At 37.2% G+C, this 72,089-nt stretch overlaps 1 pseudogene; it reads right to left on the bottom strand.

Annotated features, from left to right (window-relative positions):
* Nucleotides 1–13,809: 13,809 nt before the first annotated feature.
* Nucleotides 13,810–47,347, bottom strand: LOC118837785 (annotated as a pseudogene).
* Nucleotides 47,348–72,089: the final 24,742 nt, after the last annotated feature.

Here is a 72,089-nt window from a genome sequence, read left to right as displayed (position 1 = left end):
GTGGTTAGCCATTTCCTTCTCCAGCATACTCACGGGTTCATTTTTTAAAAATTCATATTATGTTACAAAGATTGAATTAGCAAATAATCTGCTATCAGTGAACTTCTCCGTAAGGGTTACTATGATTGTTGAGTGTAAAGCACAGTCTATACAGCTAGATGATATTCACTGTCTTTCCAAATTGAAAGAACTTGCCAGGGCTTTGACTCCAATGATGCCTGCAAGAAGGCAGAATCACGTCCAAACCAAGATAAGACAACTAGACTAGGACTTTTGTGTAGATATAAATCAAGGTGTCATTAAAATATATATTTTAGCAGATATGTAGATTAAGTGAAAATGTAAACTGAGGCACATTGTCCACCTGAACGGAGGGAATGGAGGCACAGTTCAAGTGCAAGACTGAAAGTGTTTATTGAGCAAGTACTCCGGGCAGCTGTAGCTAAGAGCCATCCAGCTTGTAACCTGGATGTTGAGACTTTGTTAAACTCTGGTAACTATGTATTGGGATTTGAATCAGACAAGGTCTGTCTGTCAATGTTTGTACTTTGCATTTTGCTCTGAAGTTCAGGGAGCTGGTTTTTCCCCTGAACTAGATGAATGATATTTGTGTGCTGAATTAAAGTAAGCTTGTCAACCTCTTAATATTGCTTTCCTTACTAAAGCAGATCCAAAGAACCTGTGCTTTTGCAGTGCACTGGTAATGTTCTTTTTGTTGGGCTTGGGCTGGTCTTTCACCCCCACCCTGTTGGCTTTATTGCCCAGCAGACCCTCAGGACTTGGAACTGGGGACTGGAGCATAATGGGGAGAACAAATCCCAAAAGAACTTTGTTTGGACTCTTTATTTGAAATTTGGACATTGCATGCCAAGTGGAAGCCTGCAATGGCAAGTGGTGGGAGTGGTTTCAGGGCCTCAGAGATAATCCCTTCTTCCAAGGGCTTAAGCTGATAAGCCTGGCCCCAGAGGACTGTGCTGAAGATTTGGCAGGAGGGGCTGGTGAGGAGAAAGAAGAAGCAGACAGTGACTGCCAAAATATTGATCCAGACAGAGCAGAAGACTGCCTGCCTGGGAACTTTGGAAAGCTGAAAGCACTGAGCTGCGTTGGAGCTGACTTTGGTGAGAGGATCAAAATGGTGGAGAATCGCTTACATTCCAGAAGAAGTCAGCTGAGGCCAGCCAAAGTTGGAACCCAGGAGCATGGAGTTCAGCCCTGGGGAAAGATGGAAACTTTGCAGCAAGACAATGAGTGTGCTTTTTCCCTGCCTTCTCCAGCCAGAGCAGAGAACCAAAAGGTAGAGAATCACCTACATTGCAATCGAGATTCCAGCAGAAGCCAAGAGAGGCCAGCCGGAGCTAGACAACCAGGAACCCAGGGGATTGGAATTCAGCCCTGGGGCAAGATGGAAACTTTGCAGCAAGGCACTGAGTCTGCCTTTTAGGTTCCTTTCTCTTGGGCTGCTTGCGATCCAGGAAGGAGGCATGGATTTGTTTTTGTTGGGGTGGGGGAAATGCCTTGGACCACCAGGGACCCCACCCTGTTGGCTTTTATCGCCAAATCGCCCCTCAGGACTTGGAACCAGGGACTGAAACATAAAGGGGAGAACAGACCCCAAAATAACTTTGTTTGGACTCTTTATTTGAAATTGGGACTTTAGGTGCCAAGTGGAAGCCTGCAATGGCATTTGGGGGAGAAAGAGATATCCCCAAGAGAACACTGTTTGGTTGCTTTAGGCCTTTACTAACTAAAGCATGGCTGTGCCTCAGGGTACTGGGAAAAAGCCTGCAAAGGCAGTATGCTGCTGAAGAAGTAATTTATTTGAACACTTTGTATTAGCTAAAGAGATTAATTTTCTTTGACCTAGGGGTGGACATTTGAATTGTAAACAAACATTTGGGAATATCACTGAATGATATGTTTTGCTTTGTTGTAAATGATATGCTTTAGTTTCCTGCATAATTGGATCACAATGTATGTTCCAGGATCCATGGCTGATTAGATTATTTGTCCTGAACAAGGGGTGGAGTGTGTTGGTAAGCAAAATGGCTCTTAGCACTCAGTTCAATCAAGTGCCCTTGAAGAGTTTGGTTTTTGTTTCCTTTGAGTAATTCAGTGTATTTCATTGAGTCTTACTAGGTGCTAAGCCCCAGGACCAAACCCCTATTAGGTGCTAAGCCTATGTGGGTGTGAAGCTCCCAGGGTACTAAGGGGAAGTGCTAACTCAAGAGCCAATCATAGGAGCCTAAGTTCTGGTCATTCAGATGATGTTTAATGATGTCTGAAATGCTATAAGAAGAGAAGACAGGGCTCTCACTCCTGCTGGTGTGCTGATGCAGAGATTCCTGGCAGCTATATAGCTAAGAGCCTTCCAGCTTGTAACCCGGATGTTGGGACTTTGTTAAACTCTGATAACTATGTATTGGGATTTGAATCAGACAAGATCTGTCTGTCAATGTTTGTACTTTGTTTGCATTTTGCTCTGAAGTTCAGGTAGCTGGTTTTATTCCCCTGAACTAAATGAATATGAATGATATTTGTATGCTGAAATAAGTAAGCTTGTCAACCTCTTAACATTGCTTTCCTTACTAAAGCAGATCAAAAGAACCTGTGCTTTTGCACTGTACTGGTAGCATTCTTGTTGTTGGGCTTCTGTTGGTCTTTCACCCCCACAACAGCTGCTAGTCGGGTTGTTGAAACACAAGTACAGCGATCACACCTAGTCTGGGGTGTTCCCAAGACTGAAATGCAGGGAGTAGTTTATATGATTTTTTCAAAGGGAGGCAGGACATGAGGCAATTCCTGGGGGCATTTTGGGCCATTTCGGAGAAGAGTTCCAGGAACTGGGTAGAGAATAGGAGGTATACTCAGAGCCAGGATGTTTGTGCAAGCTCTGTCCATTTGGGGGCCAGTATGAAACAGTTTGGGCCCTGTGGTTGTTCAGAGAATCACAAAGAACTACTGGTACAGCAAGCTCAAACAATACTTATTCCACCACCTGATAGACTAGTTCTGATTCCCCAGTAGTTTTGGCTTCTCCCAGATAATAAAGAAGTTCAAGCAATTCAAGGTGATTAGTAAACTTATTTTTAATTCCATTCTCACAAGATAAAATGAGAGGCAACATGGTATGGTAGACAGATAGCTGGCCCTGGAGTCAGGACAACCTGACTTCAAGTGTTACATAATGCCATAATGATTTAAACCTGAGCAAGGCACTTAACATCTCAATATCCCTTGCAACTCTCAAAAACTATAGATTGCAGAATAATTGATGACCTGAATTGATATAGATGATTTTCTCATTAAGGAGTTCAGTTCACTGATGTAACAAACATGGGCAAAAAAAAGCAGCAAAATAATTTTCAATCAAATATATAATAGCATTCTTTTAGGATTTTCCTAAAACTATGCTGCCTATTTCACAGAAATCTTTGGAATATCAAATGAGAGGAAATGCAAAAATATACACTTGTGAATTGTAATGCACATTATACATCTGCAACCATAACATCATATTGCACAATAGAAGGTGAAAGAGAAATCTGAGGACACTTTGGTCTAATATGTAGACAACTCATAAATATAGTCAAGATTATCTTAAATGTATTTATCCAAATTTTTTTAAGACACTTGACTCCATCAAACTCAAGACAGAGCATTCCATGTCTAGACAGTTCTAATTCAGATTAAAATTAAAAGATGATGGAGGATATGAAAGAAATCCAAATGTATCAATATTCTTATATATAACCATTAGAACCCAGCAAGAGAGTTATTAATATAAATGCCTTTTAAAATAACTACAAAAGTTTGATCATCATCATGACCAGCCATGATTCCAAAGGAGTAATGATGAAACAGGATACATACTTTTTGGTAGTTGGATGAAAGACTCAGGGTAAAAATGAGACACTTTATTTGACATGGCCATTAGGAAATTAGTTTTCTTACAGATGTTTGTGACAGGAGGTGAGAAAGATTTTCTTTTCTTTCTTTCTAAATCAGTGTGGGTAGAAGGAAGAGAAGGCAGAGTTTTCATGGGTGAAAAGAATGAAATATTTGAGATTGTATTTGCCTAGTTTGATCAAAAAAAGTAAGTGAGTTTAACTATAAAACATTGCAGAAATGACATACCTCAATAATTAGAGAAACATTAATTACTAATTGGTAGGTTGAACTAATATAATAACAATGACACTGCAACCTCAATTAATGTGCTTATTCAAAGCTGTATCGCTCAAACTACAAAAAAGATATTTTATAGACAGAAAAATAGCAATTAAATATATATGATTGAACAAAAGGTCAAGAATTACAAGAGCAATGGTGAAAACAGTTTAAAGGAAGTTCTATCAGCAATACATCTTAAACTGTATTACAAAGTAATAATCATCAAAATAATTTGGTACTGGACAAACGAGAGAGAGAGAAAGAGAGAGAGAGAGAGAGAGAGAGAGAGAGAGAGAGAGAGAGAGAGAGAGAGAGAGAGAGACAGAGAGACAGAGACAGACAGAGACAGAGACAGAGAGACAGAGACAGAGAGACAGAGAGAGACAGAAAGAGACAAAGAGAAAGACAGAGAGACAGAGACAGAGAGACAGAGACAGAGAGACAAACACACACAAAGAGGTACAGACAGAGAGATTGAGACAGACAGAGAGAGATAGAGACAGAGAAACAGAGAAAGGGAGGTCAATCAATAGAATTAGAGGCACATTATGGGTATAAAATCACAAAATTGCATGTTTTTTTTAAATGAAAAGATCTCAGTTACTGGGAGAAAGACTCATTATTTAACAAAATCTGCTGGATAAACTGGACCATACACCACGATAATTCCCAAATGGATAAACACATGGTAGATATAAAAGATCATATCATAAATTGAAGGTGCTAGGGAGCTCTATTCTTTTAGCTTTATGGATATAGGAAGAGTTGCTGACTAAACAAGTAAAAAAGCATCAAACAAGATGAAATGGACAATTTTAATAGTATAAATTAAAGAGATTTTTTTCAATTAAAACATTTATTAAACCTTTTTTTTTGCCAGGCACTGTGATAGTACCTGAGATTACAAAGATTACAATGATAAGAGCCATGATCTAAAGGAAAGAGATGAATATGCACAAAAAAAACTGTGGTAGAAGGAAGGGTGATATAAGAGGCAAAGGACAGGGTTAGGAATTGTATTTACGTCTGATTGCAAAAATGTATTTGTGGAGCAAAACCTCAATGGATGTCTAGGAGGTTTGAGGCAATCTCAATGAACACACTCTCTATCCTTAAAGAGTTGTATTGTTATTCTTCATCACAGATCTGACCCATCATGGAGGTGCAATGACATTCACTTATTTAATATATTTTGATCAATTTTTTAAAATTCCCAATTACTTAAAAATAAATTTACACATTCATTTAAAAAAAGTGCTCCAAATTCTCTCCCTCACTTCCTTCCTTCCTCCTCATTGGGAAGGCAAAGGATTTGATGTAGGTTATATATGTATAGTCATACAAAACATATTTACATATCAGTCACATTATAAAAGAGACAAAAAACCCCAAAAAATAAAATTTAAAAAAATGCTTCAAATTGCATTCAGACAGTCAGTTCTTTCTGTGGAGATGAATAGCTTTTATCATCACAAGTCCTTTGGAAATGTCTGGAATCATTGTATTACTGAGAATAGCTAAATCATTCATACTTGATCATTGTACAATATTGTTACTGCATAAAAATTGTAATTGACTTCATGACAACACCAAATTAAATACTATAGAAATAGAAAAGAAGAGGGACCAGCACAGAACCCTGATGGACACCCATGCTCATTAGGTATGATATAGATGATATAGATGAAGATCCAGCAAAGGGTGGTTAAACAGGTAGCAAGGAGACCAGGACAGTGTAGTGTCATGAAGACCTAGAGAGAAGAGAGTATAAAGGAGAAGAATGTGATCGACAGTGTCAAAGGCTGCAGAGAAGTTAAGAAGAACGATGCTTGAGTTAGATTTATTCATTAAGAGAATATGGATCATTTTGAAGAGAACTGTTTTGGGTAAATCATAAATCAGAAGCCAAACTATAGAGAGTTAAGAAGGGAAAGGAAAGGAAGTGTTCACATAGATTGTAGACAATATTCTCCAGGAGTTTATCCACAAAGGGAAAAGAGAGGTAACTAGGCTATCTAGTGTGATGATAGCTGGTGGAGATGGACCCATCAAATGAGTGTTTTTTGAAGATGGGTCATATATGATGAACATAGTTGTAAGCCACAGGGCAACTCACAGGGAGAAACTGAAGATAAGTGTAAGAGTGGGGATGATAGAGGGAGCAATCTGACTGATTGAAAAAAGGTGGAAAGGGATCACCTGTGTACTTGTGTAGAGGGATTGGCTTTTTCAAAGAGAAGAGCCACATCTTCATGTGAGACAGAGGTAAAGGTGGATGTGTTGGCAGAAGGCATATGGGCAATATGAAATGAGGAGAGAAGAAGTGAATGATTTCAATTGTTTTCAGTAAAATATGAGGCAAGTTTCTCACAGAAAGCCTGAGAGTGTAGGGAAAGGAAGCTAAGGGAGTTTTGAAGATTTAAAAAGGTTTGGAAAAGTTGTGGTGAATGGGATATTTAGTCAATTAGGGAAGTGTATAGGATTTCCTTGTTGTAGTGAGAGCTTAATTGAGATTAAGACTATCCATTTATAACTGATCAGAACAGTTTTGTGATTTAGTACCATATAAGCAGGAAGAAAAGTAGCAAATGGTGAAAGCAATCCAGGCCCGAGGCTGGTCAGAGCATAATTAATGACAGCTAAGGGGAGAAAAGGCTCAAGACAGGAGGCCAACGCAGAGTTTAAATGGCTCACCATCACTAAGGGGTCATGATGAGGAAGGGAGATCATAGCTGGTGAAGGCTTGCAAAAGAACTAATCTGTTGGGGATTAGATGTCGCTGTGATGAGGAAAAATAAGAATTAAAGTTGCAAGGCAGAGGGAGAAGTGAAATAACATCAGATTCTTCTCATTTAAGGAAATTTCAGAGTTCATGGACATGGAAGTATTATATTTGTTAGTGATGACAAAATCAAGAGTATGGCCACTTCTATCTGAGGTAGGACAAAGTGGCTATAGAAAATGATTAAACTGAAGAACTGGGAAGCTAGGGTATTTGAGGGAGTATCAGTATGTATGTGAAATCACCTAGTAAGGGAGCAGAAGTTATATAGGACCGAAAAAGTGTGAGCCAGGTACTTAATGTTTTGAGGAAGGAAAGAAAGTTACCTGAAGTCTGGTAGGCAACAGCCACCAGTATTTTGATTGGAGGGTTGGTATATATTGACTGAACCGCAGAGTAAGAGATGGTACTGAGTGATGGTTAGAATGTGAGCTCAGAAGAGAAAATGCAGCAAGAAGCATACCTATTCCCCCACTATAACTAGTGAGACCAGTCTACAAAGTAATTTGGAATGATACCCAGAATGTTTCTAAACTATGCATACCTTTGCCAAGAAACTGAAGAAGTAAAAAAAAGAAAGAAAATAATGTACATGTGCCATATTCGAGCTCTTTTTGTGATAACTAAAAATTTGAAAATGCTAGGGTATCCTATTGAGGAATGGCAGTGTTTTAACAACCCAGCTAGCAGCTTCGGTGGGGGTGTAAGATCCCTCCCCCACAGCGGCCACCCAGGAGCCTGCCAGGACGCCGAGAAAGCACAGGTTCTTTTTATCTGCTTAAACAAGGAAAGCACGGTGAAGGGGTTGACCAGCTGACTTTAATCCAGCATTCACTTAGCATACAGACAACATTCATTTAGTTCAGAGGAAAACGCCAGCATTCAGTTAGCATTCGGTGAGTTCAGGGGAGCATACAGACAAGCATCAAGAGACAGACCAAATACAGATTCATTGACTTACTTCAGGGGAAAAAAACCAGCACCCTGAGGCTCAAAACATTCATTTAGTTCGGGGGGAAAAACAAACCAGCACCCCAAACCTCAAAACCAAAATACAAACAATTTACAAATATCAACACACAGACCCAATACAATTCATAGTTACCAACATCTGGGCTCGGCCCGAGAGCAAGGGCTGGCCCAGAGTCATGCTTGCTTGCGCTGCTTCCCACACCAACCGGAAGAGGAAAAGAGAGAGCTTCAAGCTGTCCTCTCCCCTCTTACAGAGTTTTTGATATCATCAAGTACCACCTGAATTACCAGGGCCGATTGGTTCTTGACTTGGTCCCTCCCCCTAGGGTAGACCAGGTTCTGGAGCTAACACCTCCCCTCAGCCAGCCCCATGACTCATCACACAGGAAGTCTTGATTCCTGGTATGGTGGCTGGACTTCCTGCCCAGGAAGAGCAAGCCACAGTGTCCAGAGGCTCAATGAGGTAAGCTGAGTCACTCAAAGAAAACAAAGGCCATTCCGGTTACAGGCAGCCATTTGGTACAATATACATTCCACTGGTCCTCAGAAAGATCTGAGTTCAAATTTGGCTTCAGACACTTCCTAGTTGTGTGTCCTTGAGCAAGTCACTCCATTTGCCTGAGTCTCTTCACATATGAAACAGGGATAATACTAGTACCTACTTCCCAGTGTTGTTGTGATGATCAAAGAAGATAATTGTAAAGCACTTAGTACAGTGCCAGCTTAAATTAAGTACAATATAAATGTTAGTTATTATTGCTATTACTATTATTTTATTGCTGTTTATGATGTATGAATACAATGGTATACTTTTTTGCCACATAGAATGATGAAATTGACAATATCATAGGAAACTTGGAAAATCTTTGTGAAATGATGCAGACTAAAGTGAATAGAAATGAGTGAATAATTTATATAATGACAACATTTTAAAGAGAAACAACTTTGAAAGTCTTTAGAACTCTCATCAATTCAATGGTAAACAGAGTCCAAAAGAATGAAGATTTGTTTCAGAGAAATAAAACATGCCTCTCTCATTCTGTCAAAGAGGACATAAATTTACAATGCAAAAAGAGATCTACATCTTTGCGCTTGGCTAATGTAAGAATTTGTTTTTCTACACTATGAAGCTATGTATTAAAGGATTTGTTTTTTTTGTTTGTTTCATTTGGTCACTGGGTGTGAGGGAGCAGCTGAAGGGTAACATCAATTCTAAAAAAAATCTTGTTAATTGAAAAATTAATAAAAAGTAAAAGATCAAAATGATTATAGGTTAATGAGGTATGTGGAGAGGGTTGTTTGTTTTTTTGTTTTGTTTTTTTTTAGCAATTGAATGGATCATTAGTGGTCATCTAGTTCAATCGTCTCCTTTCACACATGGGTTAAGGGAGGCATGTGTAAATAAAGTGATTTATCCAAAGTTACTCAGGTAGTAGCAAAGCCAGAATTTTACCTACATCTTCTTATTTCAATATGTCCTTCTCCCTCCACACTAAGCTAACTGTATTGTTAGAAAGTTATGACTGCTTCTTCCTCCCTTAAATTTGAATAGAAATTTATCTGCTTGTATTTTCTGCTTCTGACTTCTAGTGCTTACCACCAGGTCCAAGCAAATCACCTTTGCATATTACAGATTTTCAAATATTTGAAGATAGATATCATATCCCCTTGTGTTTTTTTTTTCTTTCCTGCTTTTTGATTAACCTCTATGTGCCGTCTGGCTTGTCAGTAGCCTTCCTAAAATAGAATATATTGAAATACACAAAATATTCTGTACATCATCTACGTATAGCTGGATTAGGACTTTTCTTACTTTGAAAATTATACTTTTATTACTACTCCTCACCCTCTCTTTTTCTCTCCCCTTCCCCCTCTCTCCTTCTCCCTGCTCCTTGACCTCACCCCTCCCATACTGTAACTAAACAACCTTGTCTTGCTCACTACTTGAGCAAGGATGCTTACAGAATGTGCTTTGGAGTTCCCAGGAACCAAGTGAAAATGGTGCCCAGCCCATACAGCAAACAGGTGTTGAAGAAGGACATTGTTCAGCAGGAGGTGACTCTTGGACAGAAGCAGCTGATGTATCTTTTAATAAACACCAACAGGCTGCCCCTTTAAGCAGAAATCTTTTTTCTTGCTAATATAGCATGTTATTTGTCATCCTCTGAGATTCTATTGGTTGACTCACAGAAGCAGAGATTGACCCCTTTCACATTTATCTCAAACAATGCAACATTGATGGTTTTGGAAGAATGACAAATTTAATGTGTAAATCTTGAAATCACTGGATGGACAAAAATTTGAGGGGAAACATGTCTCCTCCAGTTTGCTTGGGATTTCTAGAGGTATTTCAGTAGCACTAAAGGATAAGGCACAAGCCTTCCTGACAAATCTCCCTGATCTGAAACCCTGTGTAGCAATGAAAACCAAGACTGACAAGCCTCCCCTTTCACCAACAAGCTCTGTTAACAGAAAGTGATTCCTTTTCCTCTCATTACCCCCTAGGAGTAACCCATTTCTTTCAATAAGCTAAGAATAGCAAAGTGTTTCCCCCAATCTACTCAGATCTCAGCAACACATACAAAGGCTATCTTCTAACAGTTTATAATAGGAAAAATGCTTTTCTATTAACTTTTCTAGTGTCACTTGGTCCCTGGATAGAGTGCCAGGCCTGGAGTCAGGAAAGATTCTTCTTCCTGGATTGAAATCTAACCTCAGACACTCACTAGCAATATGGCCTTGGGCAAATTACTTAACCCTGTTTGCCTTTGTTTTCTCATATACAGACCAAACTGGAGAAGAAAACCACTCCTATATTTTTGAAGGATTATTAATCTTTATTCAACCACATTTTTTAAAACAGTTCAATTTATTAAGTTAAAATATACTTTATTATATCTGCAAAATGGAAAAACAGAGATTAGAAAGTGCACATGATGACTAAACATGACATATACGTAACTGATTGCATTTAAACAAGGACTAGTTAGGGGGAACAAAGAATGGAACAATTCGAAATTCCTAGGTCAGATCTTTTTCATCTTTGAAATCAAGTCATCACAGATTTCTGTTAATTCATCATTTTCACGTTTACTGAAACAGCAAATCTGTGGCTGTCACAGGAATACCCAGTCCATCAGGAAGAGGATGTCCTAATACAGGAATATTAACTGTTCCTAGGAAGTCAAATTCATGAATTTTTGCATCATGTTGATTTTTCTGAGATTGCTTGCTTATATCCGGAAGGCCATTTGTTATTTAGCTGCTTTATTGGGGCTCTCTTTGGGGTAAGTCAAATTTAAGATATAAGGACTGTTTTCTCCAGGCAGATTCCTTAAATGAAGAAGTTCCAAATCGTTCCAAATAGACAATTTATTTACCCATACCTAAAACTTGTGAAAGAGATCTGAAGTCCTCTTCAAATATGGCAGTTTCCATGTAGATATCAGTATCCAAATCATCCTTATAGGGGAGTTCAAAGCCAATGTTTAATGTTGGACTAACTTGACTGCTTCTATCAACTGAAATATGTATTATGGTAATTAGGGAGGGACTTTTTTATTGTTTTCTCTTTTGGAATGCTGAAATAATCAAGTACCTTTGATGAGTCTTACCTTTCAAAGGTAATGACAAGCAAAGTAGGACTTTTTGCTGCTTTTGTTTTGTTTGAGTGCTTCTCAGCACTTGGGCAATCAAGTGCCCCAGGGCCCTGATAAATGTATATAAGATCTGAAGTTGTCGTTTTGCTTTGGGGGCACACTCATTGAAAGAGTGTTGGTGATGTGACTCTGGGTAGCCATTGAGGCAGTCCCCCTGCCTTTGGAAACCCAGATGTTGGTGCTTCTCTCCATGGCAACTGTTGGTGTATTGTTTGGACAAACAGCTAGAAGCCTGTCTGCTGATTCATACTTATTTGCTCTCCTTATATAATATATGATTGCGATTTCTGTTTGTATTCTCTCACAAGTTCAGGGTGCTGGCTTTCCCCGCTGAATTAAGTGAATGATATTTGTATGTTTAGTTAAAATAAGATTGTTAAGCCCTTAAAGTTACTTTCCTTAGAAAAGCAGATCAAAGAACCTGTGCTAGCAGCCCTCCAGCGTCCTGGTGTTATTGCTTTCACCTCCACAGCAGCTGCTAGTAACATTGTTGCTACAGTATCTGAAGAATTTTCAATTTTCTCCAGATCCCCTGTTATCAAAGTTTCTGCTCCTACTAGAAGCACAGATTCAGCAGTAGCAACAGAGTTAGTAACCTGCTGATTTATAGGTATGTCATCAAAAACAGAGCAGCAGTCATCAAAACTGCCTGGTACTGGTTAAGAAACAGGGGTGTGGATCAGTGGAATAGAATAGGTACACAAGTAGGAGAAATCAACAAGTTTAGCAATCTACTCTTTGATAAACCCAAAGAGGCCAGCTTCTGGGCTAATAATTCACTATTTCACAAAAACTGTTGGGAAAATTGGAAAATGGTAGGGCAAAAACTGGGCATAGACCAATATCTTACACCATATACCAAAATAAAATAAAAATGGGTTCATGATTTAGGAGTAAAAGCTGATACTATAAGTAATTTGGGAAAGCAAGGAATAGTTTACTTATTAGATTTATGGAAAAGTAAAAGATTCATGACCCAACAAGAGATAGAGAGCATTACAAAATGCAAAACGGATAATTTTGATTATGTCAAATTGAAATGTTTTTGTACAAAAAAAGCCAATGCAACAAAAATTAGGAGGGAAGCAGAAAATTGGGAGAAAATCTTTGCAACTAGTATCTCTGATAAAGGCCTCATTTCTAAAATATACAGGGAACTGAGCCAAATATATAGGAATATAAGCCATTCCCCAATTGAGAAATGGTCAAAGGATATGAACAGGCAATTTTCAGAGGAAGAAATTAAAGCTATCTATAGGCATATGAAAAAATGCTCTGGATCACTACTAATTAGAGAAATGCAGATCAAAACAACTCTTAGATAACACATCTCTCATGTGAGATTGGCTAAAATAACAAAACAGGAAAATGATAAATGCTGGAAAGGATGTGGGGAAATTGGAATATTGTTGCATTGCTGGTGGAGTTGTGAGCTGATCCAGCCATTTTGGAGAGCAGTTTAGAACTATGCCCAAAGGGCTATAGAAATGTTCATACCCTTTGACCCAGCAATACCACTTCTAGGGTTGTATCCCAAAGAAAACACTCAAGCAGGAAAAGGACCCAAATGTACAAGGATATTAATAGCGGCTCTTTTTGTGGTAGCCAAGAATTGGAAATCAAAGGGATGCCCATCAATTGGGGAATGGCTGAACAAGCTGTGGTATATGAAGGTGATGGAATACTATTGTGCCATAAGAAATGGGGATGATGCAGACTTCATAACAACCTGGAAGAACCTACATGACATAATGCTGAGTGAACGGAGCAGAGCCAGGAGAACGTTGTGCACAGCCACAGATATATGGATTCCATGAGGACCAACCCTGACATACTTCATTCTTCTCAGCAACCTAAGGTGCAAGGACAACTCCAGGGGACTCATGATGGAGAATGCTATCTTCATTCAGAGAAAGAACTGTGAAGTTTGAATACAGATTGAGGCACACTACATGCTCGCCTTTTTTGCTTCTCTTTTGTTTTTGTTTTTGGGTTGTTTTTTTTTTTTGGTTCTGTTTCTTCTTTCTCATGATTCATTCCATTGGTCATAATTCTTCTCCACAACTTGACTAGTGTATAAATTAATTCAATGTGAAGTTATACATGATAGTTAGATGAGATTCCATGCCGTCTTGGGGAGGAAGGGGGGAGGGAGGGGAGAAAATCTGGAACTCAAAATTATGTAGAACTGTGTGTGGTAAACTAAAAATAAATAAATAAATTAAATTAAAAAAAAACAGTCACACTATTCTGCTCCTCTCAATAAAAACAGTCCTTCTGTCTTATGTGATTCTCTTGAAGCTGAGTGGTTTCATTACTAGATTTCTGGTGATCAGAATTGGAAGGCTTAGACTTTTTTCCAAGTGGTTTAAAGTTTATATCATTAAGATTGTCCCAATCTAAAGTATAAGATTCTTTTGGAAGAGGGTCCATACATTCTTTATCCTGACATTTGCTTTCCTTTCCCAAGTTTTTAGTGATGTTCTCCTAGGATATCGAAGGTTTTTTTAAAGAAGTTTAATTACAACCCCCTTCCTTAGTTTACTTAGTGGTGGATTGGCAGCAATGCTATCATAAAAATCAAATTCTAGTTTTTTAGGCTGGTCTTTCAAAGTCCCAAATACTTGCACAAGCTTCTCTTCTACACGGTGAAGATTTGGTAATTCAGAATCAATCATCGTTTTTTTTTTTTTTCATCATTGCTGACAAAGTCAGAGTTACAAGCTACCAAAAAGCTACTGGCAGACTGGATATCATGTGCTGTTTTAGAAAATGGTTCTTCAGGCTGTCCAGAATCCAAAAATAACTCCTGTTCCTTATTGAATACCAGTTCATTCATAATAGGATCCTGGGTTATCATGCTGCCATTTGACTCATCCTCTAAGACTGATTCTGTATTTACTTCATTAGTGCGTTTCACGGTTGATGAAGCAGATGTTTTACTATCACAACGTTTCTATGATATTTTTTCAGGGCTTCTAGAGGTTTTTATTCCTGGGGACTCTTTAAAGCCTTCAGAAATAAATGCAAAAAAATATCATCCAATGAGTAACACTTAATTTCTTCTAAGACAATTTCAGTCAGTTACTACAGGAGACTTTAATAAATTTTAAAAAGACCTTGGAATTTGGGACAAGTTTACAAATGGATCAAAATCCTCCAGCCTATCCAAATCAATATTGTAAGAACCACTGCTTTTCACAGGTAGCAGATCATTTGGATTAGGGGCAGGAATTGTTTCTTGTCTCTGAGGATATTCATTTATAGTATTGCTATCAATCTGCTGATTTTTTTTTCATATCTTGATGCAAGAAGGTCAGAATTTTTTAAATCATCTGTACACTCATCCAGAGTAAAAGCGTTCTCAAGTTTACCTGTCATGCTGGGGCTTAAAATTCTGTTCCTCTGTGGATCTCGCAAAGGAGGTTGAAAAGTCACTTTCATATCTTTTGATATATTTTTGGTGGCACATTTTCTTTCTGAGATGTACAAAAAATTGATGATCTTTATGTTAGCTCCGGTAGTGAAAACAGGAAGTCACAAGTTTCTGCAGTTATATCACCACTAACATTTTCATCATTTAAGATCTGCAGACTCAAAAAAGAAGATCTGCAGACTCATTCTGCTGGGCTAGGCTCATAGGCTGGGAGTGCAGATGAGGTAAGAGGGATTTTGGCAGGGGACAGGGACTGGGGAGGGCCAGGGCTTGGAGCCTCAGCAAGACTGGGAGTCACTCCAGTATCTATGTCAAAAAAACAAGCAAAAAATGGGGTCACAAAGGGTTGAACACGAATGAACAGCACATCAACTTTTCTATTTCAGCTTTTCTTCCAGCTTTCTTTTTTTTTCTAAAAGGCATCCCAGTTTTATCAGCTTTCTGCCTCAAGAAGCAGTCCCAGTTCTAAGTTCCTGCCCTCAGCTGTAATTCGTTAAACTCAGCTCCCTTTAAGGGGAAGTGTATAATTTTAATTCTTTCTCACTTTATTTAGTTTCAACTATTTCTTTCCTTCCCTATCTCTGATTCTTCAGTAACTCATTCCTGCTTCAAGGCAAGGTCTCTTTTTGTAAAGTGACTCATATTTAGCTTAGGGTGAAAAATCAAAATCCAGACATAGAAGTAGGCAGGGAACAATTGCCCTATAGTTACTAAACTTTTGTAGTTACCACAGTTTTCCACCTATCAACCTTGGAGTCCTCATAATAGTTGAATGAAAATTAGCTACTTGTATACAAATGACAGTTCTGAGAGGGTCTGAGAGAAAGCAGCCTTCAGAGAAAATAACTGCACAAAGGCAAATATGGCCTCCTAAGGACTGTGATTGTTTTTCCTCCAGTATCTTTTTTGAGGGGTTGTTTTCTCCCAAATTTTCTCTCTCTCTTTACCCAAATACAACTGTCCAAATTTGAAAGAAGCATCATCTTACAGTTCACATTCATTAAAATGAATTTTTTTCTCCTTCTGAGTTTTTCCATCATATCCCTGTTAGATGCTAACAAATAAGAAAATGCTTCAAACCTGAGCTGGCCCATAGTTCACATATTTCCTGCTTTTTGACAAGCTTAGCTATATATAGATACTTATATAGATGGATATATATATATATATATATATACATACATATACATAAAGAGAGAGAGAGAGACAGAGAGAGACAGAGACAGTGAGAGAGAGACTTCTATATAGATATAGATATAGGTAGATGGATAGATTAGATAGACAGACAGATAGATAGATAGATAGATGTTATAGATATGGATGATCATATATAGATATATATGCTCATCACCAGGTTCATTGAGGGATGACAGCTTCAGCCATTTTAGTTGTCAAAATTTGACTATGACCAAAAGAGGTAGCAATATGCATTAATGTAGAGAATAACTAGACCAATGAAATCAAATCCTAGACACATGAAGTGTTTTGTTTTGTTTTGTTTAACTGCTAGCTACCATGGGTTATGTAAGCATCAAAGTGAGCTAGCACTAGCCATGAGTTCAAACTTAATAAAAGGTATTTTCGGCATTAGAGTATCTTGGCAGATAAAGCAAAATATTATTAAACAAGTCCTTCTTTCTCCCTTACAAAAAGTTTAAAGGTTATCCTAGAGGTTAGTGGGAAAATGCTTAGTAGTCAGCTGAGTTAAATTGATAGTGGGTATCTATCAAATGGTGAATATCACGGTATTTCCCATTGTTCCCAGACTGTGACTATTCTGTAGGAAAAAAATGAAGTTTTTTTTTGGAATTTTTCAATAGATGATTACTGAAATCAATGTAAAGGTACAGCTAACTAGAGGGCACAGATATCCCAAGGAGACAGATTTTACTTCTTAAGACTATTGCCATAGACATTAAACTTGTAACAGAGCTAAAAGGAACCCTTGCCTCAGGTGCCCTAGAGGTTGCTCATTGTTACTGTTCAGGAGTCTAGTTTAACTCATTACTTGCTCTATAGAGCCTCAAGAAACTATCATTTTATAGAGAACTGAAGCCAAGAAAGCTTCATTTTTGAAAACAAAACCATTCAAGTAGCACAATGCAAAGATTTAAAATTTATAATTTATTAGAAAAAAAAGGATTTTTAATTTGAAAAAATAGGTTAAAAACAAATTACTTACGTATTCCCCAGGGCATTGTAATAAGAAAAATAATGAATTTACCTAACTCCTTTAATGATTTTCCTGAACTGAAATGAGTCATAAATTAAAAAAAAATTGTGTATTTCAGATTAGCTATGAGCAACGCTGGTGATATTGAATTAGATTTTCTCTCAACTGAAAAAAATAAGTATCAGTATTTAGATTTATGTACATAGTAGCACTTGCTGGGTCTTCAGGGAACTTCTAACACAATATATGAGCTGTTTTCTGTGCCTGCTCAATTATTCCAGCTTTATGACAAATTTTCAGAAGTTTGAGCTCCTTCATGGAAAAAAAAAGATTTATGTGTGTTTCACTGAGGAAAGACTTGTACCAAAACTATAGTATACCTTGATATTTACTCATCCTTGAAACAAGGGGCTGGAATAAAATATACACTTATATTACCAATATAAATATAGATTTCTGAAAATCTATATTTGATTTTTTCATTTTACATCTTCATTTTATTTTATGGCTTTTTCTAATTTTATTTTATTAATCCACTGTTAGAAGAATTGGTTAGGTTGTACTTTATAATTTTCTACCCAGGACAAACATATGATTACTTAAAGCAAAACAAGATTAAATAAAAATGTTATTTCATTCCACTCCAAGTTCCAGATTTTGCTGCAAAACCAAAAAAATAAAGTGAAACATAACAAAAGGAAGTTTTCAAATACTTTTCAGGATGAATATGGAAGAAAAACAGAATTCTTAAGTCTCTGAGAAAAAAAAAAGTCTTCCACAATTCTTCATTCAAATCCTTTCCATCCATTGACACTTTTGAAGTTTTTATTTTACAATTTCTATGTAGAAAAAAGTGAAGTCCCATGGGGATTTAGCTCATGGGTTCTGCAAAAGTCTAAATTATTCTCAGAATACTAAAATCATAGATATTCTATTTCTAAGATATATCTGTAACTATATCTACATCTACATTTATATCTATATCTATATGTATATCTATATCATAAAAGGAGTAAGTTACTCTACAGAAGCATCATATATATGTTTCAGCCTTAATGTGTTGGTTTCTACCTGTTAAAAGACAAAAGAGACTATTTCATAGTTATTAGACATGGGTCTTTCTCTTGATGGAGGCTTTAGATTCAAATATATATCAAAAAACCACAGTCACTATCATTAAGGAACTGTCATTTGAACAATCCAGGTTAAATTGGCATGTTTGCTGAGGTTGAACTCGACTTTGAATTCTTCTTCAGAACATGAAGCACCAAGGCTGAACACAAGGGAGACCAGGTGATTTTAATTGATTATCTTCTAGAGATATGTATAAGACATCATAAAGATATCAAGAAAACTGTCTTTGATTAAGAGTTCTCTTTTTTGTGTCTATTTCCCTTGAGATTATATAAATATATGAGAGCCTACTGAAGAAACCCTTTAATATCATTTGAATCAAAGTATCATAAGAGAAAGAGCTGGATGTTTTATTTACAAATTACACAACACACTCACGATTGTGCTACTAAAATATTGGTTAGATTCAGGTCAAGGCATATAAAGCATAAGTGTTTGGGACACAGAATGGAGAAGGAACTGACTATAGATAATCAAGAAGCAAGAATATTGAATTAGCAATATCTTTATTGATGATATTATACATCTTCATGATATCTTTTTTCATAATTTTTGAATATAAGAGGTTATCACAAAATAATTGGCATTTCTACAAATATTTGATTATATTAATTAAAAACTTATAATTGGGGGGCAGAGCCAAGATGGTGGCTGGCAAGCAGGGACTTGCATGAGCTCCCTGCCAGGTCCCTAAAAAACCTATAAAAATGGATCTGAACAAATTCTAGAACTGCAGAACCCACAAAATAGCATAGGGAAGCAGGGCTCCAGAGGACAGCCAGGATAGTCGCTGGGTGAGGTCTATTGTGCACAGAGCTGGGAGCATCTGTTAGTAACCAAAAATTGGCTCCTTAGCACTTAGTCAACAAGGGCCCTTGAATAGTTTGGCTTTTTTCCCCTGAACTAAATGAATGTTCTGAAGTTCAGGGTGCTGGTTTTTTCCCCTGAACTGACTGAATGCTGGATTAAAGTAAGCTTGTCGGCCCCTTCACCTTGCTTCCCTTGATTAAGCATATCAAAAGAACCTGTGCTTTCCTGGTCAACCCTTTCACCTTGCTTAAGCAGGTCGAAAGAACCTGTGCTTTCCCCGGCATACCTTATACCCCAACAGAAGCTGCTAGCTGGATGGTTCAAAACAGCTTCTGTTGGAGCCAGAGACAGCTACAGCTACAGCCAAAGCTGAAGTAGGAGCTGCCGGTAGCAGAGCTGAACTACGTGTGGATTGAGGAGTGCTGAAGAAGGACTTGAGGCCAGTGAGTAATCTTTTTACCATAGAGGGGAAGGATGTATATGATTTTGCTTTATACCATCATGCTTCTCTGTGGCCTCCTGGTTACTCTTGTGAGGCAGACTTATTGGGCCTGGAAGCTTTTGATCAAAATATCAAAATGGGGATGCTGGTTTGTGGGTTGGTTACTGTGGAGCCTAAATATATGCTTTGATTCTTCTGCCTCCTACTTTGAGAATTCCTTATATCTGGCGGTTCCGAACCTTTCAGACATATATATATATATATATATATATATGTATGTATGTATATACATATATATATAATTCTTTTTGAAATTATAAATTCTGCCCTCATAATACAGAGCACAGGGGAGTGGAGCCCAGCGTGGGCAGCAGCAGGACCAACCAGACCAGGAGCCAGGCAGAACAGGCCCTAGCACCCTGAATCAGTGAGCTGCGGCAGTTACCAGACTTCTCAAATCACAAAAATCAAAGACAACAGAGAAGGTTAGTGGTAAAAACTGGGGGGACAGAGTGTAAAGAGTTCACGGTTCAGCTACCACCCCATTGGGCAGCGGGGGTGGTGTACCTACAGAAATATAGCTGCAGTTGCTTCCAGCCCCAGGGCCACCTGGTGGGAGGAATTAAGTGGCAGATCAGAGTGGGAGTGCAGAGCCTGTTTAAGATCTGACTCAGGTCTAGGTTGGTGGTTCTTCGGGAAGGAGGAGTGCTGGTGTGGCAGAGCTGGCTGTATAGAAATAACTCTGAAAACAACAGCACATCCCCTGAAGCTTGGAACAAAGTACCCTTTACAAGCAGTCACACCCCAACGAAAAACTCAAGGGTCAAGGAAGTTGGCTGGGAACATGGCCAGGCAGTGAAAACTGATTCAGATGCAGACTCAGACTCAGACTCTAGAATCTCTCTTTGGTGACAAAGAAGATTAAAAAATAGAGCCAGAAGAAGTCAACAAAGTCAAAGAGCCTACATCGAAAGCCTCCAAGAGAAAGCATGAAGTGGAAGAGCTCAAAAAGTATTTGGAAAAGCAAGTTATAGAAGTAGAGGAGAAATTGGGAAGAGAAACGAGAATGATGCGAGAAAACCATGAAAAACAAGTCAATGACTTGCTAAAAGAGACCCGAAAAATACTGAAAAAAAATACTGGAGGAAACAACACCTTTAAAAGAAGACAAACTAAAATGGCAAAAGAGTTCCAAAAAGCCAATGAGGAGGAGAATGCCTTGAAAGGCAGAATTAGGCAAATGGAAAAGCAGGTCCAAAAGACCACTGAAGAAAATACTACCTTAAAAATTAGACTGGAGAAAATGGAAGCTAGTGACATTATGAGAAATGAAGATATTATAAAACAGAACCAAAGGAATGAAAAAATGGAAGACAATGTGAAATATCTCATTGGAAAAACCACTGACGTGGAAAGTGGATCCAGGAGAGATAATTTAAAAATTACTAGTCAAAAAATATGATCAAAAAAGAGCCTAGATATCATCTTTCAAGAAATTATCAAGGAGAACTACCTTGATATTCTAGAGCCAGAGGGTAAAATAGAAATTGAAATAATCCACCAATTGCCTCCTCAAAAACATCCCAAAAAAAAAACTGCTAGTAATGTTGTCGCCAAATTCCAGAGCTCCCTTAGCAAGGAGAAAATACTGCAAGCAGCCAGAAAGAAACAATTTGAGAGTTGCGGAAACATAGTCAGAATAATACAAGATCTAGCAGCGTTCACGTTAAGGGATAAAAGGGCTTGGAATATGATATTCTGGAGGTCAATGGAGCTATGATTAAAACAAATAATCACCTATCCAGCAAAACTGAGTATCGTGCTCCAAGGTAAAATATAGATTTTCAATAAAATAGAGTTCTTTCAAGTTTTGTCAGTGAAAATACCAGAGCTGAATAGAAAATTTGACTTCCAAACACAAGAATCAATAGTAGCATGAAAAGCTAAACAAGAAAGAGAAATCACAAGGGACTTACTAAAATTCAACTGTTTTGTTTACATTCCTACATGGAAAGACGATGTGTATGATTCACGAGACCTCAGTACTAGGGTAGCTGAAGATAATTTACACATATGTGTGTGTGTGTGTGTATATATATATATATATATATATATATATATATATATATATATATATATATATATATATATATATATATATATATGTATATATGTATATGTATATGTATATGTATATATAAATGTGTGTGTATACAAATATATGTGAGTGTATGTATGTATAAGTGTATGTATATGTGTAACTAGATATATACACATACACACACACACACACACACGCACATATATATATATATATATATATATATATATATATATATATATATACACACATATATATTATGTAGGAGAGAGAGACAGAGGGCACAGGGTGAGTTGAATATGAAGGGATAATATCTAAAAAAGTAAAATCAAATTAAGGGATGAGAGAGGAATATATTGAGAGAGGGTAAAAGGTAGAGATAGAATGGGGTACATTATCTCACCTAAAAGTGCCAAGAAAAAGCAATTCTGTAGGAAGGGAAGAGGGGGCAGGTGAGGGGGAATGAGTTAACCTTGTTCTCATCAGATTCGACCTGAGGAGGGAATAACATGCAGACGCAATTGGATTTTTTACCACACAGGAAAGAAGGAGAAAGAAGATAAAAAAGGGAGGACAAGAGAAGGGAGGGCAGATAGGCGGAGGAGGTAATCAAAAACAAACACATTTGAAAAGGGCCAGGGTCAAGGGAGAGAATTCAATAAAGGGGAATAGGTTAGGAAGGAGCAAAATATAGTTAGTTCTTCACACCATGAGTATTGTGGAAGGGTTTTACATAATGATACATATGTGGCCTATGTTGAATTACTTGCCTTCTTAGGGAGGGTGGGTGGGGAGAGAAGCGGGGAGAGAATTTGGAACTCAAAGTCTTAAAATCATATGTTCAAAAAACAACAAAAAGTTTTTACATGCAACTAGGAAGTAAGTTTCACAGGCAATGGGGCAAAGGAATTTATCTTTTCCTACTAGAAAGGAATGGAAAAGGGGGTGGGAGGGGACTTGGGTGACAGAAGGGAGGGTTGACTGCACAATGGGGCAACCAGAATATATGGGATCTTGGAGTGGGTGGGAGGGTAGAAATGTGGAGAAAATTCGTAATTCAAACTCTTGTTAAAATCAGTACTAAAAACTAAATATATTAAATAAATGAAATAAAGAAAAACATAAATAAATCCATGCGTATGCCTGAAATGTCTAACCAGCACTTTTCAAGGGTTAATGAGTCATGTCCTACTGGCCTAAACTATGGTTACCATTGGCTATTAAGCAATAATGAAGATATTGAAAGAAATGTAAAAAACTGAGTAGTGTAAAGGACAAGTCTTTAATTGCTTTGGAGAAAACTAATTCACTAATGTAAGAAATGTCATTATTTAAATAATTCTTATATGTTCCACTGGCTTCTCTGTACTACAAGCTACACAATAAAAATAAATTATGAAATGTTATGAGAGATCTCCATACAAGACAAGAAAGGCAGTCTGAGTAATGAGATATATTGTTTAAAAAAAACTTATAATTATTTGGATGCATTCGTTAGCAATTAAGCTATTATTGATTAATCCAGGCGCTCTCCAAAACACATGCCTCATCCACACTTATTGGAAGATTAGATGAAGAAGTGCCATTTTATATGAATTATTTCCTTATGGTTATGGCAATAGACATCCAATCTAAACATGATTAGGGTGATAATAATAATAATATAGGGAGCATAGAACAAAAACCAAAAAGCATTATCTTATATTTGATAAAACCTAATATTGACATTTTTTTTCTTGTCCTCTCAAGAACTTTCATGTTTCCTTTGCACCCTTGCAGGAAAATATGGGAAAAAATGTTCAGCAATTTGTAACACGTATAATTTTAAAGGAATTGTGATTCATTGAGGTTATAGAAAGTAATGGAATATTTATTTCCTGTCTCTCATCCCTATTCTTCATTATACTGTAAAAATGAGTGTAAGAATTAGAAAAACATACATACACAAAAAATCCTTTATTCATAATGTATACTTCTTCTGAGAAATAAATATTATGTTCACTTAAACATTAAATTCAACTCCTCTCAAGCAGTAGTCAAAGTCATACTCTTCTAGAGGGAGTCAGTTCCATAAGGTAGTTCCAATAACAGACTTTTTAAAGTCACAGCTTAAAAATAGTACAAATAGCAAGGTTTTAATCAATAAAATAACCATGAAATTAAATACAGCAAATATAACTGTATGTCTTGAATAAAGAATTAAATTTAAAATTTTCTCAGAAATTCATGGAATGGCAACATCACACTCCACGTTCCAAAACCAACATAGAAGATAATTCAGAAAAATAAATTTTGCTTTGAAGACATGGTTTTCAGCCGATATCATTTCCAGGTGTTGCCAAAGGTAAGATGAGCACTTTTTTAACTAGAAAAGTTTTGCACTTAAAATTGCATGATGATTTACTTCAACACCAAAGAATCATTGGACATTTTTACCTAATCATAAAGCAATTCATTTAAAACTTTAATAAAGCACAATCCTACTGAGAAAACAGCTTGCCACTGAAGTCTTCTAAAATGGAATCCATTTCTCAGTTGGCATTTGATAGATGTTACTTAGTTCAACAACTTAAATCTTGGGTATAATTTGTTTCTGAAACTTAGCCTGTCCGTGTTTATTTCAACTATTTATATTTTAAAATGAGCAACTCTAGAGGCGGTCAACTGTTACTTAAAATTAATGTCAGTGAATTTCTATTTGATGATTTGATTTCAGAATGCCTATTACTCTAATACATCAATGGAGGATGTGATCCCTCACCCCCACTTCCAAAAAAAGAAAAAAAGATCTGCTGAGTTGTTTTTAATCATAAAAATGATTGATTAGCCCTTTTGGATCTTTTGAAATCTAACAGGATTCCCAGCTGATATTTCTTCCATTTCATTAGCACCACCACAGCCAAGTAATATCACAACTTGAGTTATATCAGATACCTGAATATGGCATGTACCTCTCTTTTGATCTCAGTGCATTTATATATACCAAAATCTTTTCCTTGGAAGAGTCACTTATTAAAATCTTATCTATCAAGACCCATATTATATGCCACTTCTTTTTACGCCCTAAATCTAGAGGTTCTCTATCTCTCCTTTAAAGTCCTAGATAACATTATGATACTTGTTTTAGGCTGTTCTCTGTTGAAATTTACATATCTCCGTTGCTTAATTCATCTACTAGATTGAATGCTTCTTGAAGAAGAGATTATATTTCTCTTATTTCTGACCTATAGTAATGACTTCAGTCCATTTCTTTTTATATAATAGGTTATCAAAACATATTCACTGATTGAATGGATTTAATTTCCTATTCATATCTTTACAAATTATCATTTCAATTCTAGACATCATTTTAATATTGTTTCTATATGGGAATAGAGTATTATTTTGAGCTTGGTTTCAAACATGAACTCTGTTACAATAAAGATCAGCACTATTCCATTTATTTGGCTGAATTTATTATTTCTACAATGGATAAAGTCTAGCTTTCAAAATTCACACTTCAAACTATACTTGATCTGCATAGGAATCTACATTAAGTAACCAGGTTCTTGGAAAGCACTATATTATTCGATGATATTTTAGGGAACTATAGTTAGCTGAGACATGTGAGGAAATGGCCAATAAAATCTTATTCCAGAGGACTAAACTTTTTTTAAGTATCAAAAATAACAAGAAAAAACCCTACAAAATATTTTATGCTTGTGCTATTGGCAGTGAAAAATTAAGAATATAATCCAGTGCTTTGCACATACTACATTCTTTAATATGTGAAAAGTTGATTGTTACTTCAATAACATAATTAAATATATTTAGATAAAGTGGAGAGGGTTGGGTGTTATGAGATGATATAAGGACTGGAGCAGAGGTTACTTAACCACTCAGCTTTCTTGGATTGACATATATACACGGTTTTGACCTGTAAAGTGTTAATGGACATGTTAAACCTTAGCAGGTCCGTAGGATACCCTCTAAGAAATGTCCTTTTAGGAATTAGTTAAGGGACTCCCAAGGCTTATCTGGAAAACCATGAGCACACAAGAAGCTTCACTGCCAGAGTCATAAATACAGGGAGGTTTTAAGGGATATTGTCTTATGTTGGCATATCCATGTTTCAGTTCAGTAACTTCCCACTTCCCTCTTCTAATTACAGGAATCCAAAGAAACAATAAAAAGGTAGATTTTGAATGTGTCTTATTTCACCTGTAATTTGGAAGCTTTAGTACAGATTTGGCTCTGTGAATGGCTACCTAATGCCTCCTTCAGCGGCTAAATCAGGGGATGAGAGAGCCCAAAGGACATCTTCAGATTTCTCCATCCTTTCTGAACCCATAATAATTGGCTATCTTAGTTATCACAGATGAGTTTGATACTTAGGCAATGAAGGAAACTAATGAACACCATTAACATATTCTTTCTTTAATCTTAAAAATAATCAAAATTTCCTTTTTAATATGACATTAATTGACAATTATATCTTTAGCACATATGTGTTTCATCTGGGTCATCCTTCTTGGAACTGTGCTGAGTCCTGCCTCTGTGAAGGCAGTATTGCCTAATTATCTCTCAGCTCAAATGTTCTGAAGAAACCCTCCTAAGCAAAAAGTGATTAGAAGGAATTCACTTTTACCGATTCCTCTCACAATTTTTCTTTTTTGGGGGGGGATCAGATTGGGTAATAGTATATTGCTTATACCTGTGACTTCCAAAATGGGGCAAGTGTTAAGAAGACATTGACATCAATGTAACATAACTACTTATCTGTTATTTTAAACAAACAAAAAATATGTCAGTTGAATTATAATTAAGCTTTTCATTCCAAACTGACACATTATGATTATTTATACACAGAATGAGTTTAATGTTTTTCTGAATTTGTAATTCACTCTTAATATATCATAAACTCCTTTAGTTGGTGAATGATATTGCTAATTTTCAAGGGCAAATTCATTTTATAATAATCCAGGAAAAGTAACATTTGACTTCAGAAAGTCTCTAATGGCTTGTAGATGTATGGACACATTCACTGTGCCCATCATTAAGAGTCATAATTTCCCCTAAACCAATTGAGTGTTTCCATCTGTACATTTCAAATAAGAATTTGGCTCTTACACTTTCTATTGATCTCTTTTATAAGAACTTCCAGGAACACTGCAGTATGTTATAAACAGTTGTGGTGGTAGAGTGGCCACTGCTTTGAGAGCAAAAATAGCAAGTAACAAGAAGAGGAATCCTATTACAGTACTGGCAGTATTTTACTTGTTTCTTTTTTATCACTCACTAAATAGCCTCATAACATTTTAAGGATTTTTTAAAAAATATATAAAGTTTAGATAGGAAGATAAATATAGATATAAACCTAGATAAACATACACATGTGTATACATACATACATAATACTTACATGTATTATGCGTATGTGTGTATATACGCATATATGCAATATTCACACTCTTGGACTTCCTCTAAGAGATGATTCCTTTAAAAAATTATACAAATGAAGTCAAGGTGCTCAAACTACTTTAAAAAAGAAAAAGTCCTCTGTACACTTGAAGTACCATTGATAGGTTAGTTCAATATCATATAAAAAATAACCATAATTGGAATTATACTCAAAGGGCTATAAAACCATGCATACCCTTTGACCAAGCAATATGACTATGAGGTCTGTATCTCAAAGAGATACAAAACAGAAAAGAAAAGCACCTATGTGTACAAAAATATTTATAGCAGCTCTTTTATCAGTGGCAAAGAATTAGAAATTGAGGGGAGATCCCTCAACTGGTAAATGGCTGAACAAGTTGTTGCATGTGATTGGGATGGAATACTATTGGGATTTAAGAAATGATGAGCAGGATGCACTGAGAAAAATCTGGAAAAAACTTATATGAACTGATGAAAAATGAAATGAGAAGACCCAGAAAACATTATACATAGTGACAGCAATAAGGTCTGATGAACTACTGTGAATAACTTAGCTTTTCTCAGCAGTATGATGAGCAAGACAATTCAGAAGGAATTGTGAGGAAAGGTGCTTTCTATTTCCAGAGAAAGAACAGGTAGAGCCTGAATGCAAATTGAAGATTTTTTTTTCTTTATTTTATTTTTTTCGTGTTTTTTTTAATCAGTGTTTCCTTTCACAGCAGGACTTACATCAAAATGTATTTTGCAAATATGGCAGACTAAAAGCAGGGACTTGCTTGAGCTCTCCCCCAAATCCCTCCAAACACCTATAAAAAGGACTCTAAACAAATTCTAGAGCAATAGAACCCACAAAATGATGGTGTGAAACAAGTCACTAGCCCAAGATGGCCTGGATGGTCACTGGGAAGAGTCTATCACATCATGCTGGGAGCAGAGCATGGCCCAGCGTGGGCTGTACCTGCACAGACCAGGCTGGAGCAGACCAGGTGGAGTGGGCATCAGGGCACTGAATCGCTGAGCTGTGGCCTTTTCCAGACTTCTCAACTCACAAACTCCAAAGAAACTTATCAGATCAGTTGGAAAACTCTGTTGGACCTGGGTGAGAGAAGGGAATGGTCTGGCTCCAGTCCCAGGATAGCAGAGGTGGCTGAAGCAGGAACAGTGGCAGCAGCAGCAGAAGCAGCAAAGGCTGCTTCTGGAGCTCCGGGCCCACAGAAAGTTGGAATTAAACCCCTGATCAGAGCAGGAGTGTAGGGTTCTCCTGACTGGCACTAATGCAGGATTCACTTGCTTTGCCCTGCTTGGATCTGAGTTGCAGTCCTGAGTGGTGGTTTTGAGAAGAGCAGGGGCACTGGTGTAGTAGATCTTGTGCCTGTGGAGAGGGAGTCCTCCTAGAAGTTCCAAACCACTCATTGACCAGAGCACAGGCCAGGAAAGGAGTAAACATCTCTCTTCAGATCATACCACCTCAGAAAAACTGAAAATTTACAGGTGCCTACAAGTAGCTTGGAAAACAGCAGTGCAAAACCCATGAAACTTGGGACAGAGCACTCTCCACTCTGGAAGCAGAGTCATACCGTGACAAGAAGCTCAAAAGTCAAGCAATGGGCTGGAGAAATAAGCAGGCAATGTTAAAAAAAAACCTCTGACTATAGAAACTTACTTTGGTAACAAAGATCAAAACATACAGCCAGAAGAAGAGAACAAAGTCAAAGATTCTACATCAAAAGGCTCCAAGAAAAATATGAATTGTTCTCAGGTCATGGAAGAACTCAAAGAGGATTTGGAAAATCAAGTAAGAGAAGAAGAGAAAACATTGGGAAAAGAAATGAGAGAGATGCAAGAAAATCATGAAAAACAAGTCAACAGATTGCTAAAGGAGACCCCTCCCCAAAAGAAATACTGAAGAAAATAACAGCTTGAAAAAGACACTAACCCAAATGGCGAAAGACGTCCAAAAAGCCAATGAGGAGAAGAATGCCTTAAAAATAGAATTGGCCAAATGAAAAAGGAGGTCCAAAATATCACTGAAGAAAAGCATTCCTTAAAAATTAGAATGGAGCAAGTGGAAGTTAATGACTTTATGAGAAATCAAGAATTATAAAGCAGAAGCAAAAGAATGAACAAATGGAAGAAAATGTGAAATTTATCATTGGAAAACCACTGACCTGGAGAACCGACCCAGGAGAGATAATTTAGAAATTGTCAGACTTTCTGAAAGCCATGATCAAAAAAAGAGCCTAGATATCATCTTTCAAGAAATTACCAAGGAAAATTGCCCTAATATTCTAGAACCAGTGGGTAAAGTAGAAATTGAAAGAATCTACCAATTGCCTCTTAAAAATGATCCCAAAAGGAAAACTCATAGGAATATTGTAGCCAAATTCCACAGTTCCCAGGTCAAGGAGAAAATATTACAAGGTGCCAGAAAGAAACAAATCAAGTATCATAGAAACACAATCAGAAAAACACAAGATCTAGTAACTTCTACATTTAGGGATCAAAGGGCTTGGAATATGATATTCTGGAGGTCAAAGGAGCTAGGATTAAAACCAAGAATCACCTACTCAGTAAAACTGAATATAATACTTCAGGTGAAAAAATGGATTTTAAATGAAACAGAGGACTTTCAAGAATTCTTCATGAAAAGAGCAGAGCTAAATAGAAAATTTGACTTCCAAATACAAGAATCAAGAGAAGTATGAAAGGTTAACAGGAAAGAGAAATCTTAAGGGACTTATTAATGTTCAACTGTTTATGTTCCTACATGGAAACATAATGAGAATTTTCTCAGTATTAGGGTAGATGAAGGGAATATACATACATACATACATACATACATACATACATACATACATATATACATGTATACATATATAGATATAGACATAGATATCGATACATAGACAGAAGGAAAAGGGTGAGTTGAATATGAAGGGATGACATGCAAAAATAAAATTAAGGGGCAGGAGAGGAATATATTGGGAGGAGAAAGGGGCAGATAGAATAGGGTAAATTATCTCACATAAAACAGGAAGAAAAAGCTGTTATATTGGAAGGGAAGAAGGGGGAGGTGAAAGGGAATTTGGCAACCTCACTCTCAATGGATTTGGCTTGAGAAGGCAATAATATACACACTCAACTTGGTATAGGAAAGTAGATGGGAAGGGTATAAAAGGGGGGATGATAGAAGAGTGGACAGATTGGGGGAGGAGGTAATCGGAAGTAAACACTTTTGAAAAGAGACAGGGTCAAAGGAGAAAATTGAATAAATGATGATTGGATAGGAAGGATAGGAATACAGTTAGTTTTTCATAACATGATTATTATGGAAGACTTTTTCATAAATGATAAATGTATAACCCATATTGAATTTCTTGCCCCATCAAGAAGGGTGGCTGCAGAAGGAAGAAAGGAGAGAATTTGAAACTCAAAGTTCTAAAAACAAATATTAAAAACTGTTTTTACATGCAACTGGCAAATTAGATATACAGGCAATGGTGTATAGAAATCTATCTTGCCCTACAAGAAAGTAAGGGGAAAGGAGTCAGGCAGGGGGATTGGGGTGGTAGAAGGGAGGGAAGAATGGGGAAAGGGGCAATCAGAATATATGCCATCTTGGATTGGGGGGGAAGGGAGAGATGGGTAGAAAATCTGTAACTCTAACTCTTGTGGAATTTAATGTTAAGAACTAAAAATAAATTTCTTAAGAAAAAAATGTATTTTGCATGACTACATATGTACAACCTGTCAAATTGGTTGCCTTTACAATGAGGGGAAAAGAGAGAAGGGAGAGAATTTTGAACTCAAAATATGAAAAAAAAGAATTTTAAAATTGTTTTACATATAATTTGATAAAAATAAAATATTACATTAATTTAAGAAAAACCCTGCTATAACTAAGGTTGTCTAGTATGTAGTAATATTCTAAACTTTTGTTTTAAAAAATCTTCTAAAATGCTTGTAATTATTGCATAATCAAGGCAGAAAATGTCCCTTATAGCTGTGTCACTGTCATATTCATTAAGATAAAATAAATATATTATGAGGTCAAATAAGCTGGAATCTACAGGAGTTGTATGTCAACACACAGACAAATGTGAAGAAAATATAATATAGTAAGGTTACTAAATAGAAGTCCATTTACTCGGACAATCAATCAATCAATTAATAAGCTGTTATTAAAAACATATCGTGTTCCAGATTGTGGTATACTAGGTACTGGGGATTAAAAGTAGAAAATACAGACTGTATCTGGAATTTAACATATTAACAGATAAGTAAATGCAAAATATAGAAAGAGTAAATACAAAATTATACACGACAAGGAATGCAACCACAATGATCAGAAAAAAAAATAACTTCTTAAAGAAAGCTGAAGTCAACATGCCTTTATTAAGCATCTGTTATTTGCCAGGTACTATGCTGCATAAAAATATCTTGAAAAAGATGTCTATGCATCTTATCGCTTTTTTCTCTTCCTTCTGATTCCTCAAAGCTTTGCAATCTGCCTTTCTGACCTCCTCACTCAATTGAAACTGCTCTCTCAAAAATTTACCAAAGAGGGAGCCAAGATGGCAGAGTAGAAGCAGAGACCTGACTAAGCTCTACCCCAAACTCATTCAAAATAGCTGTAAAAAATGATTCTAAACAAATTCTAGAGCAGCAGAAACCACAAAATGACAGAGGGAATGTTTCCAGCCCAAGACAACCTGGAAGGCCAACTGGAAGGGTCTGTCACATCATGCTCAGAGTTGAGCATAGCCCAGTCTGGGACATGCCAGCATAAATGGGGCTGGACAGCTTCAAAGGTCAGTGGGAAAGCTGTCTCACATGCTTACTTTCTTGGTGAAAAGATGTTTTCTTACACAATTACTGATGAGAAAGATGAACCCATGCAGCCAGAAGAAGACAACAAGGTCAGGGCTCCTACATACAAAGCCTCCTGAGAAAAATACGAAATGGTCTTGGGCCATGGAAAAGCTCAAAATGGATTTTGAAAATCAAGTAACAGAAGTGGAGGAAAAAATGGGAAAAAATGAGAGTGATGAAAGAAAATCATGAAAAATGAGTGAACAGCTTGCTAAAGGAGACCTAAAAAATGCTGAAGCAAAAAAAGAAATACCAAAGATATTTTTTTCTCAGTCTTCATCCTTTGCACATTTGATATTTAGATCTACTTTTTTCCTCGTAAGCTCTTGCTATCAGTTTTAACTGTACTACTCGCCTTTGGTTCATCTCTTCCTGTTCAGCTTCAGTTGCTCAGTTTCCTTTCCTGGCTCATTACTGATATCGTGTCTTCTGAGTACATCCTAGGGTACGGTCTGAAGCTGTATTCTTTCAATCTTAATTAATTTCTCTAGCTTCATTTTCTCTTCTGAGTTTTCTCCCATTAATTCCATATTACCAAGGTCCTTGAAACATTTAAAACACATGTTCTAAACTGAAACCAGTAACTTTCCCCTCCAAAATCTCTTCTTATCTCCAAAACTTTTTTATTTCTTTTGGAGTTGCAACCATCTTTCCAGTCTCCTGGGTTACTAAATTCAGTATTATGTTCAACTATTTACTATCTGTTACTCTGATAGCCAAAAAATTCCAAATCTGGCTCTTTCTTCCTCCATGACATCTCTTAAATTTAACCCTTTCTTTCCACTCATATAGCTACTGTCTTAACTTATATGCTCATTACATCTTGCAAAAGTATTGCAACAGCCTCCTAATTGGTATCCCTGCTTCACCATTTCAATTCATCCTACTCACTGTTGCCAAAGTAATTTTCCTTAACTGCAGATCTCCTCAATCAACCCTAGTGGCTAGCTATTAACTCTAGGATGATTTATACAATCTGTTTAACTTTTAAAGCCACTCACACACTTGCTCCAACCTATTTCTTTTTTTCTTGCAAATATATGCATTTTGTTTTTTATTCCCTTCAAGACAACGTTGATGTCATATTAATAGTTCATTATCTTTATTTTTGAGTTACACTTTTAAAATCAAATACCTACAACCAATCTTTGACATAATGTGGAAAAAATAAAAATAAAATCTTTCAAAATACATGTACATAGTACAACAAAACAAATTCCTTTGTAAGCCTTGCTTAAAAATGTATGTCTCTGGGTTTTAAGTTCATCACCTCTAGTAAAATGATTCATCATTCTTTCGGACTTGGGACTTTTCATCATATTGAGCTAGGTTTTAAATCTTTTAGAATTGTTTTTTTCACTGTAAAATTTTAGTATAGTAAGTTGTTCATCTAATTCTGCTTATTGTCTTTGTCTCAGTTCATAAATACCTTTATAGTTACTTCTGAAATTTTCCATTTGATTATTTCTTTTTTTTTTTTAAGGGAAAAGACAAAGTTTATTAGGGATTCACCATAATGGGCTGTCTTAAGAAATCCCGCCACCTTGTGATGCCTGTTTCCACAAGCGGGCCAGATTCAACCTACTGAATTAGATTGAATCTGAGCACCTTCATGGAGGCAAGATGGAGATTATATACACAAGGACTGTAGGAGGGATTGAGGGGTGGTCTGGGGTGACTAGAGGAGGGGTTTAGGGAGGGTCTTGAGGGGAAGTCCAAGGAGGGCAAGGTGAGGTAATGGGATTAAGGGTGGGAAGTAGCTGAACAACAAAGGGCAAGGCTAGGTAGAGATTTGGGCCTAATGATAATGTGAGGCTTGTGGTCTTAGGGGAAGGCCAGATCCAGTTGGAAGATTCAAGGACAGTTCAAGGGGGCTCCCAGAGACTGTATTCCAGATTCAAGGGGGTTCCCAGAGACTGGGCCCTCATCATATGGAAAGCGGATATTTACATGCTTACAGAGTCTGTGAGAAATCTTCTACAAATCACTAAATCATTTTGGGAAGCTCAAGCTCCCTTTTGGCTTCGGGGTTCACGAGTGTGTAGCACATCCAAATTAGGTCGGGGGTATCTAAGAGCAAGGTTTGATATGTGGTGAGCCTGTAGTTAGCCAGCCACTGGTGGCCATCTGCTTCTAGGATGCTCTGAACTTGATGGGGAGTCAGAGCTTCTAAGGGCTGGTCAGCTAGAGGTTTAGAAGCTTCCTCAATTGGAGTGGCTGTAGCAGCCAGAGAATCTAATTGTTTTGAAAAACAGGGCTTGGGGTCAGGTCTTAAGGACTGGATTAGGATTCCCAAAGTCTGTCCTCTCCTTTCATCAACATAGAGAGTGAAAGGTTTTTCTAGATTGGGTAGAGCTAATGCTGGAGTGGTGGTCAGTTAAGTTTTCAAAGTCCCAGAAGCTTGTGCTGGGTAGGGGCCCCACTCTAGAGGGAGTGAGTCATGGCCTTGGGTGGCAATTAATGGTTGCAGTCCCTCCCAAGCCTTGGGCTTAATTGGATATTGAAGGCTATGGAGGGGAACTATGGCTGGGGTGTCAGAAGTAGCTTGCCCAGGAATTTCCTTATCCCAAATAATTGGCTTAACCTTCTCCCACACCTCTGAGGGAACATGGGGAGGTCTGATAAACAGGGGAAAGGGAGTTATGAGGTTTAACTAGAGAAAATTGGCTTCCCAATTTCACCATCAGGTCCCTTCCCAACAAGGGGACAGGGCCAGAGAAGGAGTGTTCAGACAACAGATCCTTGATGCCCATGACCTGATGGGTCGAGGGGCATGTGGGGCCAGAGCCATTAGTTAAAACAAGAGAACATAGCCGTGATAAAGTGGGTAACCTTACCTTCTGCCTCGATTTTGCCCAGGGCTCCGAGAGAGAGGTGGAGAAAGTGGGAGCACAGCCAAGCCCCAGGCTTTCCCCTCCTTCCGAGTCTTGAGAAGACTGGAGGACAGGGTACTGGGAGGAGGCTCTACCACTTTTCCAACGTCAGGGACACCTCCAATGTCCCTCCTGGTTACATGCTGGGCACGGTCCTAGAGGCCTGGATCCTGGAGGCTTCTTCCAGGGGGGCGCCCTAGAGGGGCACTCCTTAGACCAGTGACCCTCCTTGTGGCATAGAAAGCAGGTTTTCCCCCTGCTCAAGCCAATGGGCTTCCAAGGGGGCTCCCTGGAGGGGTGCTCCTTGGGTCTTTTCCTGGCCATGGCAACAGCCAAGAATTGAGCATGTTCTCTGTCTCTAGCTCTTTCCCTGAGTTTCCTTTCCTCTGTTGCAACTAAGTCTCTATTGTTGAAGACTCCAAAGGCCGTCTCAAGCAACTGGACCTGAGGTGTTTGGGGTCCCATTGCCAATTTCTGCAGTTTCCTCCTAATATCTGCGGCAGACTGATTAATGAAATACATGTTAAGTATTGCCGCCCCTACAACAGAATCAGGATCCAAATTTGTATACTTCTTAATAGCTTCTACTAGCCGGGTCTGGAAAAGAGCAGGGTTTTCCTTTTCTCCCTGAGTAACTTCCCTGATTTTTTGAAAATTTATTTGCTTTTGAAATGCAGTTCTTAGGCCTTCTAACAGGCAAATTACCATATGGTCTCTCTTTTCTCTATCCTCACTCCTTTGATAATTCCATCCTGGGTCACTAGTGGGAACAGCAGCTGTACCTGGGGGATATTTTATGGGGTTATTGCTAGCCAAACGATCCCCAAAGTTTTGGGCGTGTTCCCATATTCTCCTCTTCTCCTCAGTGGTACAACAGGTAGAGAAAAGGATATGCAAATCACACCAAGAAAGTTCAAATTGCAGGGACAGATCCCTAAAACCCTCAGTAAACTTAGTGGGATCATCTGAGTATCACCCCAGTTTTTCTTTAATTTGGATGAGATCTGAAATGGAGAATGGAACATGCACTCTCCTTGTCCCAGAAGGGGAGGCAGGCATTTCCCTCAGGGGAAAAAGCCTTGAAGGCGCTGTGGGACCTGGAGCTTGGGGCTGAGGTAGATTAGACTACAAGGCCAGGGCATCTGGCTGGCAAGGGAGAAGATCAGCTAGTACCTGAGGAAGGGTAGGGGTCAGAGAGGAAGATACCAAAGAGACCTGAGTGGGAGCCACCTCAGAGAGAGGGGGAGGAGGTACTGCCATGCGGGCAGGGCCCGAGGCTGGAACCTGAGTAGGGGTTGCCTCGGGGGTAGGGCTCATGGTGGTAGATACTGCAGGGCCTGAAATAGGGGCAGGCCGTGAGGCCAGAACCTGAGTAGGGGTCCCTTCAGGGGAAGGGGCCACAGAAGGAGGCACCTCAACAACACCCTTGACTGGGACCTGAGCATGGGTCGCCGAGGGGGGTGGGGCCATGGGAGGATTTGCAGAGTAGGAAACTTGGACCGTGAAGGAGGCAGGAAAATAGGAGGATTGCACTACAGAAAACCAAGAGAAAGAGGGGTGGCCCACAGAAGGGGGAGCACAGGAAACAAGGGTGCTCCGGGGAGGTTGGGGAACAGGAGGAGGGGCTGGGGCAGAAGCCCTGGGGGCCTTAAGGAAGGGGTTATCCAAAATATCCTGTTGACCTCCATTGCCCCTTTGTGGGGGAGCTCTAGCTATGAGCATCTTACAATCTTTTCTGAGAACGGGGTTCTGAGAGAGCTCCACGAAAGTCATTATGTAAGGAATTTCTGTCCATTTTCCTTCTCACTGACAATATAAATTTAACTGTAAAAGAGTATTATATTGTAAAGTCCCAAAATAAGGCCACTCTTCATGGTACTCTACTCGATATTGTGGCCAAGCAATCTTGCAAAGGTATATCAGCTTTTTCTTTTTAAGTTCTTTAGAGAACTTAAACTTTTTCCAATTTCGTCAAAGACAGCCTAAGGGCAAATTTTTGGGAATCGAGGAGGTTTGACCCACTGTGGGCCCAGGGAGCTGGATGTCCCTTCCTCTGCAAGGAGGATCTGGGAGTAAGCCTCAAAAAGGAACAAAGCAAGACAGGAAAAAAACAAACACAAAAAGGTACCTGAGATTTTCCCATTCCCTAGCACTGAGAGACTTGGGAAAATTGGGGGCGCGCTTCCGGATAGAGCATCCGTCCTTGTCCTCTATGCTTCAGAAGGTGTGCCCAGGTCCATGGCCTTGAACATAAACCACTGGACTGAACTGAGAGCGTCAGGCTGAGTTGAGTCCAAGACAGCAAACAGCTGTCTGACCTACTGGGACTTGGGAAGTCAGGCCCGAAAAGCACTTCCAAAATGCTTGGAGAGTGAGAAAGGTTTTGGGTTAGGGAGAGGCTTACCTTCCAGTCCTGGCTGGAGAAGAACTTGAGATTAGCAGTCGTTCCTGGCCAACGCACCATAAAATGAAGAGTTTTAAGGTTGAGGGGTGATCGCTACCCCGAAATATTGATGCACCGGGTTCTGCCAAAAGAATTCGACTCAAGCCTTCTCAGCCAAGGGAAAAGACAAAGTTTATTAGGGATTCACCACAATGGGCTGTCTTAAGAAATCCCCCCACCTTGTGACGCCTGTTTCCACAAGTGGGCCAGATTCAACCTACTGAATTAGATTGAATCTGAGCCCCATTTGATTATTTCTGATGATATAATAATATATGAATACATTTATATGCCTCAATTTGTTTAGCAATTCCCCAGTAAGAGGACACACATTTTATTTCCACTTTTGGCTATAATGAAAGAGCTGCTAGAAATATTTTTGTACATTGAAAGTCTTTTTGTTTTTTTTTTGGTTGGTTTTCTTTGGCATATAGGCTGAGTGCCGTTATAGTTGGGTCAAAGGTTTACAGAATTTGGAAACTCTTCTGGTCTCTTCTAGTATTGAAGTTCTGCTACATGTTGATATTTTTCAAAAATTTAGAAATGATGGTAAACAGTCTAATTTTAGTTATCATTTTTTTTTGTAGTTGTCAAGGTCCATTAAGATTTTAACAAATTGGACTCTAAGGCATGGTCTTATCCCACTCACAGTTACATGATGTTTTAAAAGGAGTGATTCATTTGATCAATTATTATTACCGTTCTAATCTTATCTATACCCAAAGGGGTCCTGAAAACATTTTGTGGAACTCAGTGCTACTTCTTCTGTGTTTAAAAAAATATAATCAATCAACAAGCAAGTATTAATTACTTGGTGTTTGCAAAGCCTCTGTAAAAGTATATATTTATTCACATATACAGTGATTTCTTCATCATGTTTTGTTTGAATTTTTTTAAGTAACAAGGTAGCCAACATTTCATTTAACCACACTTCTACTATGCTTTTAACATCAAAGCACTTAGGATAAAAATGATTCTGTCCATTTCAACCACTTATTTTTTAAATATAAATTCCAAAAATAGCCTCTTTCATTTTGTATGGATGTATGTATGTGAATATAAATATGCACGTATTGTCTATATTCACACATACGCCCAATATATATATGGACACACACATACACACATTTAGACAAGACAGGTTAGGGCGGAGCCAAGCTGGAGGCTGGCCCCCAAACCCACCAAACACCTGTAAAAATGGCTCTGAACAATATCTAGAGCTACAGAACCCAGGAAATAACAGAGGGAAGCAAGTGTCCAGCCCGAGACAGCCTAGATGGTTGCTGGGAAGGGGCTATCACACTGTGCTGGGAGTGGAGCACAGACCAGCATGGGCTGCGCCAGGACTGACCAGACTGGGAATTGGTGGGGCAGGCCTTAGGGACCTGAATCACTGAGCTTTGACAGTTACAAGACTTCACAACCCATAAAAGCCAAAGACAATGGAGCAGGTTAGTGAGAAAACTGCTGAATCTGGGTGAGAGAAGTATGTGGTCAGGCCCCAGCCACATAGGCAGCCAATGTGGCATGGTGGCAGCAGCAAGAAGCTCCTCCTGCTTCCAGAGCTCCAGCATCAGGTGCTTTCTGAGTCCCTGGCATACACAGTGGGAGGAATAAAGTGGCTGATTTAAGCAGGAGGGCAGGAAGCCCTTTGCTGGCTCAGAGGCAGGGTTTGGTTCTTTGTTCTGTTTGGATCTGTTTTGTGGTTCAAGTTGGTGGTTCTTGCTGGGGGACGAGTACTGGTGTGGCAGAGCTTGCAGTGAATTTGGAGTAGAAGAAGGTATAAAAACAGCAGCCCAAAGCCCCTAAAGCTTGGGACAAAGTACTCTCTACTCTAAAAGCAGTCAAACCCTGACAAAAAGCTCAAGGGTCAACTAGTTGGCTGGGAACATGAACAGGCAATGTAAAAGGACTCAGACAATAGAATATTTTTTTTGGTGACAAAGATGAAAACATAAAGCCAGAAGAATTCAACAAAGTCAAAGAGCCTACATTAAAAGCTTCCAAGAAAAATATGAATTGGTCACAGGCCATGGAATTGCTCAAAAAGGATTTTGAAAAATCAAGTAGGACAAGTAGAGAAAAAAATTTGGAAGAGAAATGAGAGTGATGCAAGAAAATCATGAAAAACAAGTCAATGACTTGCTAAAGGAGACCCCCCCAAAAATAATGAAGAAAATAACACTTTATTTTTTAACAGGATGAAAAATTTTATTTCAAAGTAACGTTACAATGTGGGATTTTAATTATTTTTTACTTAAAGCTCATTTGCACAGATGTGAAAATTATTATTATCAAGCATATTTCCTTGTAATAATTTATCTAGAAACCCCAATTTGCATACTTTTTAAAATTCATTTAATATATTTACTTTTCAGCATTGATTTTCACAAGAGTTTGAATTACAAATTGTCTCCACATTTCTACCCTCCCACCCACTCCAAGATGGCATATATTCTGGTTGCCCCATTCTGCAGTCACCCCTACCTTCTGTCACCCCAGTCCCCTCCCATCCTCTTTTCCCTTCCTTTCTTGTAGGACAAGATAAATTTCTATGCCCCATTGCCTGTGTATCTTGTTTCTTAGTTGCATACAAAAACTTTTTTTTTTGTTTTTGAACATCTGTTTTTAAAACTTTGAGCTCCAAATTCTCTCCCCTCTTCCCTTCCCACCCAATCCTCCTTAAGAAGGCAAGCAATTCAACATAGGCCACATGCATATCATTATGTAAAACCCTTCCAGGATATTCATGTTGCGAAAGACTAACTATATTTTGCTCCTTCCTAACCTATCCCCCCTTATTGAATTTTCTCCCTTAACCCTGGCCCTTTTCCAAAGTGTTGGACTCAGATCTTAAGCAGGCTCTGCAGTCCTGATCTGACCTGCCACTTAATTCCTCCCACCAGGTAGGCCTGGGGCTGGAAGCAACTGCAGCTGTAATTCTGTAGCTGCACAACCTCTCCTGCCCCCAGGGTGGTGGCCAAACTGCGAACTCCTTTCACTCCCCACAGCTTTTCCCACTAACCTTATCTGTTGTCTTTGGTGTTTGTGGGTTGAGAAGTCTGATAACTGCCACAGCTCACTGATTCAGGGCATTAGGGCCTGTTCCACCCAGCTCCTGGTCTGGTTGGTCTGCGCAGCCCACGCTGGGCTCTGCTCCCTTCCACTCCCAGCTCCGTGCAGGATAGACCTCACCCAGTGACCATCCAGGCTCTCCTGGGGTGGAGCCCTGCTTCCCTCTGCTATTTTGTGAGTTCTGCAGTTCTACAATTTCTTCAGAACAATTTTTTATAGGTTTTTGGAGGGACTTGGTGGGGAGCTCATGCAAGTCCCTGCTTTCCAGCAGTCATCTTGGCTCCACCCCCCAGATAATAACACTTTAAAAATACACTTAACCCAAATGGCAAAAGAGCTCTCAAAAGCCAATGAGGAGAAGAATGCCTTAAAAGGCAGAATTTACCCAGTGCAAAAGGATGTCCAAAAGACCACTGAAAAAAATACCACCTTAAAAATTAGATTGGAGCAAATATAAACTAGTGACATTACGAGAAATCGAGAAATTATAAAACAAAACCAGAAGAATGAAAAAATAGAAGACAATGTGAAATATCTCATTGTAAAAACCACTAACCTGAAGAATAGATTCAGGAGAGATAATTTGGGGTTTTTTTTGAGATTTTTTGGTTTTGGTTTGCAACACTCAGTTGCCCATAATTTTGAGTTCCAGATTTTCTTCCCTTCCCTTCCCCCTCCCTCGCTAAGATGGCATTGAATCAGATATACCTTCTACATATAACTTCGCATTGAACTTATTTACACAATAGTCAAGTTGTAAAGAAGAATTATAACCAATGGAAAGAATCATGAGAAAGAAGAAACAACCCCCCGCCCAAAAAAAAAGAGAAAAAAAAACAAAGGGGGAAAAAGGGGAGCATAAATTGTGACTCAATCTTCATTCAGAATCCATAGTTCTTTCTCTGGATGTAGATAGCTCTCTCTACCATGAGTCCTTTGGAGTTGTCCTTTCACCTTGTATTGCTGAGAATAGTGAAGTCTGTCAGGGTTAGTCATCACAGAATCCATATATCTGGGGTTGTGTATAATGTTTTCCTGGTTCTGCTCCACTCACTCAGCATTATATCATGTAGGTTTTTCCAGGTTATTATGAAATCCATATCTTCCCCATGTCTTATAGCACAATAGTATTCCATTACATTCACATACCACCACTTGTTCAGCCATTCCCCAAATGATGGGCAACCCCTTGATTTCCAATTATCTGTTACTACAAAAAGAGCCGCTATAAATATTTTGTATGTATGGGTACTTTATAAGTGTTATTGCTGAGTCAAAGGGTATGAACATTTTATAGCCCTTTTGGCATAGTTCTGAATTGCCCTCCAGAATGGCTGTAGCAGAATTGCTGGCTCCACTGGCAATGTAACAATGTTCCAATTTTCCCACGTCCTCTCCAGCAAATATAATTTTCCTGTTTGGTCATTTGAGCCAATCTTACAGGAGAGATGTGGTACCTAAGAGTTGTTTTGATTTTCATTTCTCTAATCAGTAGTGATTTTGAGCATTTTTTCATATGCCTATAGATGTCTTTAATTTCTTCTTCAGAAAACTTCCTATTCATATCCTTTGATCATTTCTCAATTCGGGAATGACTTGTATTCCTAAAAATTTGGCTCAGTTCCCTGCATATTTTAGAGATGAGGCCTTTATCAGAGACACTAGTTGAAAAGATTTTATCCCAATTTTCTGCTTCCCTCCTAATCTTTGCTGCATTGACTTTTTTTAATACAAAACATTTTAATTTAACAGAGTCAAAATTATCCAGTTTTCATTTTGTAATGCTCTCTGTCTCTGGTTGTGTCATGACATCTTTGCTTTTCCATAAATCTGATATTCAAACTACTCCTTGCTTTCCCAAATTGCTTATAGTATCAGTCTTTATTCCTAAATCATGAATGCATTTTGACTTTATTTTGGTATATGGTGTAAGATATTGGTCTATGCCCAGTTTCCTCCCTACCATTTTCCAATTTTCCAAGCAGGTTTTGTGAAATAGTGAATTCTTAGCCCAGAAGCTGGATTCTTTGCATTTATCATAGAGTAGATTGCTATAGTCATTGACTACTGAGTCTTGTATACATATTCTGTTCCACTGATCCATGACTCTGTTTATTAGCCAGTAGCAAGTAGTTTTGATGACTGCTACTTTATAGTACAATGTAATTTCTGGTATGGCTTGAATACCTTCCTTAGCATTTCTTTTCATTAATTCCTTAGATATTCTAGACCTCTTGTTCTTCCAGATAAATTTTGTTATAATTTTATCCAGCTCTGTAAAATAATACTTTGGTAGTTTGATTGGTATCAGACTGAATGAGTGAATTAATTTTGGTAAAATTGTGATTTTTATTATATTACCTCAACCTAACCATGAGCAACCGATATTTTTCCATTTATTTCGATTTGACTTTATTTGCATGAAAAGTATTTCATAATTATGTTTACATAGTCTCTGGGTTTGTCTTGGCAGATAGACTCTCAAATATTTTATAATGTCTACACTAACTTTAAATGAAATTTCTCTTTCTATCTCCTGCTGTTGGGCTTTGTTAGTAATGTATACGAATGATGAGGATTTATGTGGGTTTATTTTATATCCTACAACTTGGCTAAAGTTGTTTATTATTTCAAGTAGTTTTTTACATGATTCTCTAAGTTAATTCTCATATCATCTGCAAGAAGTGATAATTTGCTTTCTTCTTTGACTATTCTAATTCCTTCAAATTCTTTTACTTCTCTTATTGCTACAGCTAACATTTCTAGTACCAAATTGAATAGAAGCAGTGACAATGGGCATTCTTCTTTCACCCCTGATCTTATTGGGAATGCATCTAGCTTATCCCCAGTACAAATAATGCTTGTTGGTGGTTTTAGGTACATGCTATTTATAATTTTAAGGAAGGCTTCATTTATTCCTATTCTTTTTAGTGTTTTAATAGGAATGGGTGTTGTATTTTGTCAAAGGCTTTTTCTGCATCTATTGAGATGATCATATGGTTTCTGCTAGTTTTGCTGATGATATGATCAATTATGCTGATAGTTTTCCTAATACTGAACCAGGCCTGCATTCCTGGAATATATCCTACCTGGTCGTAGGATATGTTTCTAGTCCTAAGTTGATGCAATCTTTTTGCTAATATTTTATTTAAAATTTTTGCATCAATATTCATTAGGGAAATTGGTCTATAATTTTCTTTCTGTGTTTTGACTCTTCCTAGTTTGGGTATTATTACCATATTTTTGTCATAAAAAGAATTTGGTAGGACTCCTTCTTGATCTATTTTCACAAACAGTGTCTAAATTATAGGAATTAATTTTTCTTTAAGTGTGTGATAAAATTGACATGTAAAACCATCTGGCCCAGGAGACTTTTTCCTAGGGAGTTCATTGATTTCTCGCTCCATTTCTTTTTCTAAGATGGGGTTATTTAGGAATTTTACTTCCCCTTCTGTTAACCTGGGCAATTTATATTCTTGTAGATATTAATCCATATCGCAAAGGTTATCAAATTTATGGGCATAGAATTGGGGAAAAGAATTCCTAATTATTGTTTTGATTTCCATTTCATTTGGAGGTGAATTCACCCTTTTCATTTTTTTTTGGCAGGGCAATTGGGGTTATGCCTAAGTTCGCATAGCTAGTACATGTGTCAAGTGTCTGAGGCCGAATTAAGCTCAGGTCCTCCTGACTCTAGGGCCAGTGCTCTACTCACTGCACCACCTAGCTGCCCCCTTTTCATTTTTGATGCTGGTATTTTGATTTTCTTCTTTCTTTTTTTAATCAAATTGACCAAAGGTTTATCAATTTTATTGGTTTTTTTCATTAAACCACCTCTTTGTTTTATTTATTAATTCAATAGTCTTCTTGAATTCAATTTTATTAAACTCTTCTTTGATTAATAAGTATTTCTAAATTGGCATTTAATCAGGGATTTTCAATTTGTTCTTTTTCTAGCTTTTTCAGTTGCATGCCCATTTCATTGATCTCCTTTTTCTCTATTAAACTTCCCCTAAGAACTGTTTTGCTGCATCCCATAAGTTTTGGCATGTTGTCTCATCATGGTCATTCTCTTAAATGAAATTATTGTTTCTCTGATTTGTTCTTTGGCCCACTCATTCTTTACAATTAGATTATTAGGTTTCCAATTATTTTTTAGCTTACTTTTCCATGGTTCTTTATTACAAATAAGTTTTATTGTATCATGATATGAAAAGTATGCTTTGACTACTTCTGCCTTTCTGCACTGGATTGTGAGGTTTTTTGCCCTACTACATGGTAAATTTTTGAATATGTGCCATGTACCACTGACAAAACTGTATATTTCTTTTTCTCTCCATTCAGTTTTCTGCAGAGGTCTATCATCTTTGTCTTTTCTAAAATTCTATTCACCTCCTTAACTTCTTTCTTGTTTATTTTGAGGTTAGATTTATCAAGTTCAGAGAGGGGTAGGTTGAAGTTTCCCATTATTATAATTTTGCTATTTCTTCCTGTAGCTCCCTTAAGCTCTCCTCTAAGAATCTGCATGCCATATCACTTGGTGCACATATGTTAAACAATGATATTGCTTCATTCTTTGTGGTGCCTTTTAGCAGGATGTAGTGTCCTTCCTTATCTCTTTTAATTAGATGTATCTTTTCTTTTGCTTTGTCTGAGCTTAGTTTTGCTACTCCTGCTATTTTTTTTAGTTTAGCTGAAGTGCAATATATTTCACTCCAGCCATTTACCTTTACCATGTGTGTATTCCCCTGTTTCAAATGTGTTTCTTATAAACAGCATGTTGTAGGTTTATGGTGTTTAATCCATTCTGCTATTAATTTCCGTTTTATGGGAGAGTTCATCCCATTCACATTCACAGTTATGATTACTATCTCTGTCTTCTTCTCCATCCTATCTGCCAGCCTTTTATGCATTTCTTTCTCCCTTTCCTCTTCTATTCCTCAACAAAGTCTTGCTTTTGACTGCCCCCTTCTTCAGCTAACCCTCCCAATTGATTCCCCTCCCTTACCTTACTGTTTTCCATTTGCTCCTTCTTCCCTCTCTTCTGACCCCTCCTCCCTTTTTTCCCCTTTCCCCTCCTACTGCCTGTAGGACAAGTTAGATTTTTCAAACTTATCAGGGTATGTTATTCCCTTCTTGAACCAAATCTGATGAGTGGAAAGCTCAAATGTTGCTTTTCTCCCTCCCTTCTTTCCCTCTACTATAATGTTTTTTGTGCCTCTTCTTTTGATGTAGTTTACCCTTTTCTACTACCTCCTTACCTGTTCTCCCAGAACCCTCCCTTTACATCTCTTAATTATATTTTTTATCCATATATCAGTTATTTTATACAGACATCTATAGTCTATGTGTATCCTTTTCAATTTTCATAACAACTGTACTATATATATGTACATATATGAATGGGTGTATATTTATAAAACAAACATAAGATGACATAATCCTATATAAATATGTACATAATTTGCCCTTATTGATCAATAACATTTGTAGGGGTTTTCACCCTGTGTTTTCCCATTCTATCTCTCTCTTGAGGTTTCTATTTGAAGATCACATTTTCCATTCAGTTCTGGCCTTTTCATCAGGAAGGTTTGGAATTCTCTTATTTCGTTGAAAGTCCAATTCCTTGCCTGAAAGATTATGCTCAATTTTTCTGGGTAGTTGATACTTTGTTGTAGTCCCAGTTCCTTTGTCCTTTGGAATATCATATTCCAATTTCTCCTGTCATTGAATGTAGAAGCTGAAAGATTCTGTGTGATCCTGACTGTAGCTCCACAATATTTGAATTGTTTCTTTTTGGTTGCTTGCAGTATTTTCTCCTTGACTTTGTAATTCTGAAATTTGGCTATAATATTTCTTGGAGTTTTCAATTTGGGATCTCTTTCAGTGGGTGATCAGTGGAGTCTTTCAATAACTATTTTACCCACTTGTTCTAGAACCTCTAGGCAGTTATCTTTGATAATTTCTTCAAAGATACTAGCGACACTCTTTTTTTCATTGTGGATTTCTGGTGGACCAGTAATTCTTAAATTGTCTCTCCTGGATCTACTTTCCAGGTCAGTTGTTTTTCCAATGAGATATTTCACATTTTCTTCTGGGTTTTTTTTTCATTCTTTACATTTTGTTTTACTACTTGTTGCCTCATAGAGTCATGAGCTTCCACTTGCTCAATTCTAATTTTAATGAGTTGCTGTCTTCATTTTGCTTTTGAGTCTCCTTTTCCAGTTGGTTGATTTTACCTTTCAGGTTGTCATTTTCTCTATTTGTATTATAAATCTCTGTAACCATTTCTCCAATCCTATTTTTTTAGAGACTTGATTTTTTTCAGTGTTTTTTTCTATTTTTTACATTTTTTTTCTTTTTATTTTCCTACCTAATTTGATTTTTAATATCTTACTTTAGCTCTTCCAGTAATGCTTTTTGGGCTTGAGATCAGTTCACATTCTATTTTGAGGTATCAGATGTCATTAGAGTGTCAATTCTATCCTCTTATGAATTGGGGTTTTGATCTTCCCTGTCTCTGTAAAAAAAATCAGTGGTCTTTTTTTTGTGTTGGTAAGCTTTTTTTTCTGGCTTTACAGTGGATATCTGCCTTTAGGGATCAGGCATCTCTTCCCAGGTTTCTTGTTCTGGGGATTGTGAGTCTAGTTCATGGCTTTTTGTATGATAGCCTTCAGTTTCTTGAGGTGTTGGGGGGCGGTCTTGCTGCCTGAAGTCTCCTTTTCCCCTGGGGCTGCTGTCCAGCACTTTTGCCTTTCAGTAATGGTCAAAGCTGTTTGTTTGCTGTGCTGGTGTCTGCCACTTCCACTGGCTGGGTATGTCTAGGCTCCTGGTGTTGACTCCTGCTGTCTCTGCCCATCTGGGACTCAGGAACTTCCACAGCTGGGCCACTGAATCCTCACATTTGTCTTCACTATTCCGGTGTTTTTGCTAAGGGATTCTCTGGATCAGGGAGGGAGGGATTAGAGCCGTTTACCTGGCCATTATGTAACCCGGAATTTCAAGAAGGCACGTTTCAAAACTTTGGGCTGCAAGTGTCAGGAGTAGATGTCTCACGGAGGGAGGTGTTGTGCTGTTGCCTCTCGATAGCTTGGACAGGCTCCCATTCTGTGCTGAGAGGCCTGGGAATCTTTGCTGCTTTCAAGCATCCAGCTTTCTCCCAGCCTGGACTGCTGGCTGGTTTTGGCAGTTGCTTCCACTTGGTGCTGTTTGGTGCAGCTCCGTATGCTGAATGCTCTCCCAGCCTACAGATCCATTCTGTAGACATTTCTGAGCTTCCTGTCTTGGAAATTTGCCCCACTCAGACTGCAAGAGTCTTCTAACTCTCTCAAATCTGCTCAGAATCACTTTTTTAGAGGTATCTGACAGAATTTGTGAGAGACATCTGGTAAGACTCTGCTTTCATGAAGCCATTTGGCTCCACCCCCCCCCACTCCCCCAGGAGAGATACTTTAATAATTATTAGACTACCTGAAAGCCATGATCAAAAACAGAGGCTAGATATTACCTTTCAAGAAGTTATCAAATAAAGTTGCCCGATACCCTAGAACCAGAGGGTAAAATAGAAATTAGAAGTATCCAACAATTGCCTATTGAAAAAGATCCCAAAAAGAAAACTCCTAGGAATATGGTCACCAAATTCCATAATTCCCAGGTCAAAGAGAAAATATTTCAAGGTGCCAGAAAGAAACAATTAAAGTATCATAGAAACACAATCAGGATAACAGAAGATCTGGCAGCCTCTACCTTAAGGGATGAAAGGGCTTGCAATATGATATTCTGGAGGTCAAAGAAGTAGGATTAAAACGAAGAATCATCTACCTAGAAAAACTGAGTACAGTCATCCAAGGCAAAATATGGAATGTCAGTGAAATAGAAGACTTTCAAGCATTCTTGAGCAGAGCTGAATAAAAAATTTGACTTTCAAATACAAGAATCAAGAGAAACACGAAAAGAGAAACAGAAAGAGAAATCATAAGGAACTTACTGAAGTTGAACCATTTTGTTTGCATTCCTACATGGAAAGATAATATTTGTAGTTCATGAGACCTTTTCTAAGTGTTTGGGTAGTTGAAGGGAATATACATATATAGAGACAGAGGGCACAGGGTGAATTGAATATGAAGGGACAATATCTAAAAAATAAAATTAAATTAAGGAGTGAGAGAGGAATATATTAGGAGAATGAGAAAGGGAGAGATAGAATGGGGTAAATTATTTCACATAAAAATGACAAGAAAAAACAATTCTATTGGAAAGGAAGAGGGGACAAGTTAAAGGGAATGAGTGAATCTTGCTCTCATTGGATTTGACTTAAGGAGGGAATAAGATATACACTCAATTGGTTGTCTTACACCACATTAAAGTAAGAGGAAGGGAATAAGAGAGGAGGGATGATAGACGTGAAAGCCGATCAGGTGAAGTGGTAATCAAAAGCAAACACTTTTGAAAAGGGACAGGATCAAGGGAGAAAACTGAATAAACGGAGACAGGATTGACAGAGGGAAATATACTTAGTCTTTCGCAACATGACTTTTATGGAAGTGTTTTGCATAATGATAAATGTGTTGCCCATGTTGAATTGCTTGCCTTCTCAAGGAGGGTGGGTGGGGAGGGAAGAAGGGAGAGAATGTGGAACTCAAAGTTCTAAAAACAAATGCTCAAAAAAGTTTTTACATGCAACTGGGAAATAAGATATACAGGCCATGGGGCATAGAAATCTCTCTTGCCTACAATAAAATAAGGGGAAAGGGGATAAGGAGGGGGGAGAGGGGTGACAGAAAGGAGGGCAGACTGGGAAATGGGGCAATCAAAATATATGCCACCTTGGCATGGTGAGGAGAGTAGAAATGGGGAGAAAACTTATAACTCAAAATCTTTTGGAAATTGATGTTAAAAACTAAAACATTAAATAACAAAAATATTAGAAAAGATAAGACAGGTTGCAAAGTATTTTGCTCATGCATGATCTCATTTAATTCTCATGTAAGCTGGCTGAGAGGTAAGTATGTCAAAACAAAAATTAATACAAAAATCTCATTACTTTCCTGTCTAGAGGAAGAAATTAATTCTCAATAGATATTAAGTTACTTGCTTAAGGATGGACTAGGGCCAAAGGGAGAAAGTGATTCTAGACCTGGTCCTTCTGATAACAAAATCAGTCTTCTTTTTATTGAATTACACTTCCTGCTGCATGGCCAAGATGATGGAGTAAAAGCAGGGACCCTCTTTAACTCTTCTCCATGCCCCTCCAAATATCTTTTAAAATGACTCTAAACAAATTCAAGAGCAGCAGAACCCACAAAAAGACAGAGTGAAAGAAATTTCCATGCCAAAACAACCTGGAAGGTTGACAGAAAACATGTGTTCCACCAGGCTGAGAGAGGAGCAAAGTCCAGCACAAGCCATGGCAGAAAAACCAGGCCCCAGCAAACATGGAGCAAGCCTGAGGGGACTGAATCACTAACAGCAGTGGTGGTTTCCAGACTTGTCTGCCTACAGGTGCCAAGGACAAATCTTTTAATTTGTCAATAAGAAAGGTCTGTCAGATCTCAGTGTGAGAGGAGCATAGTCCAACCCCAGCCCCAGCATGGCTTCATCCCTAGCAAATCAGGAGTAGGCCTTCGGAGTGATGAAATCAAGAGGGGTACCATTACTGCTGTTTCTGGAGCTCTCAGCCCACAGACAGTAAAGGGATCAAACTACTGGTCAGAAGGAGATTGCAGGGGTCTCTTTGCCACACTGAGGCAGGGCTCTGTTGCATTGCCCATGCAAGGATCTAGATCACAGTCCTTACTAACAGTCCTGGGACAAGGAGGAACATTAGCATAGCAGACCTTGTGGCAACACTGGAGAGGGTACCTTCCTCACAGTTTCAGATCAGAAAAGAGTGCTTTTAGTCCCTCATAGACCAGAAAACAGGCCAGGAAAGGTATAAATACCTCTCCCTAGATCATACCATCTTAGAAAACCTGAAAACTTACAGGCCCATAGAAGTATCTGTGAAAACAGCTGAAGCTTGGGGCAGTTCACCCTCCAAACTGGAAGAAAAGCCCTACCTTAACAAAGTATTAAAAAGTCAAGTAATAGTCTGGGGAAAAAATGACTACATAAAAGTTCTTGGATGACAGGGAAGATGAAAATATACTCTCAGAAGAAGACAACAAAGTCACATTTCCTACATCCAAAGCCTCTAAGTAAAATATGAATTATTCTCAGGTTATAGAAGAGTTCAAAAAGGATTTTGAAAATCGAGTAAGAGAGGTAGAGGGAAAATTGGGAAGAGAAATGAGAGTAATGCAAGAAAATCATGAAAAACAAGTCAACAGCTTGCTAAAGAAGACACCAAAAATACTGAAGAAAACAACACCTTAAAATGGACTAGACCAAAAAGCAAAAGAGTTCCACAAACTATTGAGGAGAAGAAAGACTTAAAAAGCAAAACTGGCCAAATGGAAAAAGAGGTCCAAAAGCTAACTGAAGAAAATAATTACTTAAAAATTCAGATGGAGCAAATAGAGACTAATTACTCTACAACAAATCAAGAAATTATAAAACAAAACTAAAAGAATGAAAACAATACAAAAAAATGGGACAAATCTGATTGGAAAAACAAATGACCTGGAAAATAGATCCAGGAGAGATAATTTAAAACTTACTGGACAACTTGAAAGCCATGATAAAAAAAAGAGCCCAGACATCATCTTTTAAGAAATTATCAAGAAAAACTGCCCTGATATCCTAGAACCAGAGGGTAAAATGGAAATTTAAAGAATCCTCTAATGACCTCTAAAAAGAGAAGTCAAAATGAAACCTTCCAGGAATGTTATAGCCAAATTCCAGTGTTCCCAAATCAAGGAGAAAATATTGCAAGCAGCCGGAAAGAAACATTTCAAGTATTGTGGGACCACAAGCAAGATAATACAAGATTTAGCAACTTCTACATCAAATGATTGGAGGGCATTGGAACAACATATTCTAAAGGTCAAAGGAGCTGGAATTACAACCAAGAATAACCTACCCAGCCGAACTGAGTATAATACATGGGGTGGAGCCAAGATGGAGGAGTGAAAACAGCAACTTCTAGGAGCCCTCTTACAAACTCTGTCAGACACCTCTAAATAGGTGAATTTTGGCAGATTTGAGAGAGGTGGAAGACACTAGGATACTGAGTGTGGAAGACTTCAAGCCCAGGAGAGTACCCAGGAGTGACTGGACAGATTTGTGGGGTAAGAGAGTGCCAGGCATGGGGAACTGTACCAGACCACACCAGAATGAGAGCAGCAGTTGAACTCAGCCAGCAAACCATGCTGGTGGAGCACGGAATGAAACCGTACTAGAGCAAGAGCAGGAATTGGCACAGGGCTGAACTGCCAGCTGCCCTGGGGATCCCAAGGCCTCTCAGCCCAGGACAGGAGTCTGTCAGAACTAGGCGAGGCAGCAGCACAGACCCTGCAGACACAGCAGAAGCTACTCCTGAGGCATTCAGCCTACAGTATAAAGATATTAACTCACCTTCCGGAACTACTGGGACCCATGAGTACCAGGTAAGATGACCCTCACCCTTCCCTTGAATAACCACAGAATACTGACCTAGGAGAAAATATGGAATAATGGAGCCAGAAGTGGAAGTCCAGTAACCTTATACCTTTTGAGGCTGGGGAAACAGCTTTCTCAAGTGGTGGCAGAAGGCGACAAGTACAGGGAGGGAGGCATCACAGCAGGACCAACCTTGGCAGACCAGCAGGAGTTCCTGAGCCCCAGGGGTTTAAGCTGACAAGTGCCAGCCCAGGACCCCAGGCATGCCTTTGCACAGCCAGAGGAACTGGTAGACACCAGCTCAGAAGAAAGCTGAGACCACCCGTGGTATATCACAGCCCAAGGGAAGAGGAGACTTGGAGCAGCCAGCCCAACCCTTCCCCACACCAAACACAGTGACGACCCCCTTCCAAACTGAGGAAACTCATAAATACCTCACTGGACCTCGATCCTTGGCACATCAGCCAAATCCAGCTCAGCACTAGGTGATCAGAGCTCTATATACCCTCCAGCTGACAAAACCAGAGGCCACAGCACACAAAGCCAGTACACAAGTCCTCAATTCCCAGCCCAAGTAGCATGGGACCAAGCCCCCTGGGCCACAGAATAATAGATCCACTTAAAAAGCTCAGAAAAAGGCAACCACCATGATGAAGGAATCTAGAAAAGTAAAAAAGACCATTGAATCATGTCATGAGGACAGAGAAGAACAAAATACAAATTCAGAAGTGGACAGCATTACACTATACCCATATCTAAAACCTCAAAAGGGAATACAACCTGGTCTCAAGCCCAAAAAGCATTCCAGGATGAGTTTAAGGGGTATTTAAAAACCAAATTAGAGAGGTAAAGGAAAAAATAATATGGGGAAAAAATCACTGATGACAATAAATCTTTCAAAAGTAAAATTTGCAAAATGATTAAGAAGTTTCAGAATTTCATTTTAGAAAATGACTTCTTAAAAAGTAAATGTAACCAAATAGAAAAGGAGGTACAGAAGCTAAATGAAGAAAACACTTTGTTAAAAATTAGAATAGGCTAAGTAGAAGCTAATGGTACTATGAGGCATTAAGTATCAGTCAAACAAAACCTAAAGAATGAAAAAATAGAAGAAAATGTAAAATATCTTATCAGAAAAAACAACTGACCTGGAAAACAGATCCAGGAGATAAAATCTAAGAATGATTGGTTCACTGAAAAGCCATGTTGAAAACAAAAGAGCCTGGACAGCATACTCCAAGAAATCATCAAGGAAAATTGTGTCGAGGTCTTAGAACCAGAGGGTAAAATAGTCATCGAAAGAATCCACCAATCACCCCCTGAAAGAGATCCCAAATAGAAAACTTCAAGGGATATTGTAACCAAATCCCAGAATTATCAGGTCAAGGAGAAAATACTGCAAGCAGCCAGAAAGAGACAGCCCAAATATCGTGGAACCACAGTCAAGATCACACAGGATCTTGCATTTTCTACATTGAAAGACAGAAGGAATTGGAATATGACATTCCAAAAGGCAAGGGATCTTGGACTATAACCAAGGATCAACTACCCAGCAAAAGTGAGCATAATTTTTCAAGCAAGGAGATGGACATTCAATGAAATAAGGGAATTTTGTACCTTCCTGATGAAAAGACTAGAGCTCAATGGAAAACCTGATCTTCAAATACAAAACTCAAGAGAGACAAAAATATGTAAAGGGGGAAAAACCTTGTTATTCAATAAGGATAAAATGTTTACATCCTTACATAGGATTATATTGTTTTACGTATGTTATGCATATGTTAACCTTGAGAATGGTATAATTATTATGACAATCAAAAGGTATATACACAGAGAGAGGAGGTGAGTCTAAATTAACTGATATGATGATAAAAAATGATTAAGTGAAGCAAAAGGATTGTTCTGGGAGAAGAGACAAGGAGGAGGTTTTAAAGGGTATTTATATCAAGTGAATAGGCACAAAAACATATTATAGTAGAGGGTAAGAAGAGAATAAGAAAAGCAGTATTTGAGCTTTGCTCTCATTGTATTATGTTCTAGGAAGGGATAAGTATAGAAATCAAAATCGTCCTATGGGCAGTAAGAGAGGATAAGGAAAAGGAAATTGGTGGGGGGGGTTATAAGGAAGGGAAAAAGGAAGGGGAAAAGGGCAAGTTACAGGCAGGGATGTAACAACAATTTGGATAGCAGCTGCTGTGGCTTTTTAAGACCAATAACACCAACACACAGCACGGCTACTAGCACAAGTTCTTTTGATCTGCTTTTCTAAGGAAAGCAACTTTAAGCAGTTAATAATGTCAAATTATCAAACATACATATATTATTCACTTAGGTCAAGGGGAAAAGCCAGGACCTTGAACTTCAGAGAAAACACAGACAAATTACAGAGACAATATACACAGAACAAATCACAACACATAGTTACTGCAGAAGACCCAATGGGTCTTGGTTAGCAAAGCCTGGTGGGCAGTTACAATGCCTTGCCCAGAGTCTCAACACTCATTCCATGAGTAAGCCCCAAAGACAAGATGCCAACCTCTGAGTTTAAATACCCTGTCCAGGGTCAAATAGGGTCTTAAGATGAAACTCAAATCCATGGAAACTAGGCTTTCCCTTGAGGTGAGCATGTCATCAAAGACTCCTGATTTAACCAGAAAAATCAAAGGCTGGACTCATCAAGGGCACTTGATTAAATATGTGCTCCAAAAGAGAAAACAGTAAAAAAAAAAGCCCCACCTTAATTACTGTAACAAGGGCCTGAACAGAAAGGCAATATGGAGGGAGGTGGTGGTCCAAAGCAAATCTCTTTGGAGGAGGAGAAGGGAGAAGGTAAAATTTAAAACATATTGGGGTGGGGGGAATAGGATGAAAAAAAAAACACACAGAGAGTAATAATCACTGTGAATGTGAATGGGATAAACTCTCCACAAAAAGGAGACAGACAACAGAATGGATGAAAAATCATAATTCTACAATATGTTTACAAGAAACACATTTGAAAAAGGGGGATACACACAGGGTAAAAGTAAAAGTCTGAAGTAAAATATATTATGCTCCACCTGAACTAAAACAAAAGAGCAGGGGTAGAAATCCTAATCTAAGACAAAGCAAAAGCAAAGATAGATCTATTTGAAAGAGATAAAGAAGGAAACTATATCACACTAAAAGGCAACATAGACAATGAAGTAATATCATTACTTAACATCTATGCACCAAGTGGTAAAGCTTCCAAATTCTTAGAGAAGTTAAGGGAGTTACTAGTGGGGGACCTCAACCTTCCACTCTCTGAACTTGATAAATTTAACCTCAAAATAAATAAGAAAGAAGGAGATGAATAAAGTTTTATAAAAGGTAGATATGATAGACCTCTGGAGGAAACTGAATAAAGACAAAAATAAATCTACCTTTTTTATCAGGGGGACATGGCACATACTCGAAGACTCACCATCCAGTTCAGAAAGGCAGAAATGTTAAATGCATCTTTTTTCAGATCAATATGCAATAATTTTTTTAATAAAGGACCATGGAAAGAAAAACTGAAAATTAATTGGAAGTTAAAAAATCTAATCCTAAAGAATGAGTGGGTGAAAGAACAAATCATAGAAACAATTAATAACTTCAGTCAAGAGAATGACAATAATGAGACAACATACAAAAACTTAGGGGATGCAGCAAAAGCAGTTCTTAGGGGAAGTTTTCTATCTCTAAATGATTAAATGAATAAAACGGAGAAAAGGCAGATCAATGATTTTAGCATGCAAATGAAAAACCCAGAAAAAAAAATTAAAATCCCCGATTAAACACCAAATTTGAAAAGCTGATAACCAAAGGTGAGATAAAAAAAATGAAATCAAGAAAACTATTGAACTAGTAAATAAACCTAAGTGCTAGTTTTATGAAAAGACCAATAAAATTGATAAATCTTTGATCAATTTGATTTAACGAAGAGGACATCAAAACAATAAATAGGAATTATTTCTCCCAATTGTATGTCCATAAATTTGGCAACCGTTGGGAAATAGATGAATATTTACAAAAATACAAATTGCCCAGGTTAACAGAAAAAAAGTAAAATACTTAAATAACCCCATCACAGAAAAAGAAATTGAGCAAGCCATCAATGAATTCTGTAGGAAAAAAAAATCTCCAGGGTCAGAATGGTTTTACATTTAAAGAAAACATTTAAAGAAAAATTAATTCCCATACTTATCGACTATTTGGGAAAATAGGCAAAGAAGGAGTCCTAACAAATTATTTTTATGACATAAATATGGTAATAATACCAAAAGGAGGAAGAGTCAAAACAGAAAAAGGAAATTATAGACCAATTTCCCTAATGGATATTGATGCAAAAGTTTTAAATAAAATATTAGCAAAAAGATTGCAGCAACTTATCATGAAAATAATAAACAATGACCAGGTAGGTATTATTCCAGGAATGCAAGGCTGGCTAAATATTAGGAAAACTATCAGCTTAATTGTTCATATCAACAACAAAACTAGAAGAAAACATATGATCATCTCAAGAGATGCAGAAAAAGCTTTTGACACAACACAACATCATTCCTATTAAAAACAGTAGAAAGCATAGGAATATACGGAATCTTCCTTAAAATTAGAAGTAGCATCTACCTAAAACCATCAGCAAGCATTACATGTAATGGGGATAAGCTAGATACATTCCAAATATGATCAGGGGTGAAAAAACTATCCATTATCATCCCATTATTCAATTTGTTACTTGAAAAGTTAGCTGTAGCAATAAGAAAAGAAAAAAAAATTGAAGGAATTAGAACAGGCAAAGACGAAATGAAATTATCACTCTTTGCAGATGGTATGATGATTTACTTAGAGAATCTTAGAGAATCAAGTAAAAGGAGACTTGAAATAATAAATAACTTTAATGAAGTTGCAATATATATAATAAACCCACATAAATCCTTGGTATTCCAATCTATTACTAAGAAATCCCAACGGAAAGAGATAGAAAGAGAAATTCCATTTAAAATTGCTGTACACATTGTAAAATATTGGGGACTCTATGTGACAAGAGAAACCCAGGACCTAGATGAACACAATTACAAAACACTTTGCACCCGAATGAAGTCAGATGTTTAGGTCGAACTAATATAATAAAAATGACAATTTTTCCTAAATTAACTCACTCATTCAGTCCCATACCAATCAAACTACCAAAAATTATTTTACAGAGCTGGATAAAGTAATAACAAAATTCATCTGGAAGAACAAGAGGTGTAGAATATCTAGTGTATTAATGTAAAGAAATGCTAGGGAAGTTGGCCTAGCCATATCAGATATTTAACTGTCCTATAAAGCAGCAGTCATCAAAACTACCTGGTACTGGCTAAAAACAGAGTTGTGGATCAGTGAAATAGGGCAGGTACACAAGACACAATAGTCAATGACTATAGCAATCTACTCTTTGATAAATCCAAAGAATCCAGCTTCTGGGCTAAGAATTCACTATTTCACAAAAACTGCTGGGAAAATTGGGAAATGGTATGACAGAAAATGGGCATAGACAAACATCTTACACTGTATACCAAAATAAAATCAAAATGGGTTCATAATTTAGGAACAAAGGCTGACACTATATGCCATTTGGGAGAGCAAGCAATAGTTTACCTGTCAGATTTATGTCAAAGGGAATTCATCACTCAACAGAATATAAAGGGCATTACAAAATGCAAACTGGATAATTTTGAATATGATTAATTGAAAAGTTTTTGTACAAACAAAGCCAATGCAACAAAGATTAGGAGAAAAAGAGAAAATTGGGAAAAATGTTTACAGCCAGTGTGTCTGCCATAGGCCTCATATCTAAAATATACAGGGAATTGAGCCAAATCTATAGGAATACAAATCATTCCCCAATTGAGAAATAGTCAAAGGATATGATCAGGCAATTTTAGAGGAAGAAATTAATGATATCTGTAGTCATATGAAAAAATTATCTAAATCACTACTGATTAGAAAAATGCAAGTCAAAACAACTGTAAGGTACCACATCTCCCCTGTAAGATTGGCTAAAATGACAAAACAGGAAAATGATATTTGCTGGAGAGGATGTGGGAAAATTGGAACATTGTTCCATTATTGGTGGAGTTGTGAACTGATCCAGCCATTCTGGAGAGCAATTTGGAACTATCCCCAAAGGGCTATAAAAATGTGTATACCCTTTGACCCTGCAATATCACTTCTAGGACTATAGGCTAAAGAGATAACACAAATGGGAAATAGACTGGTATATAAAAAAATATTAATAGCAGCTCTCTTTTGTGGTGGCAAAGAATTGGATATCAAGGGGATACTGATCAATTGGGGAGTGGTTAAGCAAATTGTGGTATATGAATGTAATGCAATACTATTGTGCTGTAAGAAATGAGGAGCAGATGGACTTCATTACAACCCAGAAAGACTTACATGAACTGAAGGTGAGTGAGGGGAGAAGAACCAAGAAATCATTATGCACAATTACAGACACAAGGTATCTGTAAAGACTAACTTTGATAGACTTGGCTCCTGTCATCAAAGCAAGGTTCAAAGACATCTCTAAAAAACTCATGATGGATAAAGCTATCCACATCCAGAGAAGAAAATATTGAATCTGAATGCGGATTGAGGCAAACTATTTGCTCTCATTTTTTTTCCTTTTTTTTGCTTTCATTTCTTCTTCTTCAGGATTCATTTCATTGGTTATACTTCTTTGCAACTGGATTTTTATGTAAATAAATTCAACGTGAAGTTATATGTAGAACCTACTTTGAATTAAATGACAGGAGAAATTGGTATATGATATCCCGAAAGGCAAAGGAGATTGGACTACAATCAAAGAACAATTATTCAGTAAAATTGAGCATATTTTTCCAGGCAAGGAGACAGAAATTCAATGAAATAAGGGAATTGCAGATCTTCCTGATGAAAAGACCAGAGTTCAATGGAAAATTTGATCTTCAAATACAAAATTCAAGAGAGACGTAAAAAGGTAAATGGGAGAAAAAACCCTTGTTAATGAATAAGGCAAATTATTTACATTTGTATATGGAATTATATTTTATATTATATATATATATATGTATATATACTTTGTATATATACATATATATATGACAATCCTAAAAATTAGTGGAGTTATTATGACAATTGAAAGGGATATACATAGACTGTGGGTGTCAGTATAAAATATCTGATATAATGATAAAAACATGATTAAGAGAAATAAAGGGATGGTTCTTGGAGAAGAGGTTAGGAAGTAGTAGATACAGTTAAATTACATCACATGAAGAGGCACAAAAACATATTATAGTGGAGAGAAAGAAGGGAGGGAGAAGAGCAGTATTTGAATTTTACTCTGATCAGATTTGCATCAAGAAGGGAATAACACACTCTGATAAGTATAGAAATTAAATGTGTCCTACAGGCAGTGGAAGTGAAAAGGGGAAAGAAAACAGACAGGGGTGGTCAGAAGGGAGGGACAAAGCAGCATGGGGAAAAACTTAAGATAAGGAAGAGGAGTCAATAGGGAGGGTAAACTGAGGAAGGTGGTGGTAAAAAGCAAAACTCTTTTAAGGAGTGGAAGGGAGAAGTTAGAAGTAAAAGCATAAATGGGGAAATAGGATGGAGAAAAAGACACAGATAGTAATCATAACTGTGAATGTGAATGGGATTAAATTGCCAAGAAAACAGAAGCACATAGCCGAATAGATTATAAACCAAAATCCTACAATGTGGTGTTTACAAGAAACACATATGAAACAGGGGGTACTCACAAGGTAAAGGTAAAAGGCTGGAGTGGAATATATTGTGTTTCAGTTAAAGTAAAAAAAGTAGGCATAACAATCCTAATCTTGGACAAAGCAAAAGCAAAGGTAGACTAATTAAAAGAGATAAGGAAGCACACTTTATCCTGCTAAAAGACTCCATAGACAGTGAGGCAATATCATTATTAAACATACATGCAACAAGGGGTATAGCATGCAAATGCTTAGAGGAGAAGTTAAGGGAGTAACAGGAAGAAATGGACAGCAACACTATATTAGTGGGGGACCTCAACCTCCCCCTCTCTGAACTTGATAAATCTAACCTCAAAATAAGCAAGAAAGAAGTTAAGAAGGTGAATAAAATTTTAGAAAATGCAGATTTGATATACCTCTGGAGAAAATGAATGGGAATAAAAAAGGAATATACTGGTTTTCTCAAGGGCACATCCAACATACTCAAATACTGACCATGTATTAGGGCATAAAACCTCACAATCTAGTGCAGAAAGGAAGAAGTAGTCAATGCATCCTTTTCAGATCATGATGCAAAAAAAATATTTGTAATAAATGATGATGGAAAAATAAACTAAAATTTAATTGAAATTAAATTATCTAATCCTAAAGAATGAGTGGGCTGAAGAACAAATCATACAAACAATAACTTCATTCAAGAGAATGACAATAATGAGACAATATGTGAAACCTGGCTAAGAAACATAGTGGCGGACCAATAGAATAGGTTAGGTACATAAAACACAGTAGTCAATGACTATAGCAATCTAATCTTTGACAAATCCAAAGAATCCAGCTTCTGGGCCATTCTGGAGAGCAATTTGGAACTATGCCCAAAGGGCTATAAAACTAGTCATACCCTTTGACCCAGCAATACCACATCTAGGGTTGTATCCCAAAGAGATCACACAAGTGGGAAGAAACCATATGTACAAAAATATTTACAGCAGCTCTTTTTGTAGTAGCAAAGAATTGGAAATCAAGGGGATGCCCATCAATTGGGGAATGGCTGAACAAATTGTGGTGTATGAAGCTAATGGGATACTATTGTGCTATAAGAAATGGGGAAGATATGGACTTCATAATAACCTAGGAAAAACCTACACGAGATAAGGCTGAGTGAATGGAGCAGAACCAGGAGAACATTATAAACAACCACATATATATGGTTTCTGTGATGACTACCCCAGATAGACTTCTCAGCAATACAAGATGCAAAGACAACTCCAAAGGACTCACGATAGAGAGAGCTATCTACACCCAGAGAAAGAACTATGGAGTCTGAATGGAGATTGAGGCACACTGGTCTCCTTTTTTTCCCCTTTTTTTGTTTCTGTTTTTTGTTTTGTTTCATCGTTCTCATGATTCATTCCATTGGTCATAATTCTTCTTTACAACCTGATTATTGTGTAAATAAGTTCGATGAGATATCATATGTAGAAGATATATTGGATTACATGCCATCTTGGGGAGGGAGCGGGGGAGGGAGGAAAACCTGGAACTCAAAATTATGAGGAACTGAGTGTTGTAAATTAAAAATAAAAATTCTTAATCATAAAAAATATTTTAAAAAAAGAATTCACTATTTCACAAAACTGCTGGGAAAAATTGGAAAATGGTAGAGCAGAAACTAAGCATAGACCAATATCTTACACCATATACCAAAATAAAGTCAAAATGAGTTTATGATTTAGGAATAAAGACTGATACTATAAGCAGTTTGGGAGAGGGCAGAATTCTTGACACAACAAGATATAGAGAGCAGTACAAAATGCAAAATGGATAATTTTGATTATGTTAAATTGAACAGTTTTGTATTAAAAGAGTCAATGCAACAAAGATTATAGGGGAAGCAGAAAAGTGGGAGAAAATGTTACAGCTAGTGTCTCTGATAAAGATCTAATCTCTAAAATATACAGGGACTTGAACCAAATTTATAGGAATACAAGTCATTTCCCAATTGAGAAATGGGCAAAGAACATGAACAGGCAGTTTTCAGAGGAAGAAATCAAAGATTTCTATAGGTATGTGAAGAAATGCTCTAAATCACTATTGATTAAGGAAATTCCAATCAAAACAACTCTTAGGTACAACATCTCTCTGGTCAGATTGGCTAACATGACAAAGCAGGAAAATAAATGCTGGAGAGGATGTGGAAAAACTGGAACACTGTTAGATTGTTGGTGGCATTGTGAACTGATCCAGCCATTCTGGAGAGCAATTTGGAACTATGCCTAAAGGGCAATAAAAATGTGCATAGCTTTTGACCCAGCAATACCACTTCTAGGGCTGTATCCCAAAGAGATCATGCAAGTGGGAAAGGACCTGTCTGTACCAAAATATTTATAGCAGCTCTTTTTGTGATAGCAAAGAATCAGAGATCATGGGGGTGCCCATCAATTCTGGAATGGCTAAACAAGTTATGGTATATGAATGTAATGGAACACTATTATGTTATAAGTAATGGAGAAGATATGGACTTCATAACAACCTGGAAAGAACTACATGATATAATACTAATTAATTAGAGCAGAATCAGGAGAACATTGTATACAACCACAGATATACTACTTCTGTGATGACTAACTTTGATAGACATGGCTCTTCTCAGCAATACAAGGTTCAAAGACAACTCCAAAGGACTCATTATAGAAAGAGCTACCTACATCCAGAGAAAGCACTACTGAGTCTGAATGCAGATTGAGACATACTATTTGCTCTCCTTTTTTTCTCTTTTATTTTGGTTTTGCTTCTTCTTTCTCATGATTCATTTTATTGGTCATAATTCATCTTTACAACTTGACAATTGTGTAAATAAGTTTAATATGAAGCTATATGTAGAAGATATATCAGATTCTGTGCCATCTTGGGGATAAGGGTGAGGGGAAGAAAATCCAGAAGTGAAAGACATGTGGAACTGAGTGTTGTAAATTAAATATATAAAAAAACTTCATTAAAAAAGAATGAAACCATTAGACAGCCAGGTTTATGCTCACTTAATTAATAAATAATATTATTTGCGGATATTTGCAAATAATGAAATTTGCTAATAAAAAAAGAAATTTTGACTTTCAAATACAAGAGAAGCATGAAAAGGTAAAAAGGAAAGAGAAATCATAAGAGACTTATTAAAATCAAACTGTTTACATTCCTACATGTAAAGATGATATGTGTAACTCAAGACCTTTCTCATTATTGGGCTTATTAGAAGGAGTATATATAGACAGAAGGCACAGGTGTGAGTTGAATATGAAGGGATGATATCCAAAAAAATAAAATTAAGGGGTGAGCGAGGAATGTACTGGGAAAAAATGGAAAGGCAGAGGTAGAATAGGGCAAATTATCTCACATAAAAGAGGCAAGAAAAAGCTTTTACAGTGGACAGGAAGAGGGGGGAGCTGAGAGGGAATGAGTGAACCTTACTCTCATTGAACTTGGCTTAAAGAGAGAATAATATACACACTCATTTGGGTATTGAAATATATCTTACCCAAAAGGAAAGTAGGGGGGAAGATTCTAAGAAAAGGAGAGGGGGTGGTAGAATAGAGTGCAGACTGGGAGAGGCGGTAACTTGAACCAAATACTTTTGAGGAGGGACATGGTGAGGAGAGTATACGATAAATGGGAGGTGGGATAGAATGGAAGGAAATAAAGTTATTCTTTCACAACATTAACATTATGGAACTGTTTCGCATTACTACACGTATAACCTATATCAACTTGCTTGCCTTTTCAATGGAGTGAGGGGAGGGAGAGAGGAAGGGGGACAATTTGGAACTCATAGTTTTTTAAATGAATTTTAAAAATTGTTTTTTACGTTTAACTGGCGAAAAAGTAAAATACCAAATATTTTTCTTAAAAGTTACTCTTCCCAACCCAACAATACAAAAGGAAATTCCTATGTAACCAATATGCTCTTCCCAGAATCTCTCTCAATTTTTCATCAGGTTCCTCTATCATACCTCAGGGAAAATTATATTTATCTATCTATCTATTTATCTATCTATCTATCTAAAATGTAGATTACTTTAGGTCCAGATTCCCACTTAGGATATACCCTCAGGCTCAGTATCCTCTCTTTCTGAATGAACAACTACTCCCATAACATATTTAAGGAAGACAGGCTAGTTTTCTTGTCATTTCTTCTGAGCCTGTGATCCAGACTGTTTCATCATGACACCCACACTGCATACTGTCTTCCTCACTTCTTCCATTTTTCAACCTCCTTTGATGTATTCCCCCATTAGAATGTAATGTCTTTGAGGGCAAAGTCTATTTTTTTAATTTTTTTAATTATATTTTTATTCCAAAAACATAATACCACTACCTGGCGTACAGTAAGTGCTTAATAAATGCTTGTTGATGGACCACAAACATGTTTAGTTTTTAGTGATTTCTTTGCCAAGTTTTCATTGAATTTCTTCAGCAATGAGGTAACAACATTTCATTTTACAATAGTTCTACTACGCTTTCAATATCAAAAAGCTCAGGAAAAAATGAAATTCTGTCCACTGTAACAACTGATTGAAAAAACACAAACTCTTTGAATCTTCTCTTTCATTTTCTTTACAAGAGTAAAATTTCCTTTTTAATTCAGAAGAATTCAATCAATGTTTAAATAATATGACCAGTCCCTGAGCCAGTTATGATTTTTATGTTCCCTTTGCTAATATTTAAACATGCTTCAGTAACACTATTTCAAAGACTACTTTCCATATCTTTTATGCTTTACCATATAAGGAATCAAAATATCTATTCAAATAAAATCTAGAAATTCCATTTTTATGTTATCCACAAATCTCAAAGGACTATATGAATCAAATGTTCTAATGTTTTTATGTTTAAACAGTATGTTTAAACAGACAATGCTTTCAATAGGTAGATTTTTTTCTCATTAACTATTTCGGGTGAATACTAAAATGTATTTATGTTTTTAGGAACATAAAATGTTTTATTAAGCTTTACATTCCTCTACAGACCTTCACTAAATGTAATCATTTTGTTAAACACTCAAAACATGTTTCCTCTGAATGTAACACTTAATGAGTGTCAGTTTTCATTTATCAGTTCAATTTCATAAATATTCGGGTAACAAAAAAGAACATAACATTTTTTTCCTTTCCTTCTGGAGAAAGCACTTCAATGGTGTTCTATCTTGTTTAAATTATCACTCTATAAATTATGGCAAAGGCATCTTGACATAGTTAAAAGAGGCCACTAGCTGGGTCAAACATTATAGAATTTGACTTTCAGATGACGTTTGTTATTCACTGAAGAGCGTAAAACAAAAATTAAAAAAAAACAACCTGATTAAAAGATCTTTTGTGACATTTATGATTTTTAATTCAGAGACCCACAGAAGTCAATAAATATGAAAAAAAAGCAGTTGAATGAATCCACATTACAACCAACATAGTTTTTTTTTTTTCTATTTTACTTTTTGATGTGGGGTATAAAACGGATTTTTGCTTTTTTTTGTATGTATGTGTATATATTAGCCAAATAATTTGGAAATACTACAAATATAATGTAAAAATGAATTTATTACCTTTTCTTCTTTTTTATGCTTTTCTCCCTCACAGTGAAGAGATGGAAGTCATTTCAACGAGCTAATGCTTCTTACTGCCTTTCCCATTGGAGAGATATTCAGTACTTTATTCACTGCATCAGTATTTATCGAGTATCATGTGCCAAATACTGTTACTGTTGAGTAACACAAAGTAGGATTCTTCAAGGAGACTGTATTCTCAAAAAAAGACAACTTATTTTCAGACAAAGTGAATGAAAGCTGCTTCTCATATAAAGAATTAGGAAGTATAGACAAGCAATAAAATGATGAACAGGATGACTGGGATGTAGTAGGCACTTGGCTATTTTCAGTTGCCTCAGTTTATCAGATTAGAGTTCAAGCCTTGCACAATCTTTAATGTTAGACAATAGAGGGAAGGAAAAGAAACTAAGCAGATAAAACTAAATTAAAGGTTGAAGAATGTATCTTATCACATTAAATTCAAGACGCACAGAAGAAAAGGGGAAAAAATAACAAAAGGTATTTTCTCCTTTCTGACTTACAGATGTTCACTCAGAAAGGGAAATAAGAATATTTCTTTGCAATGGATTGGATGAAAGATACATGACCAAAATTAGTTTTATATTTTTTATTTACTTGGTTTACATTTTGCATTTTGTGTTCAAAGAGGTTTTTGTCCTAGAAACTGTGAGACTCTTCATGGCCTGCCTTTTTATCCTCAAGAAGTACCATAGTGCCTGTCACCCAAAACAGTTGTAAGAGTATCTTCATATACATTATTTCATTTGATTTTCTCCAAGTACTTGCGAAATAATATTAGTACTAATAATCACAAGAATAATTAGCATTTGTATGACTCCTACTATGTGCCAGGCACTATATAAAGTATTTTGCAAATATTACCTCATTTGATCTTCACAATAACCCTTGGAAGTAGGTGCTATTATAAGCTGTTCAGCTCACTTGTTCAGTTACCTTCCTGGCTCATTATTCATATCAGGCTCTCTAACTATGGGTGCACCTGAGTGTTCTGTCCTAAGTTCTATTCTCTTTACCTTCTACAATTTCTATAGCTTTCTTTTCTCCTCTGAGCTTCATTTACATATTACCAGGGTTCTTGAAACATTTCAAATGCCCATTCAAAAAGGAAACCATTAACTTTGCCCCTTCAATCTTCCCCCTCTTCAAAACTTCTTTTTTATTTGGTAGTCATAACCGTCTTTCCAGTCTCCTAGGTTACTAAATTTAGTTCTGTCTTCAACTACTTACTGTCTGATACTGGGCCCAAAAATTTCAAAATCTTGCTCTTCTTCCTCCATAAGATCCCTAAATTTCAACCCCTTCTTTCCACTCACACAACTACCATCTTAGTTTATACCATTGTTACTGTTGTCCAGTTATTGCAACAGCCTCCTAATTGGTCTCCCTGCTTCACCTTTCAATCTATCCTACACACTGTTGCCAAAGTAATTTCCCTTAACCACAGATTTCCTCAATCAACTCCAGTGGCTAACTGTTAACTCTAGCATAAAATTAAAAAATCTGTTTAACTGTTAAAGCCTTTTACAACCTAACCCAACCTCTCTCTTTTTTTCTTGTGCATATATGTATTTTTTTCTCTTTTCTACCTCCAAGTTAGTGTTTATGACATTTTCATATTTTATTTTTTTAATTTTTGAGCTACACTTTTACATCTTTGTTACATCTTTTACACCATGTTAAGCATTTTACAAATATCTCATTTGATCCTCACAATCCGAGGATATAGGGGCCATTATAATTATCATTCTGCAGTTGAAGAAATTGGCATTAGCGAAAGTTATGTGACTTGTCCAGGGTCATATCCAATAAGCATCTGACACCAGATTTGAAATCAGATCTTCCTGACTACAGACCTTCACTATACCCATTGTTTCACCTAGCTGCCTCGAGATCAGGAGTTTGCCAAGACTGAATGGGTCTTTTCTGTAGCAACTTCCTCAAACATAAAAACTACAAACTTAAATCTATTCTTTCATCCCTTCCAGAACTGATTTAATTTCAGAGATGAGAATTCGAAGCTTTATATATCACTCAGATAACATCATTAAAAATAGGTCATAAATTAACTGGAAACTTCTGTCCATTTGTGAAAGGTTAGCTTTTGAAGTCAAAGGGGCACGCCTGTCCTCTTAAATTAAGATCTTCAGCAAAATATATGTATGTACTGTAGCAAGCAATTTAATGCAGAGAGATCTATGACCAATATTTTCAGCACTTCTGTGTATATTTATCAGGATTACATTTGTCAGGCTGTTGCAAATTTTATTCATGATAATGAGCAAATTACATTTTGTGGTTATTTATATGTTATCCAAACTTTGTTAGCCTTCTATATCTTTCATCTTGAACATTTGATATCCTCTCTTTCTTAACCAATTTTTAGTAATGCTTTCAAATGCTGCAGTAGCTATTTCAATCAATCATTGGCAATATGCTGTAGCCTTTTTTATACTCACTCCATATCTTTCCCTTTAGGGTGACCCATGTTTTTTTTCTCCCAAAGTTGTGTATTCCGTGATTAGCAGCACCATTGGGGAAATGTTTGTATTAATAAAAAAAAGTGTGTATTCAGTATGGTGGCAGAGGGAAGCATAAGATTATCAAGAGCAGTATGCGATTTCCCAAAAGCAATTCTGTCTCTTCACTTCCTCCTATTCAATTCTTAGCACAGATCATTGTGCAGCATCTATTCAAGGAGTGGTTTATAAAGGACTTACAGAGAAATCAGACCAGAAAAAGAGGTAGGTTGGTCACATAGCAAGAACAAGGGATAAAGGATAGAAGTGTGATTGCTTAATTGATTCTCATGAAATGTTAAAAGCCAAACCATCAATCAAACATTTTATTAAGTACTTAATATGTGCCAGACACTGTGCTTGGTACTACAAAATGCAGAGAATTCATATCTAGCATGTTCATTAAGTTTTCTTAAGAGGTTGACAGGATCATAGATTTAGACCTAGAAGTAGCCTTGGAGATATCTGAAGACACAGAAAAGCACAGTATATCAGAGTTAAAAGGCACATTAGAAACAGTGGAGTGTCCAACCTGTACCTTAACAAGAAGGCTGTCAACAATATCCTTGATAACATGTATCTTTAATACATGCTAAGATCACACTACCTATTTTGTCTGCCATATCTTACTGTTCACTCATAGTAAGCAGTAAGGTCACTAGATCCATACCTCCCCAATCTTGTAATTATACATTTAACCTTTATAAAGTTTATGTTTTATACTGTGTTTATTATTTTTAACTTTAATCTTATCAAGCCCCATACTTCTCTTCCTACTTTCATACCACTCACCACCCTCCAAACTTCAGCCCAAGCAAATCTAAATGATTGGTGAATCTCTATGTGGAATTTCCATATTGTGAGAAGGTCCAACCATGACACTCAATCTCTGCTACTGTCACACCCTGCAATCCACCATATCTCTACACTGACTTCCCAGCTCCATGACAATCATGAAAATCTTCCAGAACTCAATCCTCAATGATCATCATAATCATGCCCTTTTATAATCTACCTATCTCTGTGATTCTGAACATGCAGCTATCATTGTACAAACCGCATTCCTCAGCCTGCATTGTCCAAACCTTTTTACTCATCCCCCTCAACTCTGTTTCATGTTCCATTCCAGTTCTACACAATCCATGTTCCTTGCTCTCTGGAATTCTTCCAATGTTTCAATGATTTTTAAAAAGTTGCTTTTACGTTAAACCTTTTTTTCCCCTCTCTCCCTTCATTTTTCTTTGACTCGCCAAACTTGTCTCCCTCTTGGTGACAAACCATCATCTTTGGTCACCCATTCTATCACTTTCACTCATAACACCTTTGCATCCCATCACAGATGATGGCAGGGGAGTCAGAATACCCTTTTTTTTTCCTTATTGCCATTTCCATACCTTTACTTTACTACAATCATTCAGTAGCCTCACCTCCTTTGAGATTTACTCCATCTATATATATATACACATATATATATATATGTGTGTATATATATATATATCTATATATATATATATATACATACATACATATATATATATATATCACTCAATCAAGATTCTGGTAGCTATTATCTATTAACTTCCAGGCATCTCTTCTTTCTTCTTTATTGAATCCAATGCATCACAAAAGATCCTTCCTCTCCAGCTGTTGTATTCATACTAGGAGAGTAATTACTAGGGATAAAAAGAAAGCATATTTTCTTCTCTTTTAACCAGTTAAAATGAGAATGAGTTTCAGATATTAACTCCTTCCCACAGCCCTCCCTCCTTGTATATATAAAATTCTATTAATGCACCTGATTATGAGAGATATTTTACCAATCTTTTCTATTCCTTTTATACCCTTAATGTATTACTCTTCCCACCCTTTCCCTTTTAAGATCATAAGAACATAACAGAACCATCCTTACTCTCTGTCTATTTAAGCTCCCTCTTGGAATTCTGATGATAGGGTTCTGAGAGGGCATAGATATGCCCTTTTTGAAGCCATGTTCTTCCTTATTTCTTATAGTACAATATAATTTCATCATACTTATTTACCATAACTTGTTCATCCATTGCCAAGTTGGTGGATATCCCATCAACTTTCAATTCTTTGTCACCACAAAAGGAGTTACAATAAATATTTCGTATACATGGGTCTTTTCCTGTTTCCTTTGATCTCTTTTGGGTATAGATCTTGTAGCAGTATTGTTGAACCAAAGAGTATGCACAATTTTATAGTCTTTGTATACAGCTCCAAATTGTTCTCCAGAATGTTTAGAATATTTCACAGCTCCACAATAGTGCATTAAGGCATCTAGTTTCCCATATGCTCTACAGCATTTTTCAATTTAATTTTCTGATGTCTTAGCAAATTTGATGCATGTGAGGTGGTACTTCGAAGTTGATTTAATTGTCATTTCTCCAATTATTAGTGATTTAGAACATATTTATATGGTTAATGATAACTTTGATTTCTTCTTCTGAAAACTACCTGTTCATATCCTTTAGCCACTTATCAATTGGGAAATGGCTCTTTTTAAAATATTTTTAAATAAATTTTGCTCATTTACCTATTGTATCAGTAAAGCATGATTCATGACCTCAAGGATGACCATGAACATGCCTATGTGGTTCAGAACCACAAAGTATGAAAAAGTCTCTAGGTAGAAGGCAGAGGAAATTTAACATTTATTTAGACACTATAAGATCCAGTCCCAAAACCAATAATTCCAATTTGATACAGCAGTATTATAGCAAGGAACCAAGTCATCCTGTGACCTTCCCTCCTGCTAGGGCCTTCCCATAAACAATCACTCATGAATCCTATCTGCTTACCTGCATCCTCTCCCATAGCTCTGAAAGCCTTTGCAGTTCTCAGAATCCTTGCAGTCTCCTCGATTCTCTGGATTCTTAGTTCTCCATTCTCTCAATGCTGTAGATTCTTAGCTCTGATCTCCACAACTCTCTTGTCTGCACTCTCTGCTCTGCAGTCTCAATGGCTTCTTGATGTCTGTTTCTCAATTCTCCTCAATTCTGCTGCTCTCAATTCTGCCACTCTCAGTGCTGTTCCTCTTAGTTCTGCTTCTCTCACACTCTGGGCTCTCTTTATGAATAGTCATAGCTGGCATCTGATTGGCTAGAACTCAGGTCTCTAATTGGCTGAATTCATACACATATGATTGGCTAGGACTCTGCACATACAATTGGCTCTGGTCTTAGCACCTCTCCTTAGGGCCCTGAGGGTTTCACAGCTCTCATGATATAAATAGTAAAAGGGTGTGGGCCTGGGACCTTGTACCTAGTAAGTAAAGGATGTAAGTAAAGGCCATATTTAAAGGGAAGAGAAGATGTTTAATCACATTCACACTATGCCTATGTACTTGAGAAATGAGACCTTTATTAGAGAAAATTACTGTGAATTTTTTCTCAATTTCCTGTTTCACTTTTAATTTTGGCTTCATTGCTTTTATTTTTGCAAAACTTTTACTGCACTCATTTGCTTCTGTATAAAGTGCACCTAATTGATTTAATTGATCAGCAGCTCTATTGATTATCCAGTACCAAATGTTTAGATGATTACTGTTTTGCAATGTATTTTGAGATGTACTGCTAGGACCCCTTCCTTCATAATTTATTTTATTTTATTCCCTTGAGAGTGTTGTCCCTTTATTCCTACAGATGAATTTCATACAGAACTGCCAGATGCACACATTTCTACCCCTAGTGCTCTTATAGAATTCCCCTTGGATCACTTTCTAACGAGGTATTTAGTCCTCTTATTCTCCCTGGGCATTGGACTGCTCTCCACTGCTGATGTGGCTGTCATAATTCAGTGTTGCTGCCACCACTGGTGCTGTTCTTTTATGCAATGCATTCCTGGTCATCCAACACTCCAGTTTCTGCAGTTCTCTATTTCTTTCTTCCTACTGCCCTAAGCTAGAAAAAAATAATTCATTGTAACTTTAAAATGACTTTCCCACCAAGCATTCAGTTATGTGTGTGCATGTGCGTGTGTGTTTGTGTGTGTGTGTGTGTGCGTGTGTGTGTGTGTGTGTTACTATTATTTTAGAGTAGCTATGTTGAGAGAACTTGGGAAAATTCTGGCTTCACTCCACTGTCTTGACTCCATCCTTCAAGGTCAACTGATTTTTGCTATCACTGATAATCCTTCTATTTTTCAGCTTTTTGATTTTTTTTTTAAATTTTTGAGTAGCAAAGTCTTTAGCTTCTATTTGGCTCATTTTAATTTACAAAGTTTTGTTGCTAGATTAAAGTTTTACATCTCTTGTTCCGAGCTGTCAATTCTTTTTATTTACTTCCATA

Source organism: Trichosurus vulpecula, chromosome 1 (assembly GCF_011100635.1).
Source record: "Trichosurus vulpecula isolate mTriVul1 chromosome 1, mTriVul1.pri, whole genome shotgun sequence".
NCBI lineage: Eukaryota > Metazoa > Chordata > Mammalia > Diprotodontia > Phalangeridae > Trichosurus > Trichosurus vulpecula.
Note: the sequence above shows the minus strand (reverse complement) of the source record. Positions and strands in the feature narration are given on the sequence as shown.